This window comes from Cheilinus undulatus, linkage group 1, assembly GCF_018320785.1.
Source record: "Cheilinus undulatus linkage group 1, ASM1832078v1, whole genome shotgun sequence".
Lineage (NCBI taxonomy): Eukaryota > Metazoa > Chordata > Actinopteri > Labriformes > Labridae > Cheilinus > Cheilinus undulatus.
Window position 1 is genome coordinate 17,441,727 of NC_054865.1, and position 71,032 is coordinate 17,512,758.

Sequence of the window (71,032 nt, forward strand, 5' to 3'; positions counted from 1 at the left end):
GCTGCAGGAGCAGCATACCTGAAACTCCTTCGACCACTTTCAAGATGGACTTTGAGAGCAGATAGTAAAGTAAATTTTGTGACTGAGTCACAAAGCGAAGATTATAACTTCCAGCACTTTTCACATTAATGAAATCACAGAAGTATGATGGAAGAAGATTAAGTATAGACTTATAAATGTTACAGAAGTGTTGTCAACATAGATATTACGAGCTTGCTTCTCACATTTTCTGGTCTGTGATGAATTGTGAATCTCAAACTTGTAAGGAAACCCTTCATATCATTGTTACAGCATTGTATTCACTATCAAAGAATGAACGTCAGGTTCACAACCTCAAACTTTGACCACGGCATGCTTGTACACATTGAGGAAGAACCCTCAGACTTCCCCAGGTTTCATGTTCACAAGCATAAAATGAGTATGAAACCAAATCACTTTGACCATTGACCTCCAATCTGACCAGTTCATCCGTGAGTCAGAGTGGACATGTGTGTAAAGTCTGAGATATGCTGACATAAGGGACACACATGAGGCGTAATCACCTTGGTGTTTGACATGTTAGATTTAATAGTTCTTGAGATATCATGTTAACAAGGATGGCCCAGATAAAAAGACAGAGGGACAACCTTAAAGACAATAAATTCAGCTTTGGCAATCACTGGGGAAGTAGGACCAGGACAATCAGGTCCAACTCATCCTCGTTTTCAAAGAAATTCCCACTTCCATGACATACAGTACCTGTACAAAGAATTATCCCCTTGGATGTTTTACCCTTTTATTGATTTTATAAATCAATCATGGTGAATATATATTGGCTTTTAAAGGTTTTTTATGTCAAAGCTAAAACAGATTTTTACAGTGCAATTTCAATTAAATAAAAAATGCAGTGTAAAATAAGTGGCTGCATAAATATTCACTCCTTTTTAAGTAAATGTGTCTCAAGTGATAGTATACAGACACCTGTGTCTGGAAGGTCCAGTCTCTGGTTAATCAGTATTCCTGACTCCCATTACTCCATGAAGACAAAAGAACACTGAGCAAGACAGAAAAAAAGGTTATTGAAAAGTATAAGTCAGGGGATGGATACTAAAAATTTCCAAAGCACTGAACATCCCCTGGAGTTCAGTTAAATCCATCATCAAGCTAAAGAAGAAATAAGTCGCATGTGTAAATGTGCCTCGATCAGGCCGTCCACACAAACTGAGTGACCGTGCAAAAAGGAGACTAGTGAGAGAGCACCAAGATGCCTATGACTACTCTGAAGGAGTTACAAGCTTCAGCAGCTGAGAGACTGCACACCACAACTGGTGCCCAGGTTCTTCACCAGTCAAAGCTTTATGGGAGAGTGGCAAGGAGAACGACACTGCTGAGGGAAACTCATTAAATCTTGAGTAGAGTTCATCAAAAGGCATGTGGGAGACTCCATGGTTAAGTGGAAGAACGTTCTTTGCTCTGATGAGATCCAAACGGTGCTTTTTCAACATCAGACAGGACGCTATGTTTGGCGGACACCAAATACTCCACATCATCACAAACACACCATCCCCACTGTGAAGCCTGGTGGTGGCAGCACTATGCTGCAGGGATGCTTTTTAAAGCCCTGGAAGGCTTGTAAAGGTAGAGGGTAAAATGAATGTGGCAAAATATAGGAAAATCTTGCAGTTGCAGAGTCCAAAACTACTGTGTAATGTAAAGACTTACAGACTGTAAAAACAGTTTGTAGGTTAGCTTACACCTCAGCAGCACTAACGGATGTCTTAAGTTTATTAAAGTATCCTTTTTCCAAAGATAGACCTGTGTAATGTCAATGAGAGGGTTGATAAGAAGAATAATGTAACTCTTTGAATGTCTTAAACTTTAATGTTCTTGGTATTCTGGGGATTCATTACTTGACATACCAGATGCCATTTGCTTTTTTTTGAAATCACATTATACATTTAAATCAGAGATGAAAACATAAAGAACAACTGGGCAACTCTGTTTGAAGACTTGACAAGACACAAACAAGATGTGTGTGGTTTAAAATTAGTCTGGGAATGTTTTCATCACCAGGAAATGTGGGAATGATTTCCTGAGAGGATTAGAAGAAGCATATACATTTAAAAACAGGAGCCCGAAGGTGCCACTAAAACGTGGTTACGATTTCCAGTCCCCCCCAAAAAAAAGAAAAATACAAACATCTGTTTTGCTGATTTGTTGCAACGAACACAAAAACCCAGAGGGCTGGCTCTGATGAATGCATCATACTGTTTATAATAGCACATCAGACTTTCAAATGTCCAGGTTGAAATATCCGGTTGAAGGTTCCTCAGACATAGCTCCACTGTGCATCACTCTGTACATGGAAACCACATGAAGATTTTTTTAAAGCGAACATTGTTCCTATTGCACAAACACAAAGAATACAGCCACGGAAAAGCTGCATGCAGACACAGAAAACCATCAAGATGCAAAGCAATGTGATAAGAATGCATTGTCCATTTCTATCAGTCATGGAAAGTAACAGTCTTAAATTCAAGAATATATCATTCTAGTGTCCTGCACCTAAGAAAATATCTAAGACAAATAATTAAAAGTCTCTACTATTCACATTCACATTCCAGTTCAGAGGTCTAAACTATTTACACCATGGTGAATCAATTCTACTTAAAATAAAGCACAACATTCACATCACATTACCTTCGTTTCCCTACTTTAAATCATTTAACATCATGATACATGACACAACAAATGAAATAAATATCAGTGTAACAACATGTTGATACTAGACAATCTATTTCCAAAGTACTGAACAAAAATCTCCGGGTGGCCTTTATAAAACTGTCCTAGTAGCCTCCTCTTCTCCCTAGCAGAGAGTTTAGGGTTCTCGTGGATGGTCTGGAGTAGAGACCAAAGCTCCTCTTTAGTGGTTTTCTTTGCATTTTCTGCAAAGGCTTTCACACTCAGTCTTGTGCAGTACGTCAGTCCTGCAGAGAAGACACAGAGACAGGAATTAGCGAAGGAAGAGCTTGTCTTTTTATGTTAGTGTTTGTAAGTGGCACAGAAACTCTTAAAAGAAAATGACCTGATGGATACAAGGAATGAATGCATACCTGCTACTGTGTCTGGATCCTTTCCTTTCACAATATTCATTATTCTGTCGCTGACCATCTTGTGCAATGAAACAGGAATCTGGTTTAGGAAGAGCAAAAAACAAGAGGGCTATGTTAACAAAATCCACTATTTTTTACATCTTTTTGGCTTTTATCCTACATAGTCACATTCAAATATAACTTCTTTTTTAAGTAAAATGTGGTGTAAGTGTTGCAGTCCTGCCTCTAAAAAGCTCTTGTAAATAGTATTTTATCAACCAAATGACTAACAGATGTTGATTATGACATCTCTAATCCAGAACTGGGCACACTCAGACAAACTGGGTAAGCTTACTTTGAAGAGATCACAGTGGTTGTCCATCATAAATAAGACCATGAAGTCCACCTTTCCTTTGGAGAGTCGACTGCTGTAGACAATGGCACTTGAGAAAGACCTCTTCACTGCCATCCTGTTCTCGATCTGAGTGAAGGGTTATTAAGAGTTAACTAATATCTAAAGAACAAGTGCAGATTAATGCAGGGTGCACACATGCTCACCTCTTTGTGCAGTTTGACCTCCTGTGGTTTGGCTGCGACAGCCATGAATCTCAGGAGTCTGCGCAGCTCCTCCCTGCTGCGAGAGTCCTGCAGCTTCAGGCTCAGCTGCAAGGCCTCCAGAGCCTGCTCCTGTTTGCCATTAACTGATACAGACAACATAAAAAAGAGAATCAGGCTTTATTCATTTCAATTTAAGTCTGAATGAGCCTCCTTAGAACAGCTAAAGAGATCTGAAATGTCCTCTCCTTACCGAGAAGCTCTGAGATGCCTGAGTGGATGTCGAACACTTGATTGCTGAGCAGGGGAGGCTGCTGGATAAGTCCATAATGCTGAGCCAGCACCTCGTAAAGCAGTCTTTTACATTGCAACAGATCCTCAGCACAACCAGCCAGACCTCGACTGACTTCCACCACCAGCTCATCAGGGAGAAACTCCAGGCAGTCCACAGCACCTGACATCCACTCATCAGCCCTAATGATTTTAAAACACAGGCAAAAGATTCATCAAAATGGTGCAACAGAGCGATATGCATCAGATAAGATGAGCCTGTAACCTGTAACCTTTAGCAGTTTAGACCATTTTCAAGGTTGAGTCTTGAAATTCAAATTTTAAAAAACGAATTAACAGGAGAAAGTGCAGAAAAGTGTTGCATTCACTTAGGAAAATACAAGCAAAAATTTAAAAAAGCTTTGTTTTCTGATACAATGCCTTAACAATTGCAATAATTCAGAAAAAAATCAGAATTTCATTTTAATTTTCATCTCCTAGGGGCTTATCATCGACCTTGGAGAAAGGTCATTATTGTAATGCAGGGAATAATTTTTTTTCATGACAAAAGAATTGTAGGGGCCTTAACATGCCCCAAAACTCATCAAACTTGGCACAAAATTCAGCCCCAGTGGAAGCTTTATTTTAGTGGTTTCATGCAATTAAAAATTGAATTTTAAGCCAGGAGTTTACTCCTCTCACAATGTTGAACATATCAAGCTCAGATTTTAACAGAAATGCCTAAATAATGTCATAATTAATGCTGAAAAGTTTCATTGAAAGATAACTTGGATGAAGTTGGCAAACATTTCAATGTCTCGAGATGCCTGGAAGTTGTAGGAACTTTCATATACATCATTCAGAATGTATATACTGCCAACAATAGTAGGTGTCAACAGTAGGTGGCCATACTGCCACCTACTGTTGACAGCCAGTACAACGTCATGTACAATGTGTAAATGTGCCAGTTGTTTCAGACATTCAGTGATTGTCCTGCAACAATCAATGCGCCTAGGATTGCAAAGGCCTGCTCATCACCTCTTGCAGCTTTAATTATTCCTGCAGTTTGTAAGATAACTATCTTGTTCATTCATAAAACAGAGAAGGGTTTATTTTTTTTTAAGTGACTGCATTAGGCCTCTGTAAGAAAACATTAGAAAGACCATTAAGATTTATCTTCACTGTTGCAAAACTTCTTTTCCAGTACAATTTTAATAACTTTCTAGACACACAATTACATGAGTAATGACAAACATAATAATTTGTAGGCTAGTTATAATGGAAATGTTATAAAGCTTTATCTAAATGTATTGAGCCTTTTTTTTAACTATGCTGTACTGAATTGACAGTAATGACTTTTAGTTTTTTAATTAAAACATAATCTTGTTATTTATCAAATATAGGGCTTTAAAGCAGCCAATAAAGACCAAAAAAAATGGATCTGAATCAGAGTTCTTACTGTGCTTCACTGAAGGCCTTGAGGACTTCTCTGTCCAGATAGCTCGACGTATACAACAGGTCTGGGTCACTGTCCATGCCGTGCAGAGGAGGCCGTGATGCATGTTTACCCTCTAACAGGTTCTCCAGCAGGGGGAGCTCTATCAGCTGCAGTAGCCTGAAGACGGCCTGCTGGTGCCACACCTCATCTACAACTGTGAAAACACAGAACCACAAGTGTCATGGGTGTAGGCACATAATTCAATATATTGCATGAAAGCATAGATCCGGTTTTACGTCAATGGACTCACGCTCTTGTGAGAGGCCGAGGTTGATCATCTGAGGGGTGATGGTCGAGCTCAGGTTGAGATTTCCGAGCACGTCCTCCACTGATTTGTCTGTTTTGACAGGGGAGTGGGTGGAGTAGCTCAGCACCTCTTGTCTGAAGAGTGACATAATGACAGCAATAAGTGGAAGTGATTGAGAGCAAAAAAGGCTTGTTAAAGGGACAAATGTGGCATCAGACAACAAATGTTTTCTTGTAGCTGTTATTCAGTCACAGGTAGGGGCTGTCTATGTTCATCTTTTATGTTACATGGACAAAATAATTGGCCAATTTCTAAAATTGAACTATTTCTGATGAACAGTAAGAAGATCATTTAAATCTTCTCTTTCATGCTCATTAACTGTAGTCCCAGGAAGACTTGACTTGGCCCAGGCTGCAAATTACAAAAGCCTTTTTTAAACTATAAAGAGTGCATGTTTGCTCTGTGTCTTTCATCTCTCATTAAGGACATCAAACCTACTTTGTGCTCTGGTCTGAAGTCATCACTCTCATAAAAACACAGTGTTAAGTATATGTGGTAGCTCTACATGGTTAACAAAGCATCATGTCTGTCTCTGCTGACAACTCCCAGCCTCCCTAAATTTAATTTTATGCCTTCAAAGTGAAGCAGAATCACCTGTGTTTAAGAGACAGGATGACGTTGTCAGACATTTGAGCTAGATACAAATTTTGTAACAAGTATGTACTTGGGCTTGTAGCCAGTTTGACGAGTTTAGAAAAAAAAGCTGTATACTAAACCCTACACTATAATACTATTCATACTAAGTGTACCATCATATTGGGCATATCAGGTGGTCTGACTTCATAGTATGCACTTATGTGTATGCAAAAATACTGGATTGGCCAGAATATGTAGGTATGACACTAGAGCTCACTTGCTATGCGAAAGTACTGCACTATTTCCTGTGGCTCTTACCTGAGGTGTCCCTCAGGGCTCAGTTTTAGCTACTCTTCAATTTTCCCTACACATGCTGTCACAGATGCAGTTACAGATGGGAACTCTAACTCAGTGGATAACTTCACTCATAGTGCAAATGTGTCTCACATCAAAAACACAATCCACCAGAAATATAGCCAAAACCATCCCAGCAGGGATCACTGTACAGCAGGCAACATCCAAACACATTTAAACACTCTGCCCATGAGCATAAACTCTGCCCACACAACCTCCCAGATTTGAAATCACAGTGAGCAGAGCTTAGAACAGTTAACTCTTTACAGAGTTGAACTAACACTGGTGCATCAACGCTGTCAAATAACTCCAGCAATGAAGACCATTTCACCCAGATTTGAGTTAGAATTATAATTTGGGAGTTAAATCAACTCTGACATGTTTAACCCTGAGATATCAACATACCAGTTGATGCTGTTTTGGGATGTAATGTGAAATCATTCTCTCTCTGTGCAACTGTCTAGTCAACAGAGGTGGAAAAAGTACAAGAGTTTTGTTCTCAAGTAAAACTTTCTTAAGTGCAAGTAAAAGTACTGACTTCAAAAGGTACTCAAAAAAGTACTCAGTTACAGTAATTTGAGTGACATGATTAGTTATTTTTTACCCCTGGTTGTTACATGTATATATTCTGTGACAGAAACATGAACTTGGGTCTGTCTCTTCCATTTTTCTTTTAGCGTCAGCTCTTGACTCTGACATTTAAATTTGTGCTTATTCTCTTGAATAATGAGGAAGTTCCTGTAAATTAAAACCATGTACACATGACGGCACGATGGAACTTCAAGAGTCTCAGGTCATGCCTCACTAGTTATCACAGGCACTGGATTTGGGATTAACTCTGAAAGAAGGAGAACAAAGCAAATCAAAAATGAGATCTGAAGATGTTATGACATCAGTCTGTACCTTTCATGTGATGGGCTGTAGTTATTCTTGTTCCTGTTCATGCTCGGGGAGTCATAGCCGCTCTCGATGGTGCTGGTGGAATGAGAGTTGGTGTTCGCTAGTGACGAAGAGGAGCTGGTTGTCGGGTTCAGGAACCTGTACAAACTGAAACTACTGTCCTCAAATGTGGCTCTCTTCTTCTCCTTCTCCCTCCCAAACACTTTAACCCCCACTGGCTCAAACACCCTTGAGTCCATCAGAGCCTGACAAAGACGGACAGCCTTGTAGCGTGGCACCACATCTTCGCCAAAGAATCGGTTCAAGGTGATGTGAGCCAACACTACGTCCACGGCCTCGGAGCCCAGGAAGCAGTCATGGTAGGACTTCAGGTTGTGGCGTCGACGCTTGACCTCGACGTGAGTGTGGAGGTTAGAGATGATACTGCCCCAGATGTAGGTGGCCCGGAAAGGCTTCCCAGCCATGCCTGGTTCTAACAAAGAAGAAGAGAAATAATCAGAGGGAAAAAATCAGAGGAAGGTCTGAGGAAGAGGTAGTTAACTCTTGAATCAGCATGGAAAGGCATGGTTGGCATGGTTACATTAAGCCACAATCTTCAACCTACCTGAAGTTCCTTATATTCTTTCAAGATAAAAGGAGGTCTTTATTCAGACAAGAAGTCATAACCCTTAATTTAAGATGGTAAAAATCCAAAATGGAAAAAAAAACGTTTCAATAAATTTAAAATAGAGGAATTTCAAAACACAATAGGGGAGATTAATTTGAAATAACCATGTAAAATATGAGATACATTGCAGTAAACAATTTGAATCTTATGACAGCCCTAATTAGTATTAAACTACTCAGTATTTGAACCTAGTGCCTTGTCTTAATGTAGCTCATCTGTGCCTGTTTGATTCTGTTTGATTGCATTTTGTGGTTTTAAATTGGTCACCTGCTTAAATGTGTAACTTTCCATATGGCATAAATTTGAAAGCAAGACAAAGACAGATGTTTGCCTTTGCATGCAAAAGTTGATAATATTCTCTATTCTTTAAATAGCCCTATGGCCTTGGGGTCTGGGATAAGGTGATGGACGTTTGGTGGACACATCCACCTCTTACTCTGCCCTAAAGGTGTGGACTTTGTTATTATTTCAACAAATTATTTTCCCATGCTCCTGGTGATTTACAAGGACATCCAGAGCCTGACTGTGGTTGTTCAATCCTCCTTCCTGCCTGATGGTGCCCTCAGGTGGCTTCATCACCACATCTGCGCCTTACTTCAGCCTCATTTTTTGGCCTAAACATGCCTTAAAGTTCTGTACAGTGCGGTGTGATCACAAACAACAGCATATTCACTCTGGCTTAGCTGTTATTTCCTCTGCCAGCCTCTCTGTACATTTTCTGCAGGGAGTTAGGTGATGTGAAGGCCCAGCAGGGAATATTCAGAAAAACTGGCTGCAGAGAAGAAGCTTGTGATGTTCATATTCTGACCAGACTGCATGCACAAGACCAGTGTGGTCCCAACTCACATAATACAATGGCTTCATGTTTTTGACTGTGTTTTACTTCAGGAAACACTGTTATAAAGACAAACATTGGCATTAAACCGACATATAGTGGTCTCTCTTTTTGTCCTCCTCTTCTGCATTGTTCTTTTGTGTCATGTCTGCCTCCTTTTCCACCTGAGAAGTGGTAGGATTGGCGATCTCCTGTCATTTGGTAGGTGATTACCTCAGTTTCTTCTATTCTCTCAGCATTTTATTTGAAATTTCAAGGATTTGTGCAGTGTGTCCTTACAAAACATGCAATCCCTACTTTGTTGAGGTTCGTTCTACATAATTTGAGTTCAAGTTATTCTGTGTGGGTGTTACAGAACATGTTCCCAGTGAATGTACTGTATCTCATCAGGGAAGTAGCCCAACCCAAATCCTCATTGGATGCATGCTGCAGTACAACATGTGCTAAAGCTTCATTTAAATTCACTCATCAGCTGATTAAACCTGAGCTCTAAACTGCAACCAGAAAGTAAAGGTTAAAGACAAAGACCAAACATTCATTTGTCAGATTGTCTTACCACAAGAGACAAACAGTACAATCTGTCTGCGCGACTTATTCACACACGGATACAGAGACAATGGTTTTTATTGTGAGCCTCCACCCACTAGAGATACCATGATACCCCTGCTGTATTTTCCACTTGATGGGATGTTTTGCAACTCAATACAGAATATTCTTCGACAATCCAAATCATTATGTAATTTCTCAGCATCTGTCTTTGTTTGGACTTCTTAAATGGAAAATTATTAGTGTCAAGCAACACAAGCCAGAACAGTGAAAGACAGCCAAGCTGATGAGATGTTAGCTCTGCTTTCATCTCACACCAGGAAACCTATAAAGACTGTTGAGCAAATGCGAGGGCAGGTTCTGAGAGACCTAAGGCTATAAATCAGCTGCTGTCAGCAGCCAGCCAGGCTCATGTTATGATAACACAACAAGACAAATACTATTACTGACCCATCTGTGAAACCTGACAGCAAAAACACTTAGAGAAGGCACCACAGAGAGCAGATGTTCACCCACTCCTTAAAAAACACAAACCAGCTTGTAGAGTAAGAGGAAGGTGAGCAGAGGATTTATCAGTGATCTACTGATTAATGAGATCCATCCATATCAAACTGTGTCTCCCTCTGGGGGGGAGGAAACTTGCCTGGACTGGGAATTTGCATGACAGGGAAGAACAACTGGTGCTGCAGATGGACAAGAAAAAAACACATATAGCCAGTTTGAAAGTATGATAGGAATCACAGTGGGCAAGTATGCTTCTTTTTGCTTAAAGCTCCTGTGAGGAATTTTTGGTTTGCATTGATTTTGGCGCGCTCTTTGGCCAAAGATTCATGCCTTATCTGTTACTGATGCCATGCTTGTTAACGAGTGTTTAGGAGAGAACAATGTCACCTTTGAATGTTTAAAAGTGTAGCTCTCTATGAGTTATGGTTCAGAAAAATGTGAACAAAACATGTTTCTGTAGCTGCAGAAAAAGCTGACACCTTACCCCTTGCAGTATTTAAGTATTAAATGATCTGCCTAGTACATGATAGTCTGGATTGATTCCCTAGGTGATAAAAAGGCATCAGTAATATTTTCAATCTGATTCATAAGCAGCTAAAACTTCTTAAAGGAGCTTTACAGACTCACAAGTCTGAAAAAAAGATCTTTGATGTGGACATGAGATGAAGTCCATGTGCCACAAATGAACATTTGTTCCTTATATACCCTAGAAATTTGCAGAATCACAGACTTTTTGTTTAAGATAATTAGTCTGAATGTAATCCTAGTTTAGGAGTTAATACGGACCATCTGGAGAATCCCATCAGGGGTCTCCGGATTACCAGTCACACAATAAATCCGGATCTGATCAATATCCATTTATGCCTGTTAAAAAGGAAAAAAGGATTGGGGGTCAGGTGAGGGTCGCAACAATCCTGGGAACCCGGCTGTGCTCTGTCACCTCTCGTTGCTGCCGCCAGGCTGAGATTTAAGCTTCGTTTGTATAGCCGACGCCAGACTTCTTTTCCGGTGACTTTGGTCCTTGTTTTTTTTTAAACGATTCCCATCAGAGAGACTGCAGGACGATGCAAGCGAGACTCTGACCTGCGTTACAGCCAATGACAACAGTAGGGCGCGTGTTTGCACACAGAGGAGGTAAATAATCGCAGAGGGAGCAGCGCAGACAACACATGGGGATCCTCCTCCTGTGGTTGACATCACTGTCTACAACCTGAGCTGTATTATCACTGCAGCACCACAGAAAAATACATGTAGACTGCTCTAAGATTGAATAAAGCTGAACCAAGCACTTGCCTAAGAATTACAGGCAATTAGGCTATTGTATTGTTGCCCTGTAGGAGAAGCAACAGGTGTTGATTGCCTATGGCAGATACCTTCATTCCTCCAACATGCTGGGGCAAGGGATTAACCGATCGAGCCTCAGGACACAGTATGAAAACGAGTATCATTATTGGCCCACATGGATTTGAACCCTCACATCCTGTTTGATGTATATGCTTGTAAACGGAATTACCCTGCTCTACCTGTGTTTTACATACAAACAGCTAGACTGCTGAGTCTGCAACAAGATTAATAATGTTATTAACAGATACACAGAATTATTCAATTTTATATAGCCTTAAATCACATTAACCACATGCTTTCTTTTTGGCACAAAGGCTACGCTAAATCTTCCATAAACAGCCAAATTAGGTACTATAAAGCGTAATTAAAGTGACGTAAGCACGTTAAAAACTGTGAATATCGACTAAACACGGCTTGACACCTTTCATGGAGGAAAAAGGCAATTAGCATGAAACATCAATTTTAAAAAAAGCTTTCTAATATTAAAATGGTCTCTTTCACATTGAATATCTGTTTAGAAACGAAACCCCAGTCAAATAAGTTTAAAAAAAATCGGCTAGCTAAAAGTAAAAACGTAATTTCTTGAACCTTATAGCTACTATTTCAACACAGCAGGTTAATAACCAAGTAGAAGGCAAACTCTCCAGGTCAAAACAGTTTCAAACACCACTGGAAACATTTAGTATCAACTCTATGTCATAAAAGTGTGTCTTACCTGGAGTTTGTTGTCGTTAAACTTCCTCCTGTGACTGAAGAGACAGCCATTCAGACCACGTCCCTGGTCTTCAATTCACAACGTGACGCACGCAGCTAAAAAGAGTCAAGCCCGAAACTGCCCCCTCCCACTTGCCGTACATTATTCATGTCCCAATCAGCGCTAAGCCCGGGCAGTAACGCGTTAATGAGGCTCTCACTGTGTCCCTCATGTTTATCAAAAAGACCTCTGGGTTACGTCTCCCTGCTTGTGGGGACGACTTCCTGAACAGAAACTGTAAATAAAGAATGGGAATACTAGTTTGACAACAGTGGAACAAAATAAAGGTTTTACTCCTGCATGCTGGCCAAAATATTACTCCTTAAATCACTGCAAGAAAGAAAACACAAGTCATACTTTTATCTAGGGAGTCCTTCTTTAAACATCTTATAACTCTGCAATACAAAATGTCAAAGGAAGTTTTCTCATAACCTTTCACTCTCAAAGTCACACCCTTCAAGCCTGCACTGAAGGAAAATCTGGTTGGTAGAGAGCTGCAGACTTACACAAGAAAAGGCATGAATATTAGTATAAGGGAAGAGAATAAGGAAAGGTTTGAAGGATGTTTCATAATAGAGTTTAAAAGATGATGACAGCGTCTATGTCCCAGTTTAAAAAACACAAGCGTCATACTAAAGCATGTGACAGTGGTGTGCCTCTGATGCTTCTCCTGCTTGTTTGGACTCCATCTGCACAGACACTCACTGAACTTTAAGATGAACTTTATCGCTGACAAAACAAGCCCACACACCTCAGGCTCAGCGTAAACACACCTGAGAAAGATTTCATGGATGAGGCTCTAACCTGGTGCCTCCTTTCCTCAGGTGTAATCTGACAATGGAAAAGCAGTAAGATGACACTGTACAGCCAAAGCTGGTCACTCACTGAGAGGGAGACTGAAAGGAAGACAGGTGTTATCTTTGCTAGAGACAATCATGGTGCAATGGGTGAGGCGTCCAGTGAAACAAACCAGTTTGACTACTAATTTCTTCACCTCTTTTATGCAGAAAAATGTTTTTACACAAGGTAAGAAGAATGCATGAGGGTTAAAGAGAAAATGAGGACAGTTTGACTTCCTTCTCCCACCATCTGATAAATAAAAAGTGGAAAGTTACTAAAAACTACAAAAAGACAAAACTAAAAAAAGACAAACGATACATAAACATTATGCTGCTAAGCTGCCCTTGAGCCAGTCAGGATGCGGTAAGAAGAATACAATATGGGTTACTTTATCAACCTATTTCACAGGTAATTTCACATTCAGTTTGCTCACTTTGTGCTGCAATGTACTGAAAGTACCACTTTGCCCCCTGAAAAGGGTGTTATCATATCACCAAATAAAGTTCTCAGGACTTAAATTTGCCCATAAAAGGCTCCTACACTGATGGTAGTTATTTCAAAAAGACCAGTGTCCTTGAAGTAGGCTTTCAGCACTGAGTGTTTCAGACTGAAATAGAGTCACAGCTTTTTCACACATCAGCGTTTATGTCTATTGCAGATCCAAAGGCCTTTGTAACATCCCAGGTGATAATGGGCTGGAGGAGCCTTTAGATGCATAGAAAAGAAGCTCCTGGGAAAAGAAGTCCCTTGTTTTGGTGGAAGTTTAAGTATGTGCATGTCTTCAGTAATGGGGGGAAAGTGAGACTAACAACCTAGGACCCCTGTGTAGGACATGGCCTTTATTAGGTCTGAAATTAATATAGAATTTCTGAAGGGATTTGCTTCTCTAAACTAGAGGTAGGCCTGGCAGAATAAATGAACATGTACTTTTCTATACGTCAAAAAGAGACACAGGTTCTGAACCATAAATCTTAGCCTCTTACTTTAACCCTCTTCAAGGTCCCCTGCTTTGCTGTTCTAATGATGCTATCCAGGCTTTTGTAGCCCTCACTGATTTTCCAGATAGCCTGGAACTTTGGTGACTTTCCAGGATCTTTAAAGATTGAACCCCCACCAGTAAAACAGATATTGAATGTCTCTTTTATCAATTTTAAAAAAAGTTTTTTTGATTGTTTCTGCTGTCATTTCTTATCCAGGCAAAGTTTTGTGACGGGTTGTGACAACCAGTGGCTGACTGTTATGTTGTCGCGTCATACTTCGTCAAATTGTGCATGTCTTAAAACTTAGATTATGACTGCCTCAACAGCTCATAATGGAGAGAGAGAGAGAGAGAGAGAGAGCCTGTGATGTGGCCTTCTGTGTCACTGCAGAGAGAAACTGTTTTGAACAATGGCACAAATGGAAACAACACAAAAACCAAGATTCTTTTTTTGTCACAGAATGATTATTTTTTCACTTTTTGGTCACCAAGAGATACAAGAACGAGTTTATGCAAAAAAAGCCTTAGTCATCATTCTTTACTGTGTCACACATAAAAATCTTTTAGTTTTTTCTTTTGTCTTTATAGTCCCATAACCTTTTCAAAAGAAATTAATTTAGCATTACTACAGCACACATATTATCAAAGTCCTGAAAAGTTGATGTTTAGAGGTTGACTGGGTTCTAGGTTGATGTTTTACAAGCTTTTTAAAACAATAAGTCCAGAGAAGAAAAAATGGTTAAACAGCTTAGGGCTCAGAGAGTTGAATTAACTTGACATGCCTTGAAATGACTCAAATGTCACAAAGATGTTCACATTACAAAGTTTCATTTATAGTTATTTTTCTATCTAAATTGCAATAGAGTTTTTAAGGATGTTACACAGTTACAAGTTATTTTAATATGACCATAGTAGCTTAGCTGAGTAGCATATGCACATAACAAAGCCACATAGCTAATATAGCTAAAGATAAGCTCACAAATGTAAGCTCAATGGCACGCCTACATAGCTACGTTAGCAGCAGCATTTGCTAAATGTCACATTACTAAAGCTAGCCTACATTGGCTTATGTAGGAACTGTATTACCCTAGCTAGCATAGCTGTTAGCTATAGTTTAAGCTAACAAAGCTAAAGCGAGCCACCAATTCTACATTTTACACAGATCTAGACATAATTTAATCCCTGACTAAACTTCTGACCTTTTTCTCTGTTTTGATAATGAAATGTTTCTTAGTCTTTAATGTTTGCAATCAATGTAACTGTCAGACTTTGTTTATGAATGAAGTTTAATTTAAAAAAAAAATCTAAGAACTGGAAGTACATTGTACTGGCACCTTACATTACCATTCTGAGATTTATGAAGTCTGAAATGTACAGCCTGCAGCCAGACCCCTCTCTGACTATTTGCTCTTGTTTTGATAAAGAAATGTTGTCAAGTTCTGATAAAACGAATGCTATAATATAGCTTTATTCAAGCTAATTGCTACACTGGTGGCAGGCATTGCTATAAGCTTCCAGTACAACTTAACCTGCCTGTATCTACTGCCTCGTTCTCCTGAACTAAAGCTAATTGATCCAAACTGTTTTTGGGACTGGCACATTCATTGTAGATTGGAGTTTGCAAGATAGATTTGCTTGATGACAGAACTTGCCAATCCATCTGCTTTGCAAAGTTACAAACCAGAAGAGTACCTGTATTTTTCTTCTAGCCTGTGACATTTTCTACAGGTGTGAATACACATCTGCACTAATAAATTAAACGTGGCTCTGTATTAATAACTTTTTCTGTCTATTTTGACCTAGAGATGCAGATGACTTGGAGTAATGGTAAGCAAACCTTCTAATCTTAAGATTCTTGGTACGTGAGATGCATGTATCATTCATGCTGCCAGCCTGAGAGCCTTGACCTACTAACATGCACACTGAAATGAACATCAAGTCGTCATGCAACCATTATTTGGCTTCTATGCGCCCAGTCTGGAAATGCCATAGAAAGTGTATCTTATCTAAATGTCCTTGTGGGTTATTTGTGTAAAGGGGTGTAGTTATAGCAACATTAAAGGGTAAATTGAGGCTGTGGTGGAAGGGCCCAATGTGATTTGATATCAGTGGACTCAGGAGAATCAGAGAATTCCTGGAGAAGCCCCTGGCTCTCCAGCAAAACTTTAAATAATGTTTTTTTCTGTTCTGTCTCTTGAGGCCAAACCTTAAGTATTTGACTTAGTGGTAAAAATGCTAACACTACATTGTAACATTGCGGTTGGAGTTTGGCTGGAGATCTGTGGTCAATTTTTGATCTTTTTTGCAGTTTTTAAAGCATCATAAAGTCAGTAAGTAAAATGTATTTGTATAACACTTTTAACAGACAATAGTCACACAGCCACAAAGGGCTTTGTACAGCCATAATATACTGGGTAAAAGTATAAATGCCCCTACAAGTGGTTATTAACCCATTATGGGGCAGAGAACAATATTGGTCACTTATTGGTCACTTAACAATAATTTTCTAGAGTTTAAATTCTACATTTCCAAGTATTTCAGTGACTGTTGTGAACTATAATTTACCAGGATAACTTCAAACATGTTAAAGAAGAATTATGTTACAATCCTTCAATAAAGCTACTAATCAGTAAGGAATCTAAAGCTTGAATTTTGATACCAGTAAAGAATAAAGCCCAGTTCTCCATTTTTCCCCTTTTAAATAAATGACATCATACGACTCATGCCTTTTACCTTGTGTGCCTTCCCTGACAAAGCCTTCTCTCTTTACTCGTCACTGAAAAATCATTGAAAAGTAACTCTCAGTGTCATATCACCACAACGAGGTATGTGACTCATTAACATTATCTCAGTCAGATGAAATGTTTATGATACATATTTGAGAAATTAATTCTTATAGTCTTTAGATACTTGTTTGTGGCCTCAACAGGGTGCATGTGTGTACAAACTCACGTTTACAGCTGCCATGTGCATAATTCATTTTGATATTTATACAGCCACCATGTCCAAACACAGGAAATCCATTCCTTAGCTGAAGGTAGCTCGTGCCTTTAGGTTCAGGGCCAAACTGGTTCTGCCACTCTAATGATGAGGGTTTCGACTTGATGTGTTACTTCTATTTAGTAAACCTGTAACACAGCTGACTCTAAAGCTGTGAAAAAGGCTTTACAACAACAACAATAGAAAGAGAGAGAGAGAGTAAGGGACAGAGAAAGCACTTTGGTTAATACAATCAGAAACTCTAGTCCACAAGGTCAAAGCAATGTTTACTCTCCTCTTTCTCCTCACATGCCCTGAAGGCCCTGCATACTTCCTTTTCTTTCCTCCTTCATACTTATCGGTCATGCGATGTTAGTCACATAGTTATTTGCTTTCAATTACCATGATGATGGCAAATATCCGAAGGGATTATTTTCCCAGGAGGTGACATCATTAATAAAAAAATATATACTATTCCAGTTTGTTGATCTAATGTGACCTGGAAAACACTGAAGACAGTGCTGTGATATTATTGTTACTGTTGGACTGTACATTAAGGTCCTTCTCTAAAACTGGGACACTCATCCTAAAGGGAGAATTTATGAGTAAGATAACTCACCTATGCCAGAAATATGATCTCAAAACCACCTTAACATCTAGTAAAATTATATAAAATAAATAGTTTTGGTTCCAAATATATTGGAGTACCAAATACCTCATTTTCAGAGAGTAAACTGCTGTGATTGATGTCATATCTAACATTATTTTATTGCTGATAATGCCTAGTCATGCCAGAATGTGCCTAAGTACAACTCTCAAGCAACCTGAACCCATTTATGTGACTTGTACATTTGCTGTTGTTCATTACTAAAGAAACACTGTTATGTTAACGTACTACGTTTGACTGACTGCTCTAGGTTCTACTTGGACAAAAGAATTAGACACTGAGTGTAAGATTAAGATACATGACATTATTCAAGAACTTCCACCTTAAATGTATACAGTAGTACGAACAACATGCCCATTTAGCTATTATTATCATTTCAAAATAAAATATTTGTTAAGTTGCTTTTGATACTTGCAGTGCACTTTTTTTTAACGTTTCTGTGATAAACTTTTGATTTTGGTGCCCCCGTGGTCAAAGTGGTACATCTCTCTCATCACCAATCTTGTTCTGTGGGTTGTTGCACAAAGTGAGTTGAGTCTTAATTTGTGGTGTAAAGTCTACTCTAAGCCCTGCATTGAAACTAAATTTTAACCCTTTGGTATCACTTCAGGTACCAAACTTTAAGGCTAATAAGGACAAAAATGTCCACTTCCAAAGACATTCATTAAAATGTACTTTTTTGGGTTATCTCTTTCAATCCAATTTTTTTTTCTGCTCAAATATTTTAACAATTTTAGAATTAAAACCCTTTAAATGCTAGTTTGATTACATGATGTAACCTACTGATGTTAAACACAGAAACAGTGTTATCTTCTATATCATAAGTAAAGGGGTGCTGTTTTTTTTTTTTTATCTAAGTCATGGATTTGTGAACGATTGGCAGCAAAATTGATTTTGATTGATTATTCTGTAAGCAGTTTTATTCATATGTACCACCTTAATAAGCCTTCAGATTTCCCCTTTAATTCCATAAACAGATTTTTCTATTCTCAAAGCCACAATGACATTCTGCAATGTCATGATTCATTCCTGGAGAAAAATAGAGAAATGATTCATTTTACTGTTTTGTCCTTAATGAACTCAAGGTGTCATGAATTTAAAATGAAAGAAAAAAATATCCAACAAAGTTGGTAAAATGTGAATACACAATATAATTAAAAGAATATAAATACTTTTTTTAATGGTAAATTGGTGTCCTTAATGATCTTAAATGATAAAACATACCTTATATGGAGTGGTGTAAATCACATCAACACGACTGTGGAGTAGTGGAAATGTGTTCTGTAAAAAAAAAAAAAAAAAAAAAAAAAAGGGTAGCGGGAGAATGTTACCTGCTTGACTGCACTGTGCCAGTTTTGAAGTTTGGTGTAGTGGTACAGGGCTGTTTTTCAGGGTTTGGGCTAGGCTCCTTATTTCCAATGATGGTCAATCTTATTGCTTCAGCATACCAAGATGTTTTTGACAATGCTATGCTTCCAACTTTTGTGGTAATAGTTTGGTGAAGACTCTTCTCTATTCCAACATGACTGTGCCCCAGTGCACAAAGCAAGGACTAAAAAGACATGGTTTGATTATCGATGTGGAAGACCTTATCTGGCCCACACAGAGCCCTAACCTCAACCCCATCGAGCATCTTTGGGAAAAATTAGAAGGGAGATTGCCAGCCAGGCCTTCTCATCTAACATCAGTATCTGACCTCATGCATGCTATACAGAATGACTGGGCACAAATTCCCACAGAAACACTCTAAAGTCTTGCAGAAGGCTTTCCAAGAAGCGTGGAGGCTGTTATAGTTGCAAAGGGGGCCACCTTCATATCAAAGTACATGTATTTAAATACAGTGGCATTACAGTCCCTGCAGGTGTAGTGGTAAGGTGTCCGAACACTTTTTTCCATTGCCAGTTACACACACATAGTGTATGAGTGTGTAACAAATAAGTGGATCACCTGGGGATCAGACTCCATCCTCAAGGCTCGTACATATCTCAGAAGTTATAAACAGTAACAGTTTGTACTTCTGTTTGTTTGGATCACATGCCAGAGTGTTAAGTAACTGGTTCATGATTGTTTTTAAAGCTTCTGCGAGTGTTTTTGCTGCTTATGAAATGGACAGACATTTATAATGAAGCCTCTTTATGAGCATCAAAGGCATATGACACAACCAGTGACAAGACAGATCATTTATATAAAGCAATTTTTAATGCCTGTAAATGCTGCCTAGGGGTAGGTGTCAGACAAGATGAGTTGTAGCAGAAACTTCCAATTTTAACATTCAAACAGCAGAGATTCTCGATAAGTGAGACTTTCAACAACAAAAATTAATACAAGGGGCCCTGCTTATCTATAAGTGGAGCCAAGAATTATACAAATCTTAGGTTCCTCACAGATATGATGAATGTTTGTTGTTATAAAAACTGAAAACGGGAAGTACCTGTAATGAGACTTGTTACACACATGCAGAAGATAAATATCAAGTATATTCAAAGTCGAAAAGATTTAAGATAAACTTCTTTAAATGACATACTCAGTTACTTTTCACCGCTGACATTTTTGTCCACTAGACTGTGTAAACACACAACTTTTCCTTTCTGCTTCTACTGTGTACTCAGCAAATGTGTGACTGGTTTAAACAGCTTTAAACTACATCACCATCACACAGTACATCAGGTTTTACTAAAGAACCAATAAGCAGTCTGTGTCTTCAGACTTTATCCACCACACAACCATCCAGTTACTGTAGCGTCCTGTTATTCTCACGCTGCCTCAAGGGTCCTCTCAGTCTGTCTCCCACATATGGAACAATGCCGTGCATTAAAATTCATGTGCTTTTCATCTGGACAGCAGACATTCAGTATCTGTCTCTCACAGTCGTGCCCGTACTGGAATCCCAAACGCTTGCCTGGCAGGCCGTCCTCCGCCAACTCCAAAGGACAGAGGACAGTGGTTTTCCTCACAGAGCCGTCACTGAGGCACAGAGACACTTTTGTTTTTAGGGGGTTGCCAGTAATTTCTGATTGTGTGACAGGGCAATCATATTTTATTCAACAGGCCTAAGACGCTCTCAGACGACACAGAGTCAGCCACCTCTTCGCTGCGAATAGTTTGGTCATGAGAGCATGGTGGGTGAGCATCATTGCCAGTTTCCCGCCTTGCAGCACAAACTAAGCTATTAGGATACGAGCTGATGTTTGCTGCAGCCTCTGACTGAGATGCAACAGCAGTACAAATCATAGTCTGACTCCTCCATGTTAACAGATCGGACAGGAATCAAAATTAAAAGTGAAACTACATGTCCAATGATTTTTTTCTGATTCTGTTGTGATACTTGTTATCATGCTGACATACAGCGCATTCAGAAAGCGTTCACTTCAGGCCTCTACTTTTTTCACTTTTACTATTTATGTTTGCAAACTTATCAAACATTGAAAATATCACACTGACATAAGTATTCAGACCCTTTGAAAAGAACACTTGAAATTTGGCTCAGGCTTCTCGCATTTCTCTGGATCATTTCTGAGATGTTTCTACATCTTGATTGGAGTCTACATATGGTAAATCAAATTGGTTGGAGGTGGTTTGGACAGGCACACACCTCTCTATAGAAGGCCTCACAGCTGACATTGCAAATCATAGTGAAAACCAAGCCATGAGGTCAAAGGCCTGCAGAGCTCGGAGACAAGATTGTTAAAGACACAGATCTGGCGAAGGCTACAAAAAAGTTATTCTGCACTGAAAGTGCAAACCTAAAGTAGGTCTACATTATCTCATAGCTGTGATATATTTAATGTTATTAGCCAATTAACTTTTGTGATGGGTCTGCTATACCTCGACAGCAGAATCTTGCTATGATGGGGAGGCTGTTGCCAGGGACCTGGCTCTAATCACAGACTCTGGAGGACCAAGTAATCATATCAATCAGAAAGAAATCTGGTTGATGTTGGTCTGTTTACTGCGAGAGAAGAGAAGGAGAAGAAAACTGCAGTGAAGCAGAAGGCTGAAAGACTAAAAAATGGTAAAGTATGCCAGAGAAATTAACAAAACTCAAGCACATTAAGACAATTTTGAAAGAACCTTCATGCTATTTCTATTGTATTCAGCCTCATTGTATGATCCCCCCCCAGTTGTTTTTGCTCCTTTTTTCATGAAGCACTTTGTGACTTTCTCTGTGACAGGTGTTTCCTCAAATAAACTCTTTTTACTTACCCAGAATGCATTGCACAAAAATGGCAGCCTAAATGTGTTCCTTATACTTTTGCAAAAATGTAGGGATCTAGTGTGTTTCTATATAAACTCTCCCCTTCAGAAGTGTTGGAACAGTGAGGTCAGTTCTTATATTTTTGCTGTGGACTGAGAACATTTGGGTTTAACATCAAAAGATGAATATGAAACAAGAGATCAACATTTCAGCTTTTATGTCTGGATCTGATACACAACTTAGAAGATAGCACCTTTTGTTTGAACCCACCCATTTTTCATGTAAGCAAAAGTATTGGAACATGTGACTGACAGGTGTATTTTGAAGCTCCAACAAAAAATAGCGTTGAATGTCTACGCTTAGTTTCAGATTTGGGTTTGCCTGTGCAGACTGCATTTATAGTTATAACCAACATTAGAACCAGAGAGCTGTCTCTGTGTTAAATTGTGAAGGTGAGAGAAGATGGAAAATCAGTCAGAGCCATCAATCATTTGTAATGTCCTTAAGAAGGAAGAAACCACTGGTGTACTCATTAACAGACATCTAACAGGTTGACCAAGGAAAAAAGCCACTGCTGACAACATAAACATTACAGCAACAGTAAAGAAGACTGTAAAGGAAGACCCTAAACAACTGTTAATGACATCAGAAACAACCTCCAGAGGGCAGGAGTGAAGGTATTCCCACCTACTGTTTGTAGAAGACTTCATGAACAAAAGTACTGAGGCTACACCAGGAGATGCAAACCACTCATTAGCAAGAAGAATAGGAAGGCCAGGCTGGTATTTGACAAAAAGTAAAGAGATGAGTCTCAAAAATACTGGGACAAAGGTTTATGGACTAATGGGACAAAGATGACCCTTTACCAGAGTGAAAGGGGAAAGGCTAAAGTTTGGAAAAAAGAAAGGATCTGCTTATGATCACAAACATACAAGCTCATCTGTGAAACACAGTGGAGGTAATGCCTTGGCTTAGGCTTGCATGGCTTCTTCTGGGACGGGCTCATTAATCCTCATTGGTAGTGTAACACATGATGGCAGCAGCAAAATGAAGTCTACAGAAACATTGTCTGCCAATTTAAAGAAATGCAGTATGCAACCAAACTGACTGGTAGGTCCTTCATCATGCAGCAAGATAATGACCCAAAACACACTGCAAAAACAACAAAGGAATTTCTTCAGGGGCAAGAAGATGAAGGTTTTAAACTGGCCCAGTCAATCTCCAGACCTAAACCCTGCATGTATTTTACCTGCTCAAGAGACTGAAGGGAATAATCCCCAAATAAAACAACAAATGAAAGAGGTTGCAGTGAAGGCTGGAAAAGCATCATAAAAAGAAGAATGCTAAAGATGGTAATGTCAGTAGGTTACAGGATTGATGCAGTTACTTCAAGCAGAAGATTTGCATTCCATTACAAATATGCTATTTTCTAAGTTGTGTATCAGATTCAGATGTAAATACCTGGATATAAAAGCTTAAGTGTGGATCTCTTGTCTCATACTCATCTTTTGATGTCAAACCCAAATGTTTTCAGTCTACAGCAAAAATAAACTGAACTGGAACTGGTCTCACTGTTCCAAAACCTTTTGAAGGGGAGTGCACATAGAAGACATTAATGTTACTCAAATAAAGCCAACATGTCCTCATAGGAAAAGTTCCCATTAATAATGTGATGAGACATCCTTGTTTAAAGACTGCTGACTGACAACTGACAAATCAGTTAAGTGCCATGCTGATTCATAAAGATCTGTTCTCATTGTCTTACTTACTTCAGTGTAATGTTGGTGTGAGTGGGTAAGGCTTTGGGTTAGTAAGCTCATGTAAAGAAGGCCACAAAGTTAACCTACCATGGGTGCAGTAGAAACTAGATTCCTAAACACTACTTATTTCACATAAGGAATACACAATTATTAAATACTCATTTCTAAATCCATTTTTGTGTCAAATTTGAATTTCTAAAGTGGTTAACTGGGTAGTATGTAGGATCATCTTAAGTTAGCAGTTTATTTTCACCAAAGAAACCCCTTCTATTCCACGATAACTTAATCACCATATGTTATACAATACATGATGCTCTTATCTCTCAAGTGTCCTTATACTGCCCTTTAAAACCTAAGTCAGCTGCTAACGGCCTGTGAAATAACACCAAGGAAAAGCTCATTCGATCCAGTGCAATGGAGAAAATGTAATTTATGTAACAACCTCAGAACTTGAGTATACTTGATAACACTCACTGAGTTCCTGGTAAAAGTATTTCAGATGATTCTCAAACATCTTTGGATCTTATTCATAACATCATGACAGCCAGCCTTTTTATCAGTGAAGTCTTAGTAAGCCAGTATTATTTTAAGGTTTTCTTGATGTTGGAGCAGTCTTCTTTATGTTGTCTGGGATTGAGACATAACCTTGCAAAGCAGATGGATACGCCTGTGTTTCTCACTGGCGAACAAATCCATCTGGCGTGTCAGGTTAATTGAGACAGGTTTATGGGTTAAAATTACATGTAAGGATAAGTTGAGTTAAACTTCAAAATCAAATGTAATGGTAGAGAAATCTTTACAACTAAGCCTTACATAATACAACAGTGGGGTCTGAATTCAGTGCAACACATAAACAGTGCCTATGCAAAGTTTTCTCCCCTTGGATGTTTAACCTTTTTGTTTTTATCAATCAATCATAGTCAATATAATCTGGCTTTTTGACAAAAAAAATGCAGAAACTCTCATTAATGTCAAAGTAAAAAGAGATTTCTACAAAGTAATGTAAATTGAATAAAAATATGTAATGTAAAATAAGTGACTGCATAAATATTCACCCCCTTCAAAGTGACTGACCTAATTCAAAAGAGTTCCAGCCTATTGGTGCTAGTAGACTCACAATTAGTGAAATGGGGATCGCCTGAGTGCAGTGAATGTCTCTGGAGTGATTGTAGTATACAAACACCTGTGTCTGGAAGGTCCAGTCACTGGCCAGTATTCCTGGCTACCATTACACCATGAAGACAAAAGAACACTCCAAGCAACTCAGAGAAAAGGTTATTGAAAAGTATAAGTCAGGGGTTGTATACATAAAAATTTCCAAGGTACTGAACATCCCCCCCTGAGTTGTTAAAGGGAACAACTAATGGATGGAATAATGCATGTGTAAATCTGCCTAGATCAGGCTAAACTGAGTGACCGTGCAAAAAGGAAACCAGTGAGAGAGAACCAAGATGCCTATGACTACTCTAAAGGAGTTACAAGCTTCAGCAGCTGAGATGGGAGAGACAACAACTGTTTCCCAGGTGTTTCACCAGTCAAAACTTTATGGAAGAGTGGCAAAAAGAAAGCCACTGTTAAAGAAAACTAATTTTCAATCTCTCCTACAGTTTGCCAAGAGACAGGTGAGCGACCAAGCAGAACAAAGTTCTTTAGTCTGATGAGATGAAAATGGTGCTTTTTGGCCATCAGACAACACACCACTGTGAAATTTGGTGGTGGCAGCATCATACTGTGGGGGGGGTGTCTAAACGTAAGTGTGTCTAAGACTTACAAAGGGCTGTCCCCAAACTCTGTGCAACCAGACAGAGCTTGAGCAGTTCCAAAAGAAGAATGAAGTAAAATTGCAGCGTCCAGATGCGCAAGCCTGATTGAGGCCCATCAGTGCTGTGATTGCAGCCAGAGGTGCATCTACTTCATTAATATTTATGCACTTATTTTTCATTACATCATGTTAATCAACTGACAGTACTTTGTAGAAATCTTAGGTGTAGTTTTCACTTTGAATTTATTTTTTTCGGTGAAAAACGCCAAATGATATTGACCAAGATTGATTTAATAAAATCAATAACATGGTAAAACATCCAAGGAGGCCAATACTTCTCATGGCCACTGTAAGCCCCTAACAACCTGGAGGATGTTCAAAAAAAAAAAGGAACAGAAAAAACAATCATCTAATACATGCGGCTCTTTATTTACAAACTGCATCTTTAATGAACAAGATTGTTTATGAAAGCATAAAGTTGATAACCAGCTTCTGAAAAGTCCTGTAAGGAAGACCATGAAAAAGCAATGTAAAAGTGTCTCCAAAATTGTAATGATCAAATAGCATCATATCAACTTCTGAGAAAAATATATGTCTATCAGTCATAAAATGTGGCTACATCTGTAAAGGAGTATAAAGACAAGTTTTATTCATTTCATTTTACCTGCTGATAAGTCAAGGTAATATTTGATTATCAAAGTCCATAAAAAGCAGTCCTGGATCGGCACTGACTTCTATTTTGAAAGCAAAGGGGTGTCAAAAATGTGAACTAGAGTATACATAAAATATGGTAGTTACTAAAAGAGTTGCTGTAGTTCCCACCTTCCTGTTCTTTTATACAAAATTTACAGTATATATAAGTTTGTGCTCCATTACAAAAATGGATCTTTTAAAAACAGCATGGTTATATATAATATATAGTTGTTGTTTTTTTATACAATAAATCAACCTCTCTGTATGAGCATACTTTTCAAATGATTGATGAAAGCTTGTTAAAACTTCAGATAATCAGAATTTTGTATTTTTATTTGATGTGCTCTACTTTCTATACTGATTGCTCTCTATCTAGTGCATACTCACTGGTTATTATCTGGCATTTCTCTATAAACAACAGAAAAGATAAAAAAAAAACAAAAAAAACAAAAAAAAAACAATATAAATCTATGAAAAGGCCCTTAAAAAGTGGGCTTGCACTATAAAAACCTACAAAGACTAGGAGAGGCATGAATTGGAAGTCTCCCAAAATGATTCCACAATGTTCATGTCCTCAGTTCATCAAGTTTCTGCAGAGATCAGAAACTGTCCTGCTCTTCACCTGTTACCTCTTCACACCACAAGCCATCCGGTGTCTCTCAGGCAAATCATCTGACAAGTCCCTGATCAAATCTCTCTGTGGCTGGAAGGAGATGCTCACTCAATCCTTCTCTGCTGAAAATCCTCATTTTAGGCTGTTTTCAGTTTGTTTGCTTTTAAACCAAGCTCATCAAAGCTGGATCATCGGCAGGCCTGCTGCACTTGATTGATCAGCTCTCCAAAGCGATCAAAGAGCCCTTCCACCCATGCCGCGTTCTGCAGACACTTCTGTACCGTCTCCTCCTGCCCCAGGTCCCCGACCTGCAGACGCAGGGATGCGATCTGGACACAAACATAAAAAAAAGGGAGCTTAACATATAACACAACAAAGGTTCCTTGAGTTATCAATACTAGAGTGAAACCTGTGAAATATTACTAGTCAGAGAGTTAAATCCACACTGACAGAAAACAGCTAATCAAATTCAACACAATCAGGGCAGCGATAATGTCTCACCTCATCCTTACACATGAGGTATGTGTGGTACTTGTAGTGCTGCAAAGAGTGGTACAGAGAGAACCACTGCGTCTTCTGCTGGTCCACTGTATACTCCTAGAAAGTGAGAAAGTCTTTAAACACTTTTTTAAAAAAGATGACAGAGCAAGAGCAGGAAAAGTGACATCAGTGCTGAGCAGAATAAAGGAAGATGAGAAACTTGAATGGTAACACTGTGCCCTCTGCTGGACAGATATTTAGAGTGCATTTTAATAAATCATGTTTTCTTACCTGAGGCACTTTGTTAGGCATCTTGTAAGGTTTCATGGTTTTCTTGTTGTACGCCTTTCCACTGAGACGGACTTTAAAGGCTGGAGTTTCCCCATCCTTCTTCAGCTCAGTCACCACTGAGATCTCTGGGAAGCTGTCGAGAGCCGTCTGCAGACACAAAGAACAAGACTTACTACACACTTATACTCCACACTTTTCCAAGTGTAACTTGGAAAGCTTACCTTTATAAACATGTCTTAGAATAATGATACTCTAAATTTACTCAGGAACATACTGGCTTTCTAATGCCCTACTCACACAGGGTTAGTAATACCTAGGGACCTCTGGTAAATTGCTATAATCGCACAGGACATCTGTGTTTTTAATCCCATGTGAATCAGACATGTCTGTAATTTGCGGTGGAAAAATTACAGGACAAATTATTGATCATATTTCAGCACAGGTATCTCTAATCCTGTACAAATCTACATCTCTGTAATTTAGGGGTGGTATGTTTTTAAAGGTCTGTGCAGCTTCTCTGTGCCTTTTTCTGATCAAAACTGAGGCAGTACAGGAGAGTGTTAGCAAAGTTTTGACACATGGGCAATAAATAGTGGTTCTCCTTCAGTAAATTTCAGCTTAGGTGTAAAAATGGCTTTATTTTACTATACTGATTTATTTTAAACTCTGCTGTCTAAAGTCTGTGCCCACAGCTGCTCTCTTCATACGCACAGCGCTTCTGCTCTGCTTCCTACAGTTTCTCTTTACGTTTTAAAATGTATCGCTCAACAGTCAGTGATTAGGCTGCAACAGCTGATCTGAGAGGAGGGTTTATGTGGATGCGTAATGACCCCAAATTTATAGAGTGCAGAATGACATTAACTGCAAAAAAATGTTAAAAGTAACAGGAGAGGCCCATTAGACGTCTCCCTTTCTCATACATTAACTGGATGGATGCCTGACTTTTCCTCTCTACATCTGTCTGCTCAGCTGCATATATGCAGAGGTGACTTGCTCAACCTCAATGTATAATGGGAGAGATAGCAGAGGTGTTTCAGTAGTTTATTAGTCATGGGCAGCTTGGAAGGAGGAAAAAAATGGAGGAAAACACTTAGGCACATGGCATCTACTATAAACTCTGGTTAACAGTATGTAAAAGACACATGCAAGAAACTGTTTTTTTTTTGCTGCAGCCATACTGCACTCTTATGTTTCCTTCAGCAATGCCTGTAAATTCGAGCACTTTACAGACTTCGCTTATTCCATGTGAATGTGCCACACCAAACACTAACATCAGGAGGTAATTCACAAATTATCAGAGGTCCACAGGCGATGCTAGTCCTGCGTGAATAGAACTTTGTGCTATTAATTTCCTCTTTTGCAATTTCAGAGACTTAACATCATAAAACATTTTTAATAACACATTTTTCACAGGTTTTTCAAAAGTGCCCTAAGCACACCAACCTTTAGGACCTGCCCTATGTGCAGTTTGTGAAGCAGACGTTTCCTGTTGTCTGTGATCATCCCATCCACTTTTCTCATATGTGGCAGCAGCAACTCATCTGAAACATGACAAATTAGCAGGTAACAAAACCAGTCTGACTTTGCTTTCAATCTTTCTTTATTTACGTCAAGCCAGTAGTTCAACAGAAAACAAAAGTTCAATGCCGAGAAAGTCAGCTCACCGTTTGCTTTTTCAAGCGCTGTAATGACATCTTCATCTAAAACTATGCCAATGAGCAGCTCCACAAAGCTCTTGAACGTCTCCTTCATGGTTCGTGTGTTGAGGAGCCGTGAAGCAAATGGAACTGGAGGGTTTAAATCTAAAGGTATGAGTGTGACAGAGATTACCATCAAGATAGAATGAGAGAATATGAGATTAAGAAAGCATATCAACTTAAAGGAATATCTTATGAAAGAAGTCAAAAGGTTCCTTCACCATCATCTTCACCACCTTCTTCAGATGATCCCGAGGCAGTGGGTGAAAACTCCTCCTTCCACTTCCTCCTCTTCTTAGGAGGAGGTTCTGCCCGGGGTTTGAGCTGTTTGGGTCGAGGCTTTTGGCTTGGGGAGCCTGAGGAAGGGGCGGCTGTAAGGCCCAGCAGAGTTTTCACTTGAACACCCCTGGGTAGTAGAGAAACAGTTATAGCACCCACTCTAGTAGTAAAAAAGGTTGAATTCACACCTGTCGAAATTGTTTTCTTACCTTAGTGAATTCATAGGCTTGCAGCGTGGCTTCCGACTACAAACTCGAACATACTCTCTTTTATTAACCGTGTCCAAGAACTTCACATAGACCCTCTGGTACATGGTCTTAGCATCACCAAAATACCCAAGATACTAAAGAGAAAAAAATTACACATTATGTGTAGCAGAATTTCCTAAAAACCTTCTAAATTTCCTAAAAACATTCTAATTGCACTTACACTGTTTGTAGCTGAGAAGACTCTCTTTCCATCCCTCAACTCAGGCACAAACTTCTGCAGCAGAGCTTTCTGGACTTTCCAGATGGCTGGAGGCTCACTACCCGCTCTCATGGTCACCTTGGCACATGACACAGATCAGAATAAGCTTCAGTGATTTGGTTTACGCACTACAGGAACAATTAACGTTACAGTGTGAGTGTAGACAATATCATAAATGATGGATTTACATCAGTCCTGGGCATTCAGCTACCGAGTGGCAGTCCTGAATGCTTGTTGATTGGCCCACCTCAATGCGAACTGGAAATGGTTTGATATCTGATTGCTCAGACTGTATAGGTGGTCTGAGATGCCTTCATCTGCACTGGCTTGGTGGTGTAGAAGCAGTGCTTACAGTACATGCATTGAAGACCATCATGCCAGCTGATAAGATCTGAGGTATTCTGCTACAAAACAAAAAGCTTGGCTTTGTGTTTGTCCATCCTTGCTTGGTATAATGGGAATTGTGGCCCTTTTAAGAGATGTGGATCATTTGGCTCACCTTAGTAATAAGTGCTGGTCTTTTGGCATCCACACAGCACCATTTTACCTTTTTAATGTCTTTAAAACAACAATAAAGGGAAAAAAGAAAATCACCTATAAAACCAGAGCCTCTGAGATTATATAAGGAGTGCCGTTTGTATAAGAGGCAGCTAAGTAAGCAAACTGTAAACAGGGCCTTCGTTGTCAAATTCAACATTCAGCGTTAATTACAGCATCCTCCTCTGTACAACCTGTTGAAATCTTTTCGCATAATTTGGTGTTACCTTTAAGCTTTCAATGTCTTCATTCCTGACGACAAACTCGTCCCTCTCTCTGTACATCCCCTCCCCTCCGCTGTCAGACAGCTCCTCATCAGTCAACCCCTCAATGGCCACACTCATCAGCTTTACAGCCAACTGGCCTGGAGGGGTCTCTTTGGACTCCTTACTGGAGACAAAGGTAGTCCCTCTTGGCACAGCATTTATTGTCTGTGGAGGAGGAGCGACCTGTAGCAAACGGGTCTCAAGGACAGGGAGAGAAATGGTGGGAGCCGGTTGTGGCTTCATCACTGGAGCAGGAATTTGGTTATCTGGAGAGGTCGCAAACAGATTAAAATGTTAAGTAAAAACATTTTAAGAAAGAAAATACATATCAGATAGAAACTAAAGACTGTGTTGCTGATATCTCAATACATAAAGCTGAAAAACCCCTAAAGCAAAAGACAGTTGAAGCAGTTTTGCAGATTTGCCTAATCACTGAGGATGGTTTGCCAATAAGATGGGAGTCACAGTGGGTAAGAATGCTGTTTTTTCTACCAAAATAATGTTCAGATTTTAACTGAGGACTTCCTCCAGAGGGGCAGCTTTCTGATCATTTCCCTGCTTTGCATTTGAAGTTCAGCCTTTGGTAAGTCACAGAATACAAGGCTTCAAATCTCAATCTGCAAACATGCTCAAACGAACACAGAAAATACTTTTTGCTAATTATAAATCCTGTGGTTCAAGTAAATGTTTTGCAAAATTTGGGCAAAGTAAGTGTTTGGCTGAGCTGTTGTACAAACCCATGACAATATTTTACAGCTTTTATTGTGCAGTCATCTGCAGGGTATATACAGAAAATCTGACATAAAATGTAATCATTTTGATACTTTTTTAAGACCCGTTTCATACATTTTATGAACCATAAGTTTTGAACTGGTTTCAGTTAAACCTGTGACAACAAAGAAAAGAAAATTCTAGGAGTCTTTCTTAATGCAGTATGCAAATTAAGCTTTCTTTGAGCATTCTGAGATTAGACTGAGAAAAAAAGACCTTGGTTTGGTACTGTAAGATAGCTGACAATGGAAAGTCTAAATTTTGACTTAAGTGGCCCAAACATAGTAATACCAGTCTTGGAGTACCTATTTAAAGGTCTGCATTGCAGTTAAAAATCATTAGTTAATGCCCATTTCAGGATAACAATAACATTCTTTAATTTGGATTTTTAAACACTTTAGTGTCAATGTTCAATTTATTGTTGCGGCTGATAAGCTTTAGCTCACTATAACTGCCAATAAAGCTATATAGAATATAAGGGGGGTGTTTTCAAATTGTCTAGTAAAAATGTGAGGCCTTACAGTCTTGCATTTAGGACTTTAAATACTCTTAAAAAGTCTTATTTTTCTCTAAATTGATTTATCAACTTCTAATATTTTTAAGACCCTGTGGACACCCTGATCACATAGCAGGATAATTAATATGGATGCACTGGTTTAACATCAGTATCGGGCATTGTTGGCCTTTTTGACAAACATCGGCCATCTGTAAATAATGTGGGCATGAACCGATGTCAGCAGCAGATGATTATCTTTTGTGTTGGACAAACGCTGATCTGTTTTCATGGTCAAACATGAGAGAAAATGTTGCCATCATGGAAGTGTTACACCAAAAACACCACAACAATCATTTCTAACAGGTTTAACAGCAGGGTGGTTCACTGAGACACTCCTGATAAAATGCTTGAAGAAACATTTAAAAACTAAACTAAACCAGCTACTGTTAAGAGCTAAAATTTACAAAAGTTTTAGAGTAAGGATGAACAAAGAAACAAACTTCTGCCAAGCAAATCTGTTGATTCAGCTTGAACTCCACGGACTAATTGTTTCACATTAAGAAAAATATTTTCAGCTACCAGTGCCACCGACTGGCACTGGTGGCTGTAAATATCACACTTAAGGGGCCAGTAGGATTCTGTTGTTTTATTTTTTTTTTTAAATAATTACTGACTTCTTACATCTTCTAGGATATGTTGTCCACCATGTCCCTTTAACATAAAGAGAAACCATTAAAAAAAGTCTGAATACACATAATTTTAGTTGTCTATGGCATTTCACTCTCAGTTTTAATAGGGAGGAGGAAACATTTGGTAGATCTGGCTGTAAAAGGAGACAACGGAACAGGTAGGGAATGTTCAACCAGTAGTCAAAGGACCGGTTTGCACCAAAATTGCCAGGTCCAGTCCAGCGCTGCCCACAGTTAATCATACAGCTCACAATAATATGAAAAGTACTAAGTGAATTGCTTGAACAACAGTATTGGCAGCTCATAGGGGTAAAATTACCTGTCCTGGTCTTCCGGTCTGTGGCCTCATCCAAGGCTGACAGTGCTGATGTGATACTGTTTCTCAGGGCCTGGTTCTTCCCAGTGTTCTCCTCTTCATCTGAACTAAATGATGGCAGAGTCTCTAAGTTTTTCTGCAAATCTTCATCCAGGCGTTTCTGCTGGGAGCTCACTCCTTGACTCTCCTGGGGAATCAAAGGTCCTGGCAGACTCTGCACTTTGGGAGGAAAAGATGGCAGAGAACACAGCGGTGGTTTGACTGAGGGACAGGGTTTTCTTGGGCGACTTATGGTTCGTGTAGGACTTGGGGAGTATTGCTGTTTGGGACCAGATTTAATGAAGTCGAGGAATGAGCCTATGAATCCAGTTTTGACCTCTGGCTGTTTCTCTTCCACCTCACGGATCTTCTGCCTGATCCTTTCCTGCTGTGGACAACCATCGTATACATTCTGTGTGGAAGACGGGGAGCTGACGTCACTACCCCTAGAGTTCTGTCGCTTTGCCTGCCCGCTACGCTTTGATGCTCTTGCCTGTGCATTATCTTCCTCAGGGCCGCCTGGTTTGGTCAAGGATTTAGAGCGAGCCTTCTTTTTTGGAAAGTCTTCACCTCCTGGGCTGTCCATGAGACCATCCTCTGTTTTAATACATTTTACATTCCCTTTGATTCTACTCTGGAGACCTGAGGGGTCAAACACCTGCCCAGCTAAGTGATAGTCGTTCTCGGCGCTCCCTCCATCTCCGTTTGTATTAATGTCAGAACTGTTGTTGTGGTGGACAGACTGAGCCTGACAGTCTGAGGCCATCTGAGTTCCATTTAGTGTCATGGCCATGGTGTGAGAGTTAGTGTTGCTGAAACTTGGCGACATGTGCCTTATATCCACTGTCTGGAAGTGGCTTTTAGAATCAACTGGACTTGACATTGCTGCCATGTCAGCCTCAGCAGAAGATGTAGCTTTGACAAAGTCTTGAGGTGTGACACCACAGGCCGCCACGGTGGCAGCGAGAATGTCATCAACATTTGACAAAATATTTCTGTCATCACCGAGTAGCATAGAGTCAGGGAAGCAAATAGAGTTGAGAGCAAAGTGGTTCTTGGCATCACTTGGCTGGTTTGTGGACTGGTTGTAGTGGTGCTTGGAGGCATCAGTGCATGCTGAGCTCTGTTCAGACACTACTGTGCCCTGCTGACTCTGGGCCTCAGTGACGCTGGAGCCAAGCAGTTCTCGATCCATCTGAAGATACTGAACATGAACAGGACCCAAATCTTGTCCCGTTGGGATACCTTGCACTGATAGCACCTTAGAAGTGTTCTGATGATGGGCGAGGGGCTGCTGGAGCAAAATCATCTGGTTATGCTCGAGGAGAACCTGAGTGCTGGGGACGGTAATAAACTGCGTGTGGGGGGCTGTGGATTGAGACTGACTATGATTCTGGTGGTTCTGTTGATGTGGCTCAGGAGATTTGAGTTGGAGCGGGTGTTGCTTGAGCTGCTCGTGTGATGCTATAATACTGGAGTTTGCAGTTTTGGTGTTGCTTGTAACATGACCATTAGCGCTGCTGAGATGAACGGCCTGTTGGCTAGAAGAACCAATCCTTTCATCCTTCAGCTGTGCTGTGTTTGCGTGGCTCAGTCCCATGAGCTGGTCATCAGAACGTGAATTGCTTCTGATGACACTTTGTGTTTTGTGTTGATCATCCATTTTTGAAACAACATAGATGACATTGTTATGAGCAGACATGCTGCTAGCTGCAGCAGACGCTTCCAGGGATGCCTGCTGGAGAGCATCTAGATCCTGGATGGGAAGCTCTTCAAGCTTGTCTTTACTGTATGTCAGCTTAATGTCCTGGATTGAGGACCTGGCATTGATTTGTAAGGTTTGAGCAGTTGACGAGTATGTAGGTAAAATTGTCTGCTGCTGGGACAAGGTGTCATGTGTTTTACCTCCCATTGAGTCCTGCATGAGGGAGTAGTCCTGTGTAGCATTTGGTGAGGGAAGACTTCGCACACATGTGGATGGGTACGATGAGTTTAACGATTGGTTAAGGGATTGTCCTGTTGCGTAGCTCTGTGAGCGAGTTACTGAAGCTTGTCCCTGTGAGTGGGATGTAAAAGTCACATTTTGGGTGCCCTGAGAGTTGGATGAGGGGTAGCTCTCAGAGAGATTCCCCTGACACAGGCCCTGGACCTGGGCTCCATACTGGATCTCCTGCTCCTGGCTCAGTCCAGAGCTGGGGGAGTAAACAAGAGTCTGACTTACGGATGCAACACTGTCAGACTGGCTGGAGAGCGAAGGCAGAGTCTTGTAAAGTGGGGAGATTTTGTCTGTGGTGGAGTTGGAGTTCTGAGACTGGGTGTGGGGGCTGATGTAGGTTTGAGCTAGACTACTGGACATAAGGCTGGAGAGCTGGACTGACTGCTGATTGGCAATTACTGAATTCTGTTTTTGACCTGGGGGGGTATAATGCTCTGGAGACCCCGCTGTAAGGCTCTGAGAGTGTTTGTGACTCTCTTCATCCCCAACCGTGTGCTGAGCTAGCTTGGAAGAACAGTCTTTAGCCTTTGGCAAAGAAGTGGACGAATACGCTTGAGTTACTGACTCTGTTTTGGGTTGTGGAGCATGACTGACCCCTTGAGAAGAATCCGTACCTGTGGAGGGGCTGCAGGACACTTGGGTCTGACGGGAAGGGTCCTGCTCATAGGACACATCCGCCTCATTGCCAGAGCCAAAGTATCCCTGTAAGGAGTGCTCTGAACTGGGCAACTGCTCTGAGGCTGTGTGGCTGCTAGAAGGCCTCTGGTGGTGTTTAATCACACTACATTCACGCTGAAGAGCTCGTTCAATGGAGCCTGAGAAAACCGTGGCCCCATATGGTTGTGGAGTACTGTGAGGAGCAGGAAGGGCAGAGGGTAGCAGGCTGAACTGGGGTTGTAATAGGTGGGGGGCTGACTCCTGGGCTGAGCGGTAAGTGGAGGACTGGACTGGCAGAGTTGAGCCCAAAGCAGGAGCAGAGAGATGATTAAAGGCCAGTGCAGTGGGGAGCACAGTCTGGCTCGATTTGAGATGGAGGAGGGGGTCGTGGTGCGAAAACAGGCCATTTGTGGAAGTGCTGAAGGCTGGATCTGGGAGGGCCAAGGAAGGGTTGGTGGCATAACTCCTGGAAGGGTAGGCACCAGTGTGCTGATATGACGAAAGAGCAGCAGGAGAGGGGAAAGTGGCAGTAGAAGGCAGGGCACCAGTCAAATACAGCTCTGTGCTGGAGGCGTTTGTACCTGCAGTGCACAGAAAAAAAAACACATTAACAGACAATACTTGAAAAAATAAAATGATGTAATCCAAGCCATAGACAATAATACCTCATTCCTCAGTAGATAACATATCGTCAAAAATCAAAGAATGGGAGTAGTGGTACCACTAACCAACTCTTTTTTGATTTTAAAAGCTCATTCAAACCACTAAACATACACAATGCAAATGGTAACTGCTACATAGATTGGTAAACTTAAACGCCCAGTTTTTCAGGTTGCAAAGTAATCAAAAAATTAAGCCGACACTTTTTAATGATAGAGGATGTTTAGTGAAGAGTATAATGTAAACTAGGGCTGTCAAAATTAATGCATTAAGATAAGAGAGAAGATATACCTACAATACTTAAATGCATAGGCCAAAAAATAGCAATAGCAAAAATTGTATTTACAATAAACACATGTACACCTTGGCTTATAAAAGGACGAAGACCAGAAAAAAACACACAAAGTATGCATCATTTAATGTTAAAGTGGGACTATATTACTGGGTAAAACATATGAAAAGAATAATACTACTACTATACATAATCCACATGCAGTAATTAATCATGATCAATCAGAGTCCAAATTGGAACTTCATTATTTTATTTGCATTTATCACATGCTTGGTTGTCCTTTTGAGCACACTTAGGTGGAGCCCCTGCAAAATCCCCCCCACTGTGTTGAATAAACACACCACTGCACCTTGTTGTCTCATTTCACTTGAATAAACTCAGACAGCTCAGTGGAGAAGTCAAAAGTCATCTGCAACTTGTGTTATCATTTACCTTTTTACTTTTCCCTATTTCCTTTTCAGTCCATAACAAGTTCTTTTTCTGTGGAAAAGTTTACATCATAATCTTCAAAGTACTCTAGTTTCTTATTTTCTTTCAAAAAAAGCAGGTTTGTCACCAAACAGGAAGCCAATTACCCTTAGTTTAACACAGTAAAAAAATCTTAAGCTAAACAAGAATAGTTTTAAATGCAAAACAGTAGAATATTAAAATGCAATCAAAGTTTATTGCAGTTAACTGCAGAAATTCTGAGATTGGTTGCAATTAAACATTTTAATCACCTGGAAGCACTTATTTAGTTACAAAGTTAGCCTTTTCTTACCAGAAGGCCATGAAGGAGGTCTAAAAGGGGGAAGCAGTGAGGCACTAACAGGACCAGCCTGAAGGCTTCTAGACTCCATGGCTGACAGGAAGCTCATGATTGAGGTCTCAGAAGTATTACTGCTTGAGTCAAGTGCTCCTAACAGAAAAAAACAGAAAAGAGGGATAAGGGATAGTTTATTTATACTATATATTATGATACATATTTTAACTAATATTTTTAACTAACCAATGTGAATGTTAGTCTCACAAACACTGACTATAAAATCTATATATCTATCCAATAAAGCCAAAGTTCATAGAACCTAAAAATAGCTGCATGACCAGATGTCATAATAAATTTTGACTTGAATAACTCACCTGCTGCAGCAGGAAGTTGTGATGTAGTGTATGTTGGAAGCTGGTGGGTTGGCGTGTAGCTTTGCCGCTGGAGGAGCTCTGAATCAAGTTGTGCTGCACCATAACTGGGACTGTATAAAAACACATACACAAGAGCTTGCATTTATAAAGTTATATTTCAACACCTAAAGATGTATAAAAGGTAAATGGCTTTTCCAGAAACACAGCATTCTTGTTTTCAGGTTTCTAATCTGTGAATTCTTGTCTGTCAACTGAGTGACGAACACAGAAGGCGCTAACCCTAGTTGCAGAAACGCAATTATGGTCACCATATGAAGCATGCTATGCGAAAAATGCGCTAAATGTTAATAGCACGACAACACAACATGTAAATTCTTGTAACTCCAAGAATTAAGCTGTAAAGTTGGCTTTGCTTAGTGTGAGGTACTATGTTAATGTTTGCCAGCGCAAATAGGGGACAAAAGAGCTTAATATTTGACATATGACTCGTTGCTTCTCCCAGGAAAATCATGGGAAACAGAAATAAAACCAGAGGTGGGCTAATCAGAGGCAGCCAGCCTGACCTAAAGTGTTCACTCTCTGCCAGAAGGAAAACATCTGTGAAAGTCTCAGAGCGGAGCGGGTGTCATCTCAGCTTTTCCTTGTCCCTTTACATTCACAGATGTGCAATGTCCTGATTCTCTGTTCTCTTCTCAGCAGTTTGACAATCAATCCGAGAAAAACTAACGCAATATTCATTACCCGGTAATAACTGGATACGTGTTTGTAATCTAATGCAATTCAGCACAATGAGTTTCTTTATTAAAGAGTATTTTTTAGGTGACACTGTCAGAGATGAATGTGAAATACTGAGGTGTGAATGCATCTGTTGTGTTAAACTGGACCAGTTTGCATTGAACATGTTTCTACTATTCCCTCCACCCTAATGTTTGTTTACAGATTTCTCAAAACATCAGAGACATGTCGTGACATAATGCAGTCCAGTCCAGCAACGCTGCGCACTAATGTAAAACCAGCTGCAAATATAATCTTTTTCAACAGCAAAATTCATGGCTGAGCTTTTGTAGTGGACTGCTTTAGATTTTAAGGGCAAACTAAAACCTAAAAATGGTCCCTTACAGTTGAGGCAAATGCATCAGCAGTCACAAACCCTTGCTATTTGGGTCACACAGATATGACAAGAGGGGAACTGAGATAACCTAAGGCGGCTTTTACTGAGCCTGTAATCAGTGCAAACATGGTATATTTACTATACAGGTCTGATTGTTAGCGTTTAAATACATGATTTGCTATACAGTAAATATATGAAGGTAAAACTCAAGTGGGGTGACTTTGTGCATCAGTACCTTATCTGCTTCAATTTTATGCTTTGATGAGGTTTCCTGTAAAGTGATTTAGGTGCAACTACTTTTACAGACTCTTCAGAGCACAATCTGATTTGAATTAAGTAGATAACACCATGTTAAACTGGCATGATCTCCTCATAACTAAATATGTTATAGAACATAATGCAACAGCAGTTTGAGCATAATAAATAATGCAAGTTATGCAGGTGCAAAAGTTAATATTAAAACTCTGAGACATGCAACTTTCAGAGCTTAAATAATGGCCCATGCATGAAGAGACTACGACACGTCGCCTCTTGGCACTTTGGTAACAACATCAGCTAAATAGCACTAATTTGAAGTGCCATGACTGACATAACTAGCATTTGAAGCTAGTTACCTTTATTGTTTTCGCTTTGGTGAGCACCTGTGGGTAAAGTAAAACGGCCTACAGATTGCTAATTTTAGCTACCTAGCTGGTTTGCTTATTAAATGTATAAAATATAACCCTAACCCTGTTTTGTAGAAACTCTGAGCATGGCCACAGTGGGGAGACGGTGTGCTAGCGAAAACTAGCAAGGTGGGAGACAGAAACAAACTGCTAAGAAACCGATGTCAAGAAAAGCCGCCCCAACTTCCACAAAATTCCCAGATTTCTCCGATTCCTCCAATGTTTCCACTAACAACACGGACTTTCACACTTTTCTCCTAGCCACCTAGGCCCCCCATCACCGATATTTCCTTGGGAATGTGCCCTCTTCTTCATCCTTTACCTTGGCTTGACACTAGCCGTGCTGCGGTCATAGGCCCAAGAAGCTACGGTCTGTGCTGGAGCAGCCAGCGCGTCCGCAAAGCTGGAGGTCGGGTAGTTCCTGTCCATCATCCGGTGAAAGATTCACTTTCCCGACGGAGCTTCGTGAAGCAGCGGACGCACATCGTAGCAGCCAGGGTCCGACCCACCAACCGACAGACCGACCGACCTGGAAAGGCGAGGCAGCCCCGTCAAAGCGCTTCACAGTCCGCAGAGCCTCCGCGAAGCAGCGCGAGGTCCTGGGTAAATGTGCGCTGTTTGCCTTGAGTTGGTTTCGCTAATTTTTGTTCATCGCTCGTCATGGAGAGACGTGCGAGCCCTGCATGGTTTCACGTACCCATGTTAGTTTATTTCCCAGGATGCACCGCAGAGTTTGGCTTGAAGTTTTGTAGTTTTCCCTCTGTCCAACTAAAGGTTCAACTATACCTCCTACCAGTGTGGTTTTAACCTGGTTCAGGAAATCAAACTTGCTGTTTCTCCCGACAGAGTACGCAATTAAGCATGGAAAGCAATTTGTAACAGCATCAGCTTTGCTAAATTGTTAAATTCTTAGAATGATGCCTGATCAGGTGTCATCTTAAAGTGAATTAAACAGTATAATACATTTTGCTGCAGTTTTCATATCTGAAGTATTTCTGATTTTAAAATTTCCAATTTGAGAATTTTTGGATGAAGTTTATATTTTCTGCACAGATTGGCATCCTTGAACATTACATTTTAGGAATATTAAATCGATTTGCTAAGGCTGTTAAATGGGGAGGGAAGGCTTTTGTAAAATAAGTAAAACGTAAAGAAAACATAATAAATAAAAGACAGATTTTTAACTTATTTTTGTTCTATGATACACAAAATTGTCTTAAGTTTATTTCAATAATAAAATTGTAAAGGTCTCTACAACTCTATTTAAAGTGTGGTATGGTCAGTAAGCCATCATGACAGAGTCAAAACAAGATTTTAGAGTTTTTGCAAATTTATCAAAAACAACAAGAAATGAAATATCACATTGACGTGAGTTTTCAGAGGCTTTTGCAAAAACACTTTAATATTTTGCTCAGATTCCTCACATTTCTCTTCTTCATTGCTTAGATCTTTTTACACCTTGATTGGGGTATACCTGTGGTAAATTAAATTAACTGGACATGTTTACAGGCCTACATCCTTCTATAGAAGGCTTCACAGCTGACAATGCATTTCAGAGAAACAACAGTAAAGCATTGTGGTGGCAGCATCATGCAGTGGGGGTGTTTTTCAGAACCTCAGACTGGGCTGAAGGTTCATTTCCCAAAATGACAATGACCCTGAGCACAAAGCCAAGACAAAACAGGAGTTGCTTGGTGACAGCTCTGAGAATGTCCTAGGGTTGCCCATCTACATGTTGCAAAAGAAGAGCACACCTGGAGCTCTTTTGCAAACTCTGGGGGGCTGTCATGTGTTTTACACTGAGGAGAGGTTTCCATCTTGCCACTCTGCCATAAACCCAGTTCAGTGGAGGACTACAGAAATGGTTGTCCTTCTTTAACTTTGTCCCATCTGTACACAGGATCTCTGGAGCTCAGTCAGAGTGACCATCAGGTTCTTGGTCACCTCTCTTACTAAGGTCCCTCTACCCTGATTACTCAGTCTGGCCAGGCAGCCAGCTCTTGGAGGAGTCCTGGTTGTGCCAAACTTCTTCCATTTGAGAATTATGGAGTTAGCTCTGCTTTTGAGGACCTTCAGTGCAGGAGGGCTGTTTTGTAGCCTTTCCCAGGTCTGTGCCTGTCAACAATCTTGTCTCTGAGTTCTGCAGGTGAGTTCCTTTGACCTCATGCCTTGGTTATAAATTGCTCTGATATAAATTGCCAGCTGTGAGGCCTTTTATATAGAGGTGTGTGCCAAATCATGTCCAAACTGATTAATTTACCACAGGTTGTTTCCAAACAAGGTGAAAAAACATTTCACAGCAACAATCAAGAGAAACAGGAGGCACCTGAGCTAAATTTAGTGTTAGCGCAAAGGGTCACACCTGTGCCAATGTGATATTTCAGTTTTTTATTTTTCATACACTTACAAAAAAAAATCTAAAATTGTGTTTTTACCCTGTCATGAGTGGATACTGAGTGTAGATTAATGAGAAAAGATTCATTTACACAACTGTAGCATCAGGCTACAACATAGCAAAACTTGAAAAAAGTGAATGGGGTCTGAATAGCTTCTGAATGCCTGGTATATACAACCTGTATATTACATATAAACACTTGCAGACCTCAACAGATGTTCTCATTAGATTCAAAATGCTATCAGTAAAAAAGATTTTCAGTCTTTATACTGTTGAAAAGACATACAGAACTGTAAAAGAGCACATGCCACTTACAAAACTGAAGACCTGATCAAATCTGCAGTGAGAATGACTGACCACATTCACAACTTTACATACAGTTAAAGATGAGACAAAAAAATACATTTTATTCGAAACATCAAATAAAAATAATTTCAAGTAATAATACTTTAGATCAGCTTTAAAGAAAAAATGAATTTACCTGATGTCATGTTGACACATTGGTTACAACTAGTGTTGTACCACCATCAAATAATAAAATGATAGCAAACACTGGGCTTGATGACAAAAAAACATGACAGTATTCTCTTAAATACAGCAATCAAACTCATAATTTATTCTATAATGGCAAAATAATCTTTGTTAATAGTAAATGTTGTAAAACCAACCTTCTACAGCTGGACCTATACTCCACATTTGTATTGAAAGTCAAAATACACTGTACTAAAGAAATATCTGCCTATTTAAAAAACTAAAGCTAAAACAATTATGTAAAACAGATTAAAGAAAGTCTTTAAAAAGCAAGCTAATGACTAGTTTTTCTTAAAAACATTATCCTAATTACAAAGTAAACCATACTGTCATTACATGCAAGGTTGCAATTTCTTTTCCTTCTGAAGGAGACAGAAAGCCATCAGCGTTCTACCTTTCTTCACTTGAAATTAATACTTTTAATGTAAATAAACATCATCCTGATTTAGCTTTCAATGTTCCAGTGTCTAAAGCAACAGTCCCTTAAAGCCCAAGAATTCCCTTTAAAATTAAAGCTCTTATATTTAACACATTAATTCTTCATTTTCAGAAAAAGAGCAGCAAACTGGGCATTATTCAACTTATTATGATAGCAGCGGTTACATTATTAAGTATAACCACAGCTGTGGAAAAAGACAACAGGACACATTTTGGCACAAGCAGGTACAAAAAAAGACACAATTACTCAACTTAAGAGAAGCAACAGACATTAGAAATGTCCAACAAGACAGCTTGATCAGCGCATGTACCAGAAGGCACCAAGGAGTTTTTAAAACATTGTGACGATGAAAAAGTAAGCATTTAGCAGAGCGGCACAGTGTCAGTGTAAGTAGTCTGCTTAATGTAGACAGACATGCTGATATCATGTTCTGAAGATATTACCGCCGAATACTGCCAGTTCTTGAGCTAAAAGCAAAAAGAAGAGAAGATAAGAAAAACACATGAATCATGTGTCAGTGGCTGCATCATGGACTGTGTACATGCACCAGAAAAACTTGAAAAGTGAGTCATAATCTAACTTCAAGTACTTGTGAATATGAAATTACCCAGGATATGGAGGAGGTGGGGCGTCATGTTGTCCACTTTTTGCTATTGCTTGCTCATATGACGGCAGCCCTGGGGGCCCAATTTCCTCCATTTGGGTTGGTGGGGGCACAGGTTGTAAGGAAATTTCCTCTAGCCGTCGCATTATGAGAGTAGCGTTACTTCTTCTTCGTCGAGGTCGAATGGAGCTGTGAGGATTGTAGACATACAGTTTCATCATGTTAAATGTGACTGACTTAAATCCTTCAAGCGTTAAAATCAGAGATGCTCCCATGCCATGTTCCCCTCCTGATACCATCTCTAGTAGGATGAAACAAAATATTCAAAAAAGCAATATCCTTCTTTGACTTATGTGATACAATCAAAGCCAAACACAGATATTTCAATCAAAAAATATGTTGCTCTTGACACACTGTGTCATCACTTCATGTTTCCTGTTGGTGGTGCTAATCACATGACTGTTGTAACATGAACAGAGGTTAACTGGCCCTTTGCTAAGCCCCACACCCCTTCCCTACTATTGCTACACCCCAACAAGCTTTCACACCCACCATATTGGATATAAAGCTGTCCACTATATAAGTAGGGGCAACTCCAAAGGAAATAATGTCACATTTCCCCCCCAAAAAAGTGTTTGAAAAACAATATCATTTGTTGGCAGAGTATTGTGAACAGATTTTAGTTAGCTGGTGTTCACCTATGGCTTATAAATAGTGCTGTTAAAAGATAAAAATTTCTAACTGCAATTAATCTCAGGAATTCTGTAGTTGATTGCAATTAATTGCATTTATTTCATCCCATATTTAAATGACACTTTTTTGCAACCAAAACTGTTTTTGTGTCATTTTGACTTCCTGTTTGGACACAGACCTGCTTTTAAAGAGATTGAAGATTTTAACATTTGAACTTAACCACAGAAAAAGGACCTTGTTATGAACTGTAAAGGATATACAACGTGCAGTTGAATTTTGACTTGTCCGCTGAGTTGTCTGTGAGTTTTTATATCTCTGTTGCTGCAGGGAGACACTGGTGTGGCTTAAGCAAAGTGAGCCAAAAGGCTCAATAAAGCATGAGATTAACTGCAATTTAGGCCCTGTCCACGTGGAACAACCCCATGTTTACAGAAAACTTGTTTTCTTCTCTGCATGGACAGAGCCTTAAAAGATTAGTGCACTAATTTTGGACCTTGATAAACTGCAATTAATGTCATTAATCTTGACAGCCCTACTTATACACATAACTAGCAAAAGGCTAATTCAGGCAGTGAATATTCAGGAGATTAAGAATAAGGATATAATGCAAAACTTCTCATCAGTGACGTTTAAAACTCCTGAAAACCATGCAGGAAAAGGACAGTATGGACGGATTATGGTCATCAGTGATAGATATAACAAAGCTGAAACGTGAAAGACTGCAGACAGATTAGCAACATATACACAAAGCAGCTGTGAGCCTTACCTCACCTGCAGACTCATCAACTAGAGGACATCACAGCGCTATCCACAGTGGATAGCTTTCTGTTGACTTGTACTAAGGCCAGAACAGAAATATATATGCACCTTGTGGGGAAACCTTTTGGTGGAACAACATATCTTTTGTACAGCAGAGTAATTCAATATATAATAACATTAAAGCTAATGTTGAGTTAGCTTTTATTGTGTTTTACCTTTAGCCCTTTGCTAACTAAACTAAATCACTGTCTTAGTTCAGGAAACAGGGAGTCTATGTCCACAAGAGCCACTGTTGTCATGAGTTGGACTTAAAGCTGGCTACGACACATTTTTTTTTTTTGGTAAGACTACCAAAAAAAAATGTGTCTTGCCTTGTCTTGGCCGACAGCCTGGCCATACCACAAGAGTGATCCTGAACACTCATCATATGCTGATGTCACTACTGTCTATGTGACTGTTTGAGAGTTCACAGGTTGTTTGGGGGGGGGGGGGAGTCACTCTTCAACAGAAGTGCTCTATGCAGTTGTCGTGATCTTTAACTTGTAAAAGCAGAAAAAAAACACACAAGAAAAAATTCTGGATTATGGATAACACTTATGGATGTATCAAGAGGAGGATAATACGAACTGGCTCTCCTTCAGATAGAACTTATAAGGTATGCATGTGATAATGTTACAAAACTTTTTAGGACATTTCTGATCAGAGGATAGCGGCTCACAGATGTCTGCAGCCTACACCACTCTCCATCAAGAGTTTCCTACCTTACTGAACGCTGCGGTTATACCGACCTTTAAATTTCTGAAGATAAATTGGACAAAACAACCCCAACCAGAAAAGCTGAATGGAACTTTGTCATCCAAGTAGGATTATGGCTGGGGCTCTATTCTTCTAATGGCTGATAACTAGACAAGCTACTGTGGGTAAGTTATGTCTACTGCATCCGCTGTAGAAATGTAAAAGTGAGCTGAAATAACTAGTTTTAGTTGAGTGACTCGTAGTTTCCTCTAATGAAGCCTGGTGAACCAAACAGCTGTCCAGATATGCTGAGGCAGAAGAGCATATAGCCAGTAGCTGCAGTTTGCATTGCAAAATATTTACAAACACGGAGGCTTTCTAAAAATTAAAAAAAAAAAATTGATAAAGTGTACAATTGTTATTCCTGGACATTTTTCTTTCTCTTTAACTACTAGCAAACAGCGGCTGCTGTTGAGTTCAGTAGCTTATAAGGAATTGGACGGTAAGACTCCAGTTTCATAAAAATGCTGAGTTTTAATGCAGAGTCTGATGAGAACAGACAGCTGGTTAGCTATCAGTTGTAACAGTTTGTTTGTATTTTCTCCAGTTATTGTTATTTGGCTGTTGTATAGTAGTGGCTAATGTGCTAATGGGCTAAATGCGAGCTAACGTGAAGCTAAGGGTTGCTGACATGTGTTAAACACTGTGTATGTTGCAGCTGACTGTAAGTAACACATGATCACACTTTTCATTATGTTTGTTTAACCAACTTACAAACAGATGAGAAATGATGACTACTCAGTCATTTTCAAGCTTCAATCATGTGGTAGGCAGATTGTAGTGAGGCAACAAAAGCTCTGGTTTACTGTCAGGCCTGGTTTCTGTTGACTTGTACTAAGGCCAGAACAGAAATATATATGCACCTTGTGGGGAAACCTTTTGGTGGAACAACATATCTTTTGTACAGCAGAGTAATTCAATATATAATAACATTAAAGCTAATGTTGAGTTAGCTTTTATTGTGTTTTACCTTTAGCCCTTTGCTAACTAAACTAAATCACTGTCTTAGTTCATGTGGTCTTCCACTCTGATGGCCAGTACTCCACATGTTTATGAAAAACAGATTTGTAGGTCCCGTAACCACACTGCTTCAGCATACTAGTTTCTGCTCAAACCTTGAAAGGCCTCCCATGTTTTGTAATGGCTGCTAACCTAGTATTGGACAGTGGCTGTTTTGGGGAGGGACTTAGCAAAGGGTTAGTTGGCTTGAGAAGAGGTTGACAGTTGGCGCTTTTAGATTGCTGTTTGAACGTAGAAAACTTGCATCCACGTTTGATCTGATCTGCCATTTGTAATACACACAATGGAGGGGTGAATCTTCATCTGCAACATCAACACTGTGGTGTTACAGATTCAGTGTGTAAGTACAAAGGTGTGCTAATGATTGGGCTTAGTTACTGCTCTATCGCACGACTTCAATCAGTGAGTACCTGATGAGATAAAAGGTGAAAAGTACAGTGGTATAATAATAGATAGTGGTGAAAAATGAAGGCTGGTAAAAGGAAAAACTGACATAAGGCCATACTTTGGGTGCTCCGTGACATTACAGGCACCTTGACATTAGAAATGCCTTAACTCTTATAAAATATCTATAATTTTATTTTCTAGAGAAGCTGTGCACACTTAATTAAAAATACAGAGTCACATTCATTGTATCTGGAGCTGTTCTGAGGTATATGATTTTCGGGTAAAAGTTTCACTGGAATTAAATCTTATTTTTGGTAAGACAATACAGGTAAATTCCAGTTTGTTTCTTTTAAACATAGCAAGTGAGAAACTCTGTTTGACAAATGTCCAACATAAACTTTTGAGCAAGCTTACTGTCTTGGCAAGAAGATATGTTTTATTTCAGTGGATTAAACCCAGACCTCCAACTATCAGTCAGTGGCGTGGAGAAATTCTTAAAGTTTTGCCGATGGAACGTTTAAGTTCAAGGTTGAAGGGAAATGAGAAGTCTTTTGACAAGCTTTGGGGGCCCTTTCTTGACTATCTTCCAGACTGCATAACAGACTTAATAAAGAAGGGATGTTGTGATGTAAACTGGCGCCCCTCATGTACTCTTCAGAATCCTTGAGATTCTCTAATGTGTATCTTATTTTAATATTAGGTTATTTTATTGTGCTTTATTACCTTTCCTGCTTTGTGGATTCATTGAACCACATTTGATATCCAATTACAGTGATATAGAAATGTCTACGTGGAACCGCCTGTACTAGTACATCATGCTTGTTATAGGGATATTTTGACCATCTCGTTTTATTTTGTATGTATTGTCTGATCCCACTTGGTTTATACTCTGCTTATTCCAGTACTTGCTGTCATGTGTTTTTCGTTTTTCTTTTTGGTTTTCCTCCTTTTTTCCTCTTAAATGTTCAAAATTCAATAAAACATGTTTAAAAAAAAAAATACAGAGTCTAAAGTACTACATACAGTATCTGCAATGACAAGATGCAGCACATGGTAAGAACAGCTAACTAACTTATGAGATGATTCATAGAAACATTTGGACACTTGACTTGTCATGTCCTACCAACTGTTTACAACGTTTTCAGCCTTTTATTGTTCACCTAGAAAGCCTTTGTGTTTGACACTATTTTGCAATGCCAGTTTTGGCTAATGACAACATGCTGTTCTGCCTCAGTGCATCTGGACAGCTGTTTGGATCTGTGGGCTTTGTCAGAGGAAACAACAACAAGCTAAGCTAAAACAACACTAAAATGAGCCATTTTACTCAAGTGAGAATGATGTGCCATTTACTGCGGATATGAGGGGACATTTCTATGACTCACAGTACACAGAGGAACTTCCATAGATGGAGACTGGGCAGAAAGAAAGGGAGAAGAGAGAAACTTTAATGGGGACCGGTTAGCAGGAGAGAGCCTGACTTACCTGCTGGTATACATTTGGAAACAGGGAGTCTATGTCCACAAGAGCCACTGTTGTCATGAGTTGGACTTAAAGCTGGCTACGACACATTTTTTTTTTTTGGTAAGACTACCAAAAAAAAATGTGTCTTGCCTTGTCTTGGCCGACAGCCTGGCCATACCACAAGAGTGATCCTGAACACTCATCATATGCTGATGTCACTACTGTCTATGTGACTGTTTGAGAGTTCACAGGTTGTTTGGGGGGGGGGGGGGAGTCACTCTTCAACAGAAGTGCTCTATGCAGTTGTCGTGATCTTTAACTTGTAAAAGCAGAAAAAAAACACACAAGAAAAAATTCTGGATTATGGATAACACTTATGGATGTATCAAGAGGAGGATAATACGAACTGGCTCTCCTTCAGATAGAACTTATAAGGTATGCATGTGATAATGTTACAAAACTTTTTAGGACATTTCTGATCAGAGGATAGCGGCTCACAGATGTCTGCAGCCTACACCACTCTCCATCAAGAGTTTCCTACCTTACTGAACGCTGCGGTTATACCGACCTTTAAATTTCTGAAGATAAATTGGACAAAACAACCCCAACCAGAAAAGCTGAATGGAACTTTGTCATCCAAGTAGGATTATGGCTGGGGCTCTATTCTTCTAATGGCTGATAACTAGACAAGCTACTGTGGGTAAGTTATGTCTACTGCATCCGCTGTAGAAATGTAAAAGTGAGCTGAAATAACTAGTTTTAGTTGAGTGACTCGTAGTTTCCTCTAATGAAGCCTGGTGAACCAAACAGCTGTCCAGATATGCTGAGGCAGAAGAGCATATAGCCAGTAGCTGCAGTTTGCATTGCAAAATATTTACAAACACGGAGGCTTTCTAAAAATTTTAAAAAAAAAAATTGATAAAGTGTACAATTGTTATTGCCCCATTTTCACATTAAATTACATGGAGAAACTGAACTGAACTGAACTTTTCCAAGCGCATCCTATTTGAGGGGGCAACGCTCACTGAAATCACTAGAAGCTAGTGACACTACTATCTCCAAATACCTTATGCAACCCAACTTCAAAAATACTAAAATATCCCATCAAAGAGCTGGTCTCATTGCTTTTAGGTTTGAGTGACTCTAAGGCAAATGTAACAGGTTGTTGATATTCATTTTGATGATGGTTAATTTTGACAAAATATTTGCTGTTTTACTTGTTACTTCAAGTCTTATTGTATCTTCTGTGTGTGTGAATATATATATATATATATATATACTGGATACCCATTGCTCGACAGAACTGTGTTAACAGTGCTGCATGCCTGTCTTGGCAAGGAACTGAATAAATAAAGGTTAAAAATCTATTTGTCCCCCTCACATAACACAGCTATTGGCATCCTTTACACTGTCAAAAAACATTCCCCACTAGTCAACAGTCAAAGCAAACAAAATTGAAGCTGCAATCAATCATTTTTTAAGACCTTTTCACTCACCTTGTACGGCTTAAGTTGTCCTTGCATTTTCCCTGGCAGAAATACCAAACCAGAAGTCCAACAATAACAATGGCCACTCCAACACCAATCAGTCCCACCAAGAGAGAAGTCACATCCACCCGAGAGGCACGCTTTTCTTTTTCTGTGGATCATCATAAAACAGAGTGTGAGTGGATAGTGATATGCTTCCTTCATAAAAACAATGAGTTGTACAGTGAAACAAAGCTACTTAAATACCACATCACAGTGTTTATTTTGTTTGAAATAGTTCAATAATTACTAACTAACTTGGAATTTGAGCAGCATACTGTCTTGTAAGCCTGGCAATAAATCTTAAAGCTACTGTGTGCTGTTGAACAAGCGGTTTAGCTGGTTCTTAAAAGCAGCAGAAATACAGTTGCCTGGCAGTGAAATACATGTGTCTGACTGCACTCAAAACATGTGCTTCAAAACAACATATATCTGTACATTTATTTTAATTAAAACAGATAGGGTCAGGTATTTAGGTAGGTAATAATTGTTTGGCTTACCTTCAGTGTATTTTTTCCAAAAAGCATCCTGCAAAACAGAACATTATTAGTACAGAAAAAGTTACAGTAGGCTTCTTAAGTTCCCCCTTTCATTTTTGTGACTCGTGACACTTAACTGTCTCCGGGATGTTCTCAAAGACCTCCCTTGCTTCTTCATAATTGCAGTCTTCTTCATAACACTCCCTCTCTAGATTCCCAGGCACAAAAATCTCAAAGTCGAACCGGTTGAACAGTAGATGGCGACCCAGGAACGAGTTTGCCTCCCCCTCGTCTACAAACACTGTCAGATTAATGGACCCGAACAAATTAGACTGAGTGAGAAAAAAATAAAGATAAAACTCATTTGATCGATTTGCAATTTCTTTAAATGATCTCACCTTCTTGTTCTCCTTCATGTTTGGACAGTAACCTCCTCATACAGGCCAGCTCTCCACATGACAGGAGTTGGAGGAGCATGAATAGGTGAAACAACATGGTCATAAGTGCACCTGCGCGCGGACACCGGGCGGGGCATTAATTAGAAGTCCAGAGGGCAGAATACTGCTGAAAACACACCCCTCTCCTTTAAACGACTATACACTCAACTTTAACCAACCTGTACCGGGTACCTGTAATCCTCATTACATTCTATAGATAGTAGCACATTTTACTTAACAACAACAACAGAATAAAAGTTGTAGGAGCGGTGGAGACGTGTCCGAGCCTCGACGCTGATAAGAGGAGTCAGGAAACGTTCACCGACAGTCAAACAGCTGTGTTTACCAGCTTACTCTGAAAACTCTACTACAGCTCATTGTTCACACGCAGAATTACAGTAAAATAAAGCCCCAAACAGTCGACGAAGAGTCCAAAAAAAAGCGCCTGTAGGTCTAAAATAAGCTCTTGTTTACTCCCAACAGATGTGAACTCAGCTCTTCCCAAACTACCTGCGCAGACTCGACCAATCGATCCAGTTACCTGGACAATATGATAAGTTCTGTGAGCACAAGTGGACGCTAGATGGCAGCTGAAACCGAGGAAGTAAAAGTACTTCTCAGCAAAACTTTTCACACAGGGGTGTCACATAGAATTGCTCACACATCATTTGACTTTTGACTGTGAGTCAGACACCACAACTCCTCCCAAGGCCAAGGCATTTGCTGACATGCCTTTACTGTTGCTCATATTTAGTCTGAAGTAATGACTTACTGTTTACATCTTTTAGCTCATTTGATTTGCAGATGAACAGTCTATAAATTAAAAAAGCTACTCCTAAAGAGGTTTATTTTAAGAGCTATAGGAAAAAAAGTGTTTTGGCCTACAGAGGATAAAACAAATATATTTTTTATGAATATAAATGGTAAAAATTCCTACCAATTTCAAACCCTATAAAATCACCTTTAATGACATTTTACATGGCTCTTATCAATACACCTTTCTTGGAATAACATTTTAAAGGAGCCACCCTACAATATATACTTAGACCTACTTTACACTTCACTCAGTCAATCAAACATTAATCAAATAGCACCTATCAGACTTTAAGTTCAAAGTGCTTTAAAAACTGATCAGAAAATTGTTTAACAGATTAACAAGATGGTAGGATGTTAAATATTTAGAGAAAACAAACTTAAAAGCTTTAAAAACAGGTAAAGCCACCGTGAAAACCTTTTCGTATTTGTCTATTTTTTTTAAACATTTTTCTTTTTATAACTGAAGTTGTCTCAAGACATTTTACAAAGAGGGCAAGTCTAGACCGAACTCTCTGTTGTGGCCTATTATAATAAATTTGCATTAATCTTTAATATTATATAAATATACCCTATTATAATAAAGACAAGTGTTAATAACTACAGTAGCGACAAAATCCTTCCCCATTATAGGGCAGGACTGTCAAGCAGACCAGGCTCTTGTTGACAGGTCTCTGTCAAAACTACACTGGGGTTGGGAAGGAATAGGAGGTGTAGGGGCAGGAGAAAAGCAGGAATAGGAGAGGGAAAAGAGAAACAACACAACAAATCAGTCAAATTTGTGGCAGTTCTTGTCATGAACTTATCTTCTGTTTTGTATGAAATTGCTAGAACTTTATTGATGATGGTAGCAATACATGAAAAATTAGCAAAATTAGCAGGAACAGCTATGACTGATGGAAAACATGAAAATAGAACAATGCAGTATTAGCATTAGCAGCTAGGATGGCAATGAAATAGAGAGAACTATAAATATTGCAATGAAGTAGCTCTTGGAGTCAATGAAACTGTTCTAGTAATGATTATAGAAATGAGAATGATTTTAAAAGACAAAGCATTTATTACTATAATACTACCATTAGCAAGAACAATGGCAGTGAAGAGAGAGATGTATAAAATAAAGTATATAAAGGGGGTAATAATTCAAGTTGAATAGTTTTCAAATTCACTTTAAGATTTGAGATAATAATAATAATAATAATAATAATAATAATAATAATAATAATAATATAATAATAATAATAAAAGGGTCCACAGCAGCAGGTTGTCCATACCAGCAAAGATCCAGATGAGTCTATGGGGCCCCGGGGTTGGGGGGAACCCACAGTGACAGATTTTTGGTGACAGAACTAGAACTTTGAGACATACAGAAAGTAATAAACATGACACTAATGCATGCATATCTGGATAAAGAGAGAGAGGGGAGAGAAGCTCAGTGTGCCATGACCCCCCGGCAGTCTAGGCCTATAGCAGCCTAACTAACCAAGAGCTGGTCCAGGCCTGGGTCAGCCCTAACTTTAAGTTTTATAAGAGGAAAGTTTTAAGCCTGCTGTTAAAGGTAAAGAGAGTATCAGCCTCTCTGACTGTGTAAGGTAGACGATTCCAAAGGAGAGAGGCCTGATAACTGAAGGATCTACCTCCCATACTACTTTTAGAGACTGAAGGTACCACGAGCAGGCCAGTATATTGGAAGGATAATACAGCACTATGAGCTCTTTAAGATAGGTTGGTGCCTGACCATTAAGAGCTTTGTAAGTGGGAAGAAATTTTTTAATTCTATAGATTTTATAGGGAGCCAATGGAGGGAGGCTAAAACAGGGGTTTTATGATCTCTTTTCCTGGCTCTGGTCCGTAAACGTGCTGCAGGGTTTTGGACCATCTGAAAGGTCTTTAGTGATTCACTATTACAGCGTGATAGAATTGCAGTAGTCCAACTTTGATGTATTTACTTTTCAGTGTTGAGGCCGATCAGTCATTGGGAAAAAAAGTAGAAAAAATGGCTGGTTAGGCCACAAGTCATCACTTCATCTGATACTTACCCTCAGTTAGCAGGTCAGGTATTAATAAAAAGAATAACAAGTTAATTAATACAGTCCCTGACAACCTGTTTTCTTTTAAAGGTCATAAATACAGGTCAGTATTATTTCCAGTCTGTTTCATGACCAGTTAAATCCTCACAGCAGCTTTAATGTACGTAGGTGACACGTGTTTTCCATTTTAGACACTCAAATTTACAGGGACACAGAGGGACTGGGCCATCTTACTTGAGTGACCCCTTTAAAGTGTCAAGTGCCGTTATTTTGCTGCAACATCTGCTCTGTTTGAGTGTCGATGTCCTTCTCATGTTTACTTTGTCGTACCTTCACTTCTTGTGGGTGGGCACAAATTACTATTGTAACACAATGCTACATATCTTTTGGGATGTTCGACTTTTTTACAAGCACTAAAGCTCCTCTCAGGATCTCTCAGTAGCTTGGAAGCTGATGACTACACCACCACACGCAGGCCTTGTATGGGAAAAGGTTAGGGTATGGGCTTAGGAATCATTTTGACAGAGAAATGGCCAGAGTAGGTGATAAAATACACTTAGCTTTGCTTCTTACTCCACAAAGAATGGTGACTGAAGCAAATTTAGAGACACCACATAAAGCAAAACATGCAGGGACACAGTGATAATAGTTAGTCTGTCTGGCATTGAAGTGTTTATGTTTGACTCTGTCCATGTAAATACACATATCTGTCGCTGAGCCGCTGGGCCTCTTGGTCAGTGTTTATGTAAAGCAGAGATAGGATGCAATCGAACTTATCATTACTGACTACTGGGTGGTGCTAATTGAAGAACAGTGAGAGACTGTCTCTATGCTTGACTCTGGATTCTGTCAGAGTATCTGAAATTTACCCAGAGGAAAGTTGAAAATGAAAAATAAAGATCCAGACTTCATGTAGTTAGAGACGTCAACACACTGCATACTGTCATGTCACTAGTTGAGGGAAATATAGATTTTTATTCATAGGAAAGCATTTTCTTGCCATTGTTACCTTGCTAAATCTGCCATATGCTTTGTTCAGAACTGGGTCTCTGTAAACAATTTAATGAAGATTTAAGTCTAGGCCCCCTCCTTTGGTGACTTGAGATTATATTTGGTTCTCCACAAATAAAGACTGATGGATTGATTAGACTTATTTTGTCCTTCATTAGCTCATACAGTGGTGTCTGTCTGTACTAATACACTGTGAGCTGATTAATAGCCCTGATCATTCTGATCAGGGCTTGGTGTTAAATATTTGTTAATTAAAAATTAATTTAGAGCTCCTGTGAGGAGTTTTTAGCCAGTTATAAAAGAGACTGAAGTTAACACAGATCCCATTTACACTAAGTAAGAACCTATCAGGAGGGTCCTGAGGAAGGATTGATGTGCAACAACACAGATCACTTCTGAGGTGGTGAGGCTGCATTTGCCCACTCTTGTAAAGCAGTCTACTTGTGTGTCCATGGCCACATTTGAAAACACCCCCTTTGATGAAATCTGTAATAGTCCAAAGTAACCAGTTAAAGAAGGTGAACATTATTTGCCTCCTGTTAGTCAAAAATGACAAGCATTTTGTCTTTTTAAGTGGAAATTTTGTACAGTGTCTTAGGGTGCACCTAACCTGCTTGGTTCAGTTGAAACAAACTCAGGATGTTAGTCGAGTTGGTGTGATTCATTTATACTGGTGTGAAAGCCGTCAATCGAGCCTGGTGTAGACTGAACAAATGTACCAAGACCGCTTGAAAGAGCAAGTCTAAGTCTGCTTTTATTCAGACCTTGATGTGGTCTTTTTTTTAGTGAAAACACAAACTGATCTCAATCTGATTTTCTAATGTCAAAATTCAAGAATTTTTGAACTCAGGAATTCTTAGTTTTTTCTTGTAATTGTCCAACTTTTAAACTGTGAAATCTTTAGTGTATTTTCCTCTAAATATACGACTTTATAATCTCAAAAATACCCCCGGACACACACCACACAAATGTTGACCTTTTTCCACAATAATTTATTAAATTATTATCATCACATAATATTTTAGGTTGACTTTAACATGTTGTTGAACATTATGTTTGTAATCCTGATTTTAAAAAGCTATACGCACATCTGACTGACATCTTTAGAGCAGACAGAATCCTGCGTCCTGCCCCTCCTGAGGTGCCCTTAGCCCAGGTCAGGAACCACTGCTCTAGAGCATATTTAACAGAACTGAGTATTGATATAAAATATTTTTTCATGCCTGAAACTGATGCAGTCGAGTAGGCATTAGAATACAGAATTCACAGCATTTTGTTTACATTTCCACAACAAATAATCACCGTCTGTGTAAGACATTTTTTTGTGAGTGGACACTACTTGTACTTCCACAGGATAAAAATCAGTGAAGATAAGAGGAACTGCTTAGTCCACGAGTTTCAAACTGGACACAAACCAAAAGTTTCTCACGTGAGCTTTAAATAATCACTAAATTATAAAGGAAACACTAAATATTTGAATTTAGAGACCTCTAAAGTTAGAGGAATCTGTTTGCTTGTATAAAGGCATTTGCCAAAAAAGGTTTGAAAGTCAGGCACATCCAATGAGCTTATTATTACATTTTTTATTTAAATCCTAATGGTCAGTCTGTAAAAGGAAAAGTTTAGCAGGGTAGAACTATAAACTGAACGAAAATGGCAATAAGGGAAATATATGCAAATCCAAATTATAATACCGGAGCTGTCATCCACAGCTGCTGATAACCTGAGCTGCATATGCAAAAGTTTCCTGTTAAGCTGCTGGAAAATCATCTCATTTGCTTTTCCTCACTGAAAAACGCAGAGCCTCTTTTATCTGTCTATGATAAGAGGCCATGGCATTTGCTGCAGATAAACCAACGGCAGCATGCAGTATTTACATTTGGGATGTCTCACATCATGGACTGTGCACATAACAGTTTCTGTGAGCCAATGAGACAAACTAGAGAGGAGAGAAATCCTTGTACATAGTGAAAAGAGAAGCTGGAAAGCCTTGGCCGATTCAAAAGGATGCATTCACTGAGAGATGGAAACCAAGACATTGGGTTTGCAATCATTCAGTAAAGCTTCGATCACATTAGTTTCTATCTCCTCTCTGCTCCACCTTACGGGTGGGTGTGATGAGGGTACGCTCCTGAGAATGTGTTTTGTGATTTACACTCGCTGATAAGGGTTGGAGATGCTGCTCCCCATGGACAACCGGACAGAAGTGAGCGGTGAGCCTCTGCAGACTTCTGCTGTGATAGGAAAAAGAGCACACTGCTGCAATAAATGTATACCCCTAATGCCCATTTAATCTGAGACAGAATATTTTAGTGGCAGGGTCTGAAGTGATCACATTACTTTGTACACGGCTCTTAAAACAGTAACCAGGATGAGCTGTGGCTTTATTAGCCATATAAAAAGGAGTGAGTATTTGGGGTGGGGGTGGGGATTCACTGTCAGTAGTCTGCTCTTCGTCAGTTTGTGCTGATTTCATCACAGCCCCAGAGGGAAAGAACTCGAACAGACCCCTTTTACACCTAATGCCTGGGCCATATATCATTAGAGTTCACAATCTAATGTTGGACCGCTGCCTGAGAACAGATCTCTCTGTGGGATAAATAGCACTTTAGTTTACATCAATGGGCGAGGGCAAGGTGAACTATAAAAGTGGATGTTAGAAGTCCTTGTTCTTCTACTTTTTAGGCACATAAAGAGACGGTGAGTCACGCTGACTACAGCTGAACTGTATCAGTTAGTCCGCTGGTCGGTTTCAGATTTGCAGTGGCAGTGACTCAGCCCACGCCACAAGCTCAAAGTGTTGATGCTTTGGCTCCGACCTCAGAGGATGGGGTCAGTTTGAGTTCACTTTCCTATTGTCACCTCTCATGTGCGCCCAGACAAGTGACCCTCTCACTTCAGGCTATTTCTCAGCCAAAGTCACAGCTCATCTAATACTGACATTTTGTCCTTTAACCAGAACCAGATGTGGAGAGCCGCTGGAGGACGAGCCCCCATTAAAGTCAATGTATGGCTTTGTGGAAAGATAAGGCAACTCGTGGGGTACTTGTCTGTAAAGACTGAATACACTGTATAAGCACTGTACATTTATGATACAGTTAAGATTTTCATCTCAATCAAAAGGTGATATTACCTATTATAATCAAGCTTCTTGAGTTAATGACATTCAAACCAGATACCTTTAGAAACTACAAAAGGAGCAATCATAGGTGATCTCCATTGATCTTTTATTGGAGGAATATAAAAACTGATCATTTCAGTCATGGTAAATTTGAGAGCACAAAAGAATTAAGGGTCAGGCAGTAGAGACAGTCAGGTTAAGGTGGATTAAGCAGAGGGTGATAGGGCTTGCAGGCTGGTCTTGACGGTTGCGAGGTTGGCCTTCCATGCACTGAGGCTGTCGTGCAGCTGCTGCCACTGCTGCTTGCCAAAGGTTCGGTATGTGCTGTGGCTGGTGGAGGAAAAGAGAAATGTTAAAAATGGCATGAGTGGGCAAAGTAATTTCTCACATTAAAGGCATAAAAAAAGATACATATTTTCTGTACAAGTCCCAAAGTAGAATTATATTAATTACAAGAAACAGAACACAATTACTCAAAGGCAATTTATTTACAATAATGTTTTTTTATATGTACTCTTTTAAAAAACAGTTTTCCACAGACCAGAGCCGAATAAGCTTCTGACATCCATGACCGTGAAGAGAAATGAAACTTCTCTGGCCAGATTCAGGAATGCAGGCTACTCCAACACATGTCAATTAATCAGTTTATCTCTACAGCCTACCTTTGGCCTAACACAAACAATTATAGGAACAGCATAAAGATGCATTGATTTTAAATCAACTGCAGGAATTGAGTACAATTTTAGTGAGAAGAGTTTGACAAAAAGATAAGAACTTCAGTCATAAGCTAGCACAAATTATTATAGTCCTTTTAAAATGAAAATCTGTAATGAAACTGAAAAAACTTCTGTTGTCATTATGCCTTTGTATTTACACAATGTCTGGTGTGATATGTCCCAATGTGTGGTTTTATATAGTACAAGAAGTGCAGCATGTAAGCATACTGCACAAGTTTCACAATCTCTTCAGGGTTTTGCCTGCATGTAAAATTACGGTCACCTCCAGCAAATTTCACACCGCCCCCAGCTCTCAAAGATCTGACATCATGGAAACTGTTATTTTCTGACAAGTACTGCACTAGGTGGATGTCATTTTTATCTGCAATTGTAGTATTACCCCAACGTGGCAGTGCTGTATCAGCAACAGTGCACCTGCAGGTTTCCTAAATTCCCTAGTTATTTTTTCCCCTACAGAAGACACATTGGACAAACAGAACCTGGATGAATGCTGTACTCTGTGTGTAAGCTTAAGACACACACACAAAAACTGGTATCATCCAAAATCTTAGGAAGTCAGACTAGAAACAGCTGGAATTTAGAATTGGCCAATCGACATGGATCCATCTCTGGTTTAAGTAGCTACAAGAGCATAAAGGTGTTTAAAGAGAACACCTTCTTTCATAGATTTAGCCTCTTAATTTTTGCTCAAAAGGTGCACTGCATTCATATATTTAACGTTAAACTTTCTAGCCTTCCCTAGAAAGTTTGAAGTGCACCACCTCTGCCTCTAGGTAAAAACCTTGCTCTCACAGCGCTGTTCCACCATGCTGCTTACACACTGATACCCCCCTCCCCTCATTAAGCCTCTGTCATTAACTTCAATGTGTGTTGCGCTTTGCAGATGAGGTGCAGAAGGGGTGTAAATTCAGGATGGACTGATGAATCAGTTTCACACTGGGATCAGCTGATATTAGCCTTCTTGACAGAAACGAGCCCATAGGCAAATACTGTGGCATGAATTGGTGTCAATGGCTGATGCTTATCTCTGTGTTCCATCAGTTTAACATTGCCACCTGGCACACAAAACTCCTGACTAAGAGAAGAGGTTTTTATATGGCAGAGGGAGTGACTTGCTGAAAAACTCTGATCTGTTGTTGGCGCTGTGGGAAACTGACACCAAAAAGAAAAAAAAAAAACACTGTACTCGGCCCTGATTTCAGGGTATATACAGAAAATCTAACATGAAATTTAAAACCCTTTACAAGACCCTCTTCAGACATTTTAAGACCCTACCACAACTTCAATTTTTAACCCAGTACATCAGCAACACAGCTGCGTATGTGTTTCATGCTGATTGTAAGATAAAATGTGACAAAGAAAAGAAATGTCAGCAGTATTTCTTATTGTAGTATGCATATTGAGCTTTCTTTGAGCATTTGAGATCAGACTTTAAGAAAATAGACTGTTTGATACCATAAACAAGCAGGTAATGGAAGATCTGAATTTTCTACTTAAGTGCCATAAAGTAGTCATAGCAGGATCTAGACATACCTATCCATAAGTCTCATTTTTTGGAACTGAAATGTTTATTTAACCTTCTACCAAAATTCAAAAAAAGAGAAAAATGCCATAAAATTTTCTTTTTTTTGTATCACATTTGATACATCTGACATTTTTGTCAACTGATAATATACTGGAAGAAAATGTTTTATCATTTATCTGATTGTGTTCAAAAGCTTTTTAAACAATAATTGATCCCATTGAGTAGATAGAAGTCTCATAAAAGTATTTTTCAAATATGATTCAATAGGCTTTAAAGGGGTTACAATTTGAGCAGCTAAGACCTTAGAGTCTTGCATTTTAGACTTTTTAATACCCTTTAAAAACATCTGCTGTGATCTTTCCAATACTCATCTTAATTTAGAGCAACAGAATTAAGGTCACATTTCATACTTCCAGGGGAACTCTTACCTTACAACAACTTTTCGCTGTGTCTGGTCGATTTTGCAGTACACCATCTTGGTACGAACAGCTACAACAAAGGCAGACATTAAGGGAATAAAGTTACAGCAAAAGCTCAGGCAGAGCAATAAAACTACTGACACAAGAAGGAAAATGAGACTGGAAGGAGGAAACTAATTCCTAGTGACAAAACACTGAGATTGTTATTCTTGGTTCTGTGCCATATCAAATCCTGCTCATGTCACCATCACACTCTTTTAAAAAAGGGGTTTGTGGCTATCAGTACCATTCTAAAACAAAGTTGTTTTTGAGAATCAAATATTAGACTTGGAAGACAATGTCAGACAGCTAGGGTCCATTTAAGGTGAAGTGTCTGTACCGTCAATGACAAACGCCTCGACGTCATCTGCTCCGATCTGCAGCTCCTGTTGCATGGTGTCGAAGGAGATCTCCTTGAATTCCACTGCCATGCCCATGAATGTCAGCAGACGCATCTTGGACATGTTCTGCTCATGAGACAGGCCTGTAGAGCAACACGCAGGGATCATTAAACACAAAGCAGTCACAGTCGATTACCCTCCACTCAGGGAGTTTCCCTCTGATAGTTGTTTCTACATTTAGGAACTCGCAGTCAGGGAATCTGCTCATTAACACAAACATCGCTCCACATTGTCTGTTTGCAGAGTCCATCCTACACATGCTTTTAATTGCATCCAAGCCTTTTGCAGTGAGAAGGGACACACTGCTGACACTCACATTCCTGCTCTGTGTCAACAGAGCGGTGGCTCAAACACTTTCAAACATCACGCTGTAGTTAATATTTTAGTTGGAAATTTAAAGATGCTCTGATTCTTGTATGAAAAGATTGTTCAGACAGCTTTGAAATGAATTTCTGCACTGCAAAATATATGCAAACAGAAAGAAAACCAGAAGGATTCAGATGTTTCATTAAATTCAATTTAAATTCTTATTTTTATCTCTTTGAGATTTTTCCATCACCACCAAAAGACAGCAGTGTTTTTGAGCAACTGATTGAAAAAGACTTCTATCACAGTTCAAAAAGAATACATCTGACTACCTTATAAAGTAGTGCCATAGCACGTACAGGCATAGTAAGTCTGGAAAATAAGTAATACCAGCACAGACAGTGAAGACACTCTTCAAGTTCTGAGGGTCTACCAGAGGAGAAAAAAGTTTTAGCTGTGGACCTGTGGAGTTAGAAATCCTGCAAGCTACCAGTGCAGTAGTTGAACTTTGAGCCTATGATGACAGTTGTGAAGTACAAACCTACAAACCTCAAGTCTGCTGCCTCTGCTGGTAACCTATTGTCTTTAATCCAGGAGTCTTCCTGTCACCTTATTGAAACCATCACTCCATGAGGTTTATTTGCTTAAAAGAATACCAATCTTTCCTTTAACAGCAAGATTAGAACAAAGTGAGGCCCCACTATTGGGGCTTTCCATTACATTGAACGGCTTGGCTCTACTTGGTTTGACTCAACATGGCAGCCCAGCGCAGCAGGGGATTGGCTTTCAAATCACAACCAAGCAACGCGTTTGAGGGCACTTCTAGAGTTGATGACGTGGCGTTTCAAGCCAATGATGTGAAATAGCTGCATTTCAGTGAGCGTTGTTTTGTTAGAGAGTTGGCCATTGTTTCAACTTCAATGTTTACTCTTCTTTATTGGTAATCCGGCAAGTACATCAGAGTTTGGTGAAGCGGTTGCTACCTAAACATGTCTGTGAGACATCACTGAATGATGACAAACTGCTGTGATGTCACTAGGCGCACTTGGAGGCCGAGGAGGTGCGCTTTGGCCCTGATTTGGGCACAGCTTGGCATTGTGCGATGCAGCCAAACTGGCGATGAAAAACTAAATTAGCTCGGCTTGGTTTGGGTTGTTACAGCGTTACAATGTCATTTAGCAGACACTTTTGTCCAAAGCGTCTTACATCAGGGACAGGTGTTCCTGGCATTAAGAACCTTGCCTAAAGGCCCACACTGGACACATTAGCTCTGACTGATTTGAACCCCCAATCTCCCATACCACAGTCAACAATATAAACCACTGAGCTATCCAGCCTTTTGGCGTTGCCAAAAGTCAAAGTGGAAAAGCCCCATATATTTCACAGCACATTTTCAGCAGGGAAGCAACTACATGCACAATGACTGGGGCAAATCTTAGAATCAGGTTGAGTGCAACGTGTGATGATGGCGGCTGTACTTGTGGTACCAACTGTGCATGTTTAAGCCGCTTAGAAATACTGGTAGATTTCCTACACTGGTATAAAGGATAGTGCAGATTGAAAAATATGTATCAAAAGTGTGTCTGAAACTCTGAATTTTACAGCATTTCTTCTGTGCTCAAGAGACACTGCAGTATTGTACCAAAGAACAGTTTTATCAGGTTCATTTAATAATATTGACTTTAAATTTATCAAGTATGAGTAATATAAATGCAAAGAGCAATTATTTGATGCATCTTTCACAACAACAAACATGATGACATTTCAAGTAATCAGACCACCGCAGTAACTCTGTTTTTTGACTTTGCTTCATTTCATTGTTTTCCCTATTCTTCTTTTGGCTATAATCTGAGATACTAACTTGGGCTGTGACAAAACCCTTATCCCACGAGAAAAGATTTGGGTACACCAGAATGAGATGAGACGAGATTTTACACTCGATGAGAACTCTTAGGATGTTTTGATCTTGGGGAACAAGATCTTGTCACATCCCTAATCTTAACTGTTTATATTCTGTTTTCTTTTCTTTGGCTCCTGAATAAAGCTACCTTTTCTTGTGGATATTTCCACCAAAAGTGTGAGCCCCAGAAGTACTGTAGGTTAGCCAAGGGTTTTTTTTTTATTTTTTTTTACAATAACTAAAAATCATCAGAATAAAAAAAAATCTTGTTCTAAATTATCATAAAGTATTCCGAAGTATCACAAATTCTCAAAAGTAACAAAACACAACCAGAAGTTTTAACTCAGATCACCCCTTTATCATTTATTTTGTGATACAATGGGTGTCACAGTTTAACTGGTGCTGGAATAATTGGCGACACTGTTAAACATTCTACTATGCCACTTGCTTCCTGATTTTAAGAGGTAATAAATGTCTTTGGAGACATGAATGCTACTTTGGAAGAGTTGCTGGGCCAGAAGGTATATTTACAGAGATAAATATTAATACAGGAAATGTAAATGACTTTGCAGATGCCTGAATAAAACAAAATTAATTGCTGTGGTTCATTAATTGTACTTTGTCACTCTGAAAACCCTTTGAGTTATGTTAATAGCTCTGAGAGATTTGCGTTGAGATCCCTGTTTATGAAACAAAAATATGATGAATAAAAGGTAAATATTTGAGTCTAATATTCTAATTGTATGTTTTTTTTTTTGGTGGGCCTTGGAAGATATTCATGTCTCAATTTGGGCCGTAGCATCCTGAAGTCTGGGAAAGGCTGTTCTAAAATTGCCAGTGTGTGTTACTGTGTTCATGCAGAGCTGATTCAAACCAGCATCTCAAGGAAAGTTAACTTACCCAGAGAATCGATGAAGTCTTTATTGTTCTGGTAAAACTTGACGTAGGCTGCTAACTTCGCACTCACAAATATGGTTAATAGCTGGAGAAGAGGAAGAAATTACACCATAGATTAGACACAATCAGAGCCACTTTTATCAGCTCAGTTTTGAAATTATCTAAACTATTGAAATTACATACATTAATGTATTGAAGTTTTTCTCATGATGAACATTGGACTTAACTATTAATATCTCCAGGAAGGCTAGCTTGTTGACCCATGAAGTCTCTTTTACGAAACTGTGCGCACACCCTCTTATAAAAATGTTTTCATTGTCTCGGACTGTTCAGCTGGCGATGTACAAACATTCCTGCTGCTCACTGTTAAGAGTTTATGAACCATTGAGCAGTCTGCAATTAAACATCAGGCTATGTTTGTCTTCGCTGTGCTGACACTTCATATTAACAACAAGCTTCAGAAAACCATTTTAAAACACACAATAGGCATTATAAGCAAGTGCCTTTAATTCTAATCACGTTAATGATTTTATACTACATATGAAGGATGACAGAATAGTCACAATGATGAATGGATCATTTGTCTTCACAGCCAATAATTTTATTTTGCTTTAATCAAGTTATAGAAGGCTGACTGATTCTAGAAAATTCTGACAAAGATATCAATATCATTCATTTCTTACATCATGGATGAGTTCTCCCTCAAGAAAGCGAACAGGTTTCAGGGTGAGCAGGTGGTCCATCAGGAAGGTGTTGGGGTCTTTGAGAGCTCGCACGATACATCTAAAGAAAAGGGACACAGTCACAAATGCAGGTGTTTACGTTAAGTCTGAGGGATGTGCGTTATATCAAGACCTTGGGACACATATTAAACATAGTGCTTAATTTTACCTGTGAGCATCAACGCGTGCTTGTGAAGCATTGTCTTCTGTGTAACTTCCCAGCAGCTCAACCATCACTTTAGCAGCAGCCTCACTGTGAAATTAAATGAGCGCATCAATTGTTGGAGACTCCTGCACTGAAATAATTTCTTTTAGAGGGTTAAACAAAATTTAAGATTTAAGCCCAAAGGTGTGTGAATAAAAGGAAACTACATTAATGTAATGTATATCCGACTCTATTTGTAGTTACCTCTTTTTGCAGTCAACCAATGCTTCATACACCAGCCTCAAGAGAGTGTGCTTCTTTTCTGTGTTCAGGTTCCAATCAACAATCCATTTGCGCACCTGATAAGCAGCACAAACAGGCATCATTAATCAGCTGCACAAGAAAAATGCACTCTGAGAAAATTTGACACTTTGTATAATAAAAACAAGCAGCAAAAGGAACTTAATATTGAGATTTCAAAAGAATGGCTCTACTTGTGTGAAAGAACACACCATGAACAGTTCAAGGACAAGGAGGGAGTTTGGCTGGAAAAATGTAACCTGTTATAAAATTATACCCAAACAAACTGGTTCATTACAACCATGTCCGATGTTGTGTGGGAACAGGGGCAAACTATTTGTATATGTTTAGGGAATGGCAGAGTTTAAACTTATTGTGGGGGGAAAAGTGTATGGTACAAAAATGTATAAATATTTAACCAGAATATAATTTATATTGTGCATAAAAGGAATAATGAGAAATTAGTACAAGTCTAACCATCCTAATATGCAACAATGACAAGAAATCACAAGATTTCTCAGATGAAAACAGTAACCTACCATCTAAAACTGAAAAAAAAAAATGTTATTAGCAGTAAGTGAATGAAATTGATTATTTGTGAAATGTTATGAAATGCTAAGTGACAAACATTAACCTGGAGATATTGTTCTGATTCTGTTTGTTTTGTCTATGCTTTATTGTTTAATCCATATAAATGACTTTAAAAAAACACAAGTTCCCATGCATAGTAATAATTACTATTTACAAACAAAAATCAATTAATTTGAAGTTAAAAAAGGTGACAACTATTCTTGATGCTTTTTTTCAGAAGCAGTAGGGTCAGTTACTCCAAAGTTATCAGTGAGCTTATTTACCTGATCAAGGTCGGTGGGAATGAAGGAGATGGCGTTACAAGTTGCTGCCACCTTAATGAGGCTGCAGAAGACCGTGTACCTCACTGGAGTGTTCTCATCCATGCCGTGAAACAGGTTACTCAGCCTGGACCATCAAAACACGACACAGATAGTAACTGGTTTCAACAGTGATGAGATTTTGTGCAATTGTTCTTTTTATTACTTATCATGATGTAATGATAAGAGAAATCAGAAAAATTGGCTAACAGCAAAACCAAGGCCTAATTAGTTTTCATACCTGTGACAGGCGTACATGATCAGAGATGCAGAAAGAAGTATGAAGACACAGTTATGAATATATCAAAGGCAAAGGGTTAATAAAGGACTCACAGCTGCATCCTGAGGGATGGTCTCTCTCCCTCACGGAACTTCACCAGTTTCTCACATAGACTCTCAATGAGGGCTTCCTGCTTCTCAGTCTCCAGGATTAACAGCAGAGACACGATGCTGTTCATCACACTCTCCACGTCTGAAAAGAGACACAGTCACATGCAGAGTTTTACTATTATCTGTTCGGGAGCACCAATTTCCAAATAATTTACTGCTATTAGCCGTGGTATATTAATATATTCATTTAAAACATCTTGGTGAACCTAGTCCAGTGTATTGTTGTAAAAACAACTAGTCATCATAACTTGTAATTCATTGTAAGTTAAGCTAGCATTTAGTGTAAATGCCATTATTCCTTGATACTTTGTGCTTTATCATCTAAGCTAAATAAATAATTAAGAGTATTGATCTTTAAATTCACTGAATCTGACATAAAGCACGAGAATATGTTTTCATCCAAATCAAACAAACGAAAACATTCCCACTGTAAATGGGAGAACTTGCAAAAGTGATCCGAATGAAATTTAACTGTGGCTCAAAACGATATACATCATTCCTAAACAGACATTTCAACAAGGGATTATACAGAGCAGGAATTATTCCCGGTCAGCCATGAATGATGATGTTAGCTTGATTCTTAATTTTTTGGGTGAACTGATGCTTTTTATCCCACTTATGTCAAATTCAATCAACTTAAAATTTTAAGATACCATACATTTTTAGTACAAAAAACTACTTTTTAAAAAAATTTACAATGATGACCGGTATAGCCCATGGGGACATATAAAAAGAGCTGAACCATTATTTCTGTTACTAACAGACCAGTACTTTACTTGTATCACATTTCAAAGTATCTACTTATGAAAAAGATCCAATTTTACAGCACAAATCATTAATCAGAGACTATCAATAAGATGTGCATGTTAGTGGTAACCATCACCTACCTTTATCATCATCCTTGAGGCAGACATCACATGCCTCAATGATCTGAGCCAGATCTACATGAAGTCCACCTTCAGAGTTTTCTTCTGATATTTCAGCTCCTTTAGACTTGATGTAGGCTCGCAGCTCTGAGGCCTGAAACAAGTGACAACAAAACTCTTAGTTTCGAAGTTAAACTATATAAATAATACACCGCATTAGTTCCATGGTGGTGTGCATATAACTAGTATAATAGAACAGATTGTTGTGAATTTTTTAACAGTTTGAATCAAAGTCAAGTTTGGTGTAAACAATTATGAAGCACACAAACAAGCCTGCATACATCAGTATTAATTTGGCAGCTATCTCAAATTTAGTCATAGTCTTTAGATCAAAATGATCATTACCTTATGTCACATTTAAGTCACTTTTGATCTTTATATTTTTAGTCTAGTTTTAATAAAAAAACAACCAAAAAAACAAAACAAACAAACATTTTAGTCCATTCTTCACCAATAACAAGTCATTACATTTTAGTCTTTAATTCAAGTCACAATGTTTTGTTTTTCTTAATTTAATCAGAAAAATCTAAAATTTAAATAAATGTAAAGCCCTTACATTAATTAATCATCAATACCATAATTGATTTATAATACACTGATGAAAATATTGCCATACCTTATATGCATAGTGGTGAAATATATAACATAATAATATAATTTTAATTGATGAAATTAACACTGGCTTACATACAGTGCAGGAAGAGGCAGAAAATTCAGGTGCTAATTCTGATATGGGTATCAGCATATATTAGCTTAAAAAGTGAATTATCTGTATTGGCAGATATGAGAATTTCAGTCTACATTTATAACGAATTTTGGTTGGGGATGCAAGATGTCATGAGCGAAAACCACAAGGACCTGAAAAAGTAAATGTCAGACATTTTTAAAAGCATGTGTATAAATGGTATTTTCATCACTTTTTATTTTATTTATTCAAAGCTGATGCCTATTGTTTGATGTTGATGTCTTTTGTTGTTCATGTGTTACGGTCTTAGTGCGAGACAAATCCCCTTAGGGGCAATAAAGGTTTCATTTATAAAACCCAAAACATTAAACTATCATTGTGTGATGTCTTCTTTTTTAAATCAGACCATACACTCTCTAGGCTTGGGTGTTACTGTCAGTCAGTCTGCTGCTGTCAGAGACTAAAACTAAGCAGTTTTTGTCTCTTATTTTATTTTAGCAAGTTTTATAAGCATACAATACATTTTTAGTTAGTTTCCCTTTTTAAAAGCTTGGTTTAGATTTACTTTCAATGAAGTAAGATGACTTTAGCATTTTAAGTTTTGGTTATTTAGTAGTTTAAGTTAACTATAACAACCTTGGTGTGAACTTATTCAGATTATAGTGTAGGCTAAATATCGACATATTAGGTATCAGCAAAAGTCCAATATCGTGCATCCCTAATAGAAAACGTGAAATTAAGAAAATAATATGGAGATGCAAACATAATAAACTGATAACAAATATACAGTAATAAAACCAATGTAACATCTATTTCAATACAGGCATTGACATAATAATGTTAATTATAATACTATACCAAAACAGAATTCAGATAAACCATACATACATGGGAAGAAATACAGGGCGAGTAGTTAGAAAACATGAAATCAAAATGAAATTCTGTTTTAATCTAACTGTGTTTTTTTAGTTAAGGTTATAATGTGATAAGGGTGATTTAAAGCGTGTATAACATAAAACAGCTTTGTTTATATAGATGCTTAGCTTAGCAGGTAGCATCCAGGTAGGGTAGGTAGCTTCCATAACACTTAGAAAACATATGTGGTTTTAAAACACAAAAACAGACTGAAAGCACACATAATGGCAACAGCTTAAACTAAAGCTATTTAAGGGAGTAGAAGAACCATTCAGTCAATGAAAATGTGTTTCCATATGTCACACTATCACCATGTAGCTAACAATCAGAGCCTAGCTGTCAGCAGCTAAGAGCGGTTAGCATTTTAGCTAACTAGCATGCTAACTCATCCGGTTGAATAGTTTTCAATTATCGATCCATCCTCGTTTGAAACAATGCTTAATGAATTCGTAAAGGCTAGAGCTGTACCTGGTCTTCCTCCGTGATGTCGATAAACGCTGGGACGCTCATGTTTGGTGATTCTGTGAGCCCAGATGGTGAGATCCACGCTCCAACCACTGCTGAGACCTGAGCGGAAAGGAAACGCTAACAGAGAGCCGGTGAAACTGAAGCTCTTCCGGGTCAGGATCTTAAAGCCGCGGTAACACGACTTTGAAAACTGTTGAGAGGATGCCTCGTGAGCATCTGAGAAGACACTAACAATGTTGCTTCGACAAACTGTTCTATCTCATTTAAAGTATGTAGGCTACCATTGAATGAACAAACATTTAAACAACATGTTTCCAGACAGGTGGAGGAATCCTTGTCTACAAAGTTCTGCTTACTTTCAGGTGGTACAATCTCTTCCTTCAGAGGTCAGACCTAAACTATAAATCACTTTCACTTCCACCACCATATCCTCATCTTTCATTCTTTCTTATCCAGGTATCTATCTCCTCTGTGGGAGATTAACCCTGAATGTCTCGGAGGAGAGTTACAGAGGTGAACCTGATCCCCAGGAGAGGTTATCTGATTGAGACTCAGGGACCACCATGACTGGCCAGGCCCAGAGGAGCTGTCCAACCCGGAAACACCATCAGTGTCAGAGGGCAACACTCTTCAGCCTCATACCCGCTGACCTATTGGCATGCTATTGCGCCTCAGTACCAGGTGGGTCCCTGTGTACTGCTACAATGGCAGGCCGCTTGGTGATTGAGGTGAGCGGGGTGAAAAGGGTAAGTGGAGCAGGAGTTCACTCCAAAACTATGTGGTCAGGTTACTAACATTGTGAGTAGTCTGAGTCCCTGTGGAGTGTTTTCCATTTCCATCCTGAACTGCAGCTCACAGTTCATCTGTCACAAAAATATGTGTATTTTAGGGGCTTCATAGACTACAGAGACACAGCATGCCATTTCATAATTCCCTGAAAGTCTGCTTGTCACATATTTCTCTTAGCAGGAACTGAGCTCTGTTGCATTCAAAAGGATATATTTGTAAAAATAGTGGGCTGAGGGGAAATAGCTGATGGAGTGTTTCACCATAATGCTCGTACGATGCGTCATTCAGTTGGGAAGGCAAGTGCCTGGTACCAAATCCAACCCTCACTCTCTCCCTGCCCTCGCATGCTGTCATGGCAAAGAATTTATAGCTGCTTCCACACAAGTGTGCTTGTGTAACTGCAAGACTTTCATTATCTGATTAACAGCTGGTGTCAAGTGCCTGGTGTATTTCAAGTCCACAATAAGAGTTTTAGAGGCTTTGAAGCTCCAGGTGCATGTGAGACTTTGTTTTTGTCTCATTTAAAGGCTCTTTAAAATGCCACAGTGTATCATGATGCTTAATAGCTGTATCACTGAT

At 39.2% G+C, this 71,032-nt stretch overlaps 4 protein-coding genes across 6 annotated transcripts; all 4 read right to left on the reverse strand.

The window, feature by feature from the left end:
- Positions 1 to 1,082: 1,082 nt before the first annotated feature.
- depdc7a (DEP domain containing 7, paralog a) lies at positions 1,083 to 12,247 on the reverse strand. 2 transcript variants are annotated; one of them, XM_041783595.1, is made up of 9 exons: positions 12,143 to 12,247; positions 7,535 to 8,003; positions 5,645 to 5,775; positions 5,356 to 5,548; positions 3,880 to 4,100; positions 3,630 to 3,772; positions 3,427 to 3,552; positions 3,093 to 3,171; positions 1,083 to 2,966 (listed from the first exon to the last, which is right to left on the reverse strand). In XM_041783595.1, exons 2-9 carry the CDS (start codon positions 7,993 to 7,995, stop codon positions 2,743 to 2,745), a joined length of 1,578 nt encoding a protein of 525 aa, XP_041639529.1. In that variant the 5' UTR covers positions 7,996 to 8,003; positions 12,143 to 12,247; the 3' UTR covers positions 1,083 to 2,742. The 2 variants fall into 2 exon arrangements, with proteins under 2 accessions (XP_041639529.1, XP_041639522.1); XM_041783588.1 differs by lacking the exon at positions 12,143 to 12,247 and adding an exon at positions 8,136 to 8,649.
- A 13,526-nt stretch (positions 12,248 to 25,773) lies between these two features.
- Positions 25,774 to 40,193, reverse strand: qser1 (glutamine and serine rich 1). Its single transcript, XM_041787112.1, has 13 exons — positions 39,821 to 40,193; positions 37,723 to 37,832; positions 37,364 to 37,501; positions 32,963 to 36,232; positions 30,649 to 30,953; positions 29,846 to 29,962; positions 29,626 to 29,759; positions 29,359 to 29,543; positions 29,105 to 29,242; positions 28,884 to 28,981; positions 27,441 to 27,587; positions 27,171 to 27,266; positions 25,774 to 26,998 (listed from the first exon to the last, which is right to left on the reverse strand). The coding sequence occupies exons 1-13, from the start codon at positions 39,928 to 39,930 to the stop codon at positions 26,858 to 26,860; spliced, it is 4,989 nt and encodes a 1,662-aa protein (XP_041643046.1). The 5' UTR covers positions 39,931 to 40,193; the 3' UTR covers positions 25,774 to 26,857.
- A 1,949-nt stretch (positions 40,194 to 42,142) lies between these two features.
- On the reverse strand, positions 42,143 to 51,568 carry prrg4 (proline rich Gla (G-carboxyglutamic acid) 4 (transmembrane)). 2 transcript variants are annotated; one of them, XM_041805867.1, is made up of 7 exons: positions 51,194 to 51,568; positions 50,986 to 51,096; positions 50,725 to 50,888; positions 50,609 to 50,636; positions 50,079 to 50,220; positions 43,471 to 43,656; positions 42,143 to 43,330 (listed from the first exon to the last, which is right to left on the reverse strand). In XM_041805867.1, exons 2-7 carry the CDS (start codon positions 51,086 to 51,088, stop codon positions 43,303 to 43,305), a joined length of 651 nt encoding a protein of 216 aa, XP_041661801.1. In that variant the 5' UTR covers positions 51,089 to 51,096; positions 51,194 to 51,568; the 3' UTR covers positions 42,143 to 43,302. The 2 variants fall into 2 exon arrangements, with proteins under 2 accessions (XP_041661801.1, XP_041661726.1); XM_041805792.1 differs by having other exon boundaries at positions 50,986 to 51,568.
- Positions 51,569 to 58,088: 6,520 nt separating this feature from the next.
- On the reverse strand, positions 58,089 to 69,805 carry eif3m (eukaryotic translation initiation factor 3, subunit M). Its single transcript, XM_041795314.1, has 11 exons — positions 69,665 to 69,805; positions 67,558 to 67,690; positions 66,614 to 66,752; positions 66,245 to 66,368; positions 65,355 to 65,449; positions 65,115 to 65,198; positions 64,907 to 65,006; positions 64,227 to 64,308; positions 61,060 to 61,203; positions 60,690 to 60,750; positions 58,089 to 58,329 (listed from the first exon to the last, which is right to left on the reverse strand). The coding sequence occupies exons 1-11, from the start codon at positions 69,704 to 69,706 to the stop codon at positions 58,206 to 58,208; spliced, it is 1,128 nt and encodes a 375-aa protein (XP_041651248.1). The 5' UTR covers positions 69,707 to 69,805; the 3' UTR covers positions 58,089 to 58,205.
- Positions 69,806 to 71,032: the final 1,227 nt, after the last annotated feature.

What these genes read in the sequence shown, in the direction of transcription:
- depdc7a (XM_041783595.1), bottom strand. Translation starts at nt 7,995, where the DNA reads ATGGCTGGGAAGCCTTTCCGGGCCACCTACATCTGGGGCAGTATCATC. An exon ending in CCTCGGCCTCTCACAAGAGC is followed by an intron (nt 5,549 to 5,644) that starts GTGAGTCCATTG and finishes GTGTTTTCACAG; the next exon opens with TTGTAGATGAGGTGTGGCAC. An exon ending in AGGCATCTCAGAGCTTCTCG is followed by an intron (nt 3,773 to 3,879) that starts GTAAGGAGAGGA and finishes TGTCTGTATCAG; the next exon opens with TTAATGGCAAACAGGAGCAG.
- qser1 (XM_041787112.1), bottom strand. Translation starts at nt 39,930, where the DNA reads ATGATGGACAGGAACTACCCGACCTCCAGCTTTGCGGACGCGCTGGCT. An exon ending in ACCTCCTTCATGGCCTTCTG is followed by an intron (nt 36,233 to 37,363) that starts GTAAGAAAAGGC and finishes TGTGCACTGCAG; the next exon opens with GTACAAACGCCTCCAGCACA. An exon ending in ACATAGGGCAGGTCCTAAAG is followed by an intron (nt 27,588 to 28,883) that starts GTTGGTGTGCTT and finishes TTGTGTCTGCAG; the next exon opens with ACGGCTCTCGACAGCTTCCC.
- prrg4 (XM_041805867.1), bottom strand. Translation starts at nt 51,088, where the DNA reads ATGACCATGTTGTTTCACCTATTCATGCTCCTCCAACTCCTGTCATGT. An exon ending in TTGAGAACATCCCGGAGACA is followed by an intron (nt 50,637 to 50,724) that starts GTTAAGTGTCAC and finishes TCTGTTTTGCAG; the next exon opens with GATGCTTTTTGGAAAAAATA. An exon ending in GACAACTTAAGCCGTACAAG is followed by an intron (nt 43,657 to 50,078) that starts GTGAGTGAAAAG and finishes CAATCCTCACAG; the next exon opens with CTCCATTCGACCTCGACGAA.
- eif3m (XM_041795314.1), bottom strand. Translation starts at nt 69,706, where the DNA reads ATGAGCGTCCCAGCGTTTATCGACATCACGGAGGAAGACCAG. An exon ending in CCATCCCTCAGGATGCAGCT is followed by an intron (nt 66,369 to 66,613) that starts GTGAGTCCTTTA and finishes TTGATGGTCCAG; the next exon opens with GCTGAGTAACCTGTTTCACG. An exon ending in CGAGGCGTTTGTCATTGACG is followed by an intron (nt 60,751 to 61,059) that starts GTACAGACACTT and finishes CCTTTGTTGTAG; the next exon opens with CTGTTCGTACCAAGATGGTG.